This window comes from Rhinopithecus roxellana, chromosome 8 (assembly GCF_007565055.1).
Source record: "Rhinopithecus roxellana isolate Shanxi Qingling chromosome 8, ASM756505v1, whole genome shotgun sequence".
Classification (NCBI taxonomy): Eukaryota; Metazoa; Chordata; class Mammalia; order Primates; family Cercopithecidae; genus Rhinopithecus; species Rhinopithecus roxellana.
The window spans coordinates 89,684,641-89,744,650 of record NC_044556.1 but is presented as its reverse complement, the minus strand read 5'-3'; the positions used below and the strand labels follow the sequence as shown (position 1 = coordinate 89,744,650).

At 46.3% G+C, this 60,010-nt stretch overlaps 1 protein-coding gene across 1 annotated transcript; it reads left to right on the top strand.

The window, feature by feature from the left end:
- Positions 1–8,791: 8,791 nt before the first annotated feature.
- Positions 8,792–56,316, top strand: PARP1 (poly(ADP-ribose) polymerase 1). The gene is made up of 23 exons (XM_010381977.2): positions 8,792–9,108; positions 14,559–14,724; positions 24,897–25,012; positions 26,567–26,781; positions 28,441–28,540; positions 30,761–30,877; positions 31,518–31,694; positions 34,029–34,176; positions 35,996–36,136; positions 37,061–37,303; positions 37,581–37,649; positions 37,943–38,075; positions 39,920–40,115; positions 42,859–42,987; positions 46,597–46,680; positions 48,787–48,909; positions 49,498–49,626; positions 51,016–51,114; positions 51,898–52,050; positions 52,981–53,108; positions 53,892–53,953; positions 54,933–55,047; positions 55,471–56,316. Exons 1-23 carry the CDS (start codon positions 8,989–8,991, stop codon positions 55,550–55,552), a joined length of 3,045 nt encoding a protein of 1,014 aa, XP_010380279.2. The 5' UTR covers positions 8,792–8,988; the 3' UTR covers positions 55,553–56,316.
- Positions 56,317–60,010: the final 3,694 nt, after the last annotated feature.

Here is a 60,010-nt window from a genome sequence, read left to right as displayed (position 1 = left end):
TGACTTAAACCTGGGAGCCAGAGGTTGCAGTGAGCCAAGATCGTGCCACTGTACTTTAGCCTGGGCAACAGAGTGAGACTCTGTCTCGAAAGAAAGAAAGAAAGAAAAAAAGAAAGAAAGAAAGAAAGAAAGAAAGAAAGAAAGAAAGAAAGAAAGAAAGAAGGAAGGAAGGAAGGAAGGAAGGAAGGAAGGAAGGAAGGAAGGAAGGAAGGAAGGAAGGAAGGAAAGGTAAAAATAAGTTTAATAATATATTTTAATCCAGTATTTCCAAAATATTATCATTTCAACATGCAATCAATATAAACAAATTACTAACTAGATTTTTATTTCTTCTTTTCATACTAAGTTTTCAAAATCCATTGTGCATTTGACTTACAGCACATCTCCATTCAAACTAGACACATTTCTAGTGCTCAATAGTCACATGTGGCTAGTGGCTACTGTATCAGACAACACAGATCGAAATGTATAAAAAGGATGTATTTGTATATCACTTGTGAAATATGAAAACTCAGTATAGATGAAACAAATAGAAGTAATGTTATCATCCCTCCAAACAAATCATCAAACCAATACAAGTATGGTTCATCTATATCATGAATTGGCATGTAGTTGTTAAAAAGAATGAAGTATCCAGTATGCTGACAGGAATAGATAGGTATCTCTGAGATGCTAAAGAAAAAAACTCAAGGTACAATATGTACACAGTATGATCTCAAATTTTGTACATGTGCATGTGTGTGTGTAGAGAGAGAGAAGGAATCCAGCAGAAGAGAAGCCAAACTATAAACAGGGAAAAGTGATGACCTCCAGGGTATGTGGATGGGGAGGGATTGAGGGGAAGGAAAGTTTTCACTTATGCCTGTGTTCTTTAAATTTTTGTTTGTTTGTTTACTTTTATCCAAGGGAACCCACAGGAAGGTTCAGTCTCTCTATCTCTGTCTCTCTCACACATGCGCACCCCAGGACAGCAGTATTTGAGCTCAGGAGTTCCATGAGGGCCCTCTGGGCAGGGCGGGGGAGTCCCAAGAGACAGTGAGCCTGTGAGGTCATATTTCCTTGCTCCTGCTCAGCCCCTCTTCCACCCACCATACCAGGAACTGAGGTTTCTTTTGGGGCAATAGACACTGGGAGCCACAGACAACTACAAAATTCAGAGAAAATTGAGGATGCTTGAAAAACAGGGATTTAATTAAATACACATTTTTTGAGGGTCAAGGAAATGTCAGGCATCAAGAGAAAAAAAAAATGAGTAAATAGGCCAGGCGCGGTGGCTCACACCTGTAATCCCAGCACTTTGGGAGGCTGAGGCAGGCAGACCACCTAAGGTCAGGAGTTCAAGACCAGCCTGACCAACATGGAGAAACCCCGTCTCTACTAAAAATACAAAAATTAGCCAGGCGTGGTGGCAGCTGCCTGTAATCTCAGCTATTCAGGAGGCTGAGGCAGGAGACTCACTTGAACCCAGGAGGCGGAGGTTGTGTTGAGCTGAGATCATCCCATTACACTCCAGCCTGGGCAACAAGAGCAAAACTCCATCTCAAAAAAAAAAAAAAAAAAAAAAAAAATTGAGTAAACATGGTTTCTGCCAAGGAAGAGGGGCCAGCTCTGGATGCAGCTGACTGCAGTGCAAGGAAGTTGCCAAGGAGGCAGCCAGGCTTTCAGCCCAGAGAATGAGGAGCAGGGTAAGAGATCGACTTAGAGGGAGGCTCTGCAAACAGGGAAAGGCAGAGGCTCAGCTCTCACCCTGACTTCACTGCTGGACGGCTTTGTGCATGTCAGTGTATCTCTTCCTGTCTCCATTTTCTTAACTGAAAATGAAAACAGCTCCCAGAAAAGTTGCCCAGGCTGGTCTCAAACTCCTGGGCTCCCAGAAAAGTAACTTGAAAAGTGAAGGCACAGAGCACGGAGATTGATTCTGTCCTAGTGAGGTAGAGGAAGGACTCTACTCCAGAGGTGGGGCTTGGACACTAGACCAAGTTGAGAACTAGCTAAAACAGGGAGTGGGTGGAAGCGGCTTTCCATAGGACACATCCACCAGGGTGCCATGTCCATTTACCATCGCCATGGCAACACTGGGAAATTACTGCCGCTCTCCATAGCAATGACCTGACCACCCAGAAGTTACCACCATTTTCCTAGAAATTTCTGCATAATCTGCTCTTTAATTTGCATGTAATTAAAAGTGGATATAAATATGACTGCAGAGCTGCCTCTGAATTGCCACTATGGGCACACTGCCTAATGAGTAGCCCTCCCTCACACAAGGAGCAGTCCCTCTGCTGTTGCTGTACACTGCTGCTTCAATAAAAGTTGCTATCTCACAGCATCAGCTTGCCATTGATTTCTTTCCTGGGCAAAGCCAAAAACCCTCCCAGGCTAAGCCCCAATTTTGGCCTCGCCTGCCCTGCATCACTGAGTGGAGAGGAAGGAGAAGATAGCTGCCATGCTCTGAGACAGCACAGACCACATGGAGAGGCCACAGGCAGGTGTTTCAGTGGCAGACTCAGCTGAGGTCCTTGCCAGTTTCAACCACCAAAGGAAGCCTTTGAGATTACTCCAGCCCCAGCCACCTGTGACTGCAGCCACCTGAGACCCTGAGTAAGATCCACTTCACTGAGCCTGGTCAACCCACAGAAACATGACTTCATTTTGAAGGTTTATTATGCAGCAATAGATAACTACAGCAGGGAAGTAGCAAGAAGTTGGAGGACAGTAACCACTGACTACCCCCTTTAAATAAGCATCCCATTTAGCTCCAACCAATTGTTGGTAAGAATGCAGAAGCCCATTGTTCCCACATTTGAAGGTTTTTCAAGTAAAAACAGAAATCTAGACTTTTAAGAGAAAAATTCTGATTTTAGAACACTGACAAATAATTCAAAAAAAAATTAAAACCTGTTCTAGACAATGCTATGGGGTGAATTTGGCCTTCAGTCCACCAGCTGTCTGTCTCTGATTATGCAAAGCAGAGTGGCTACTGTCTGTCTAGACCCTTCTTTCTTCCATCACCCACATCCCCATCTACATGGTTGTCTTTCATGAAGCCCCATGTTCTCATATGGCTGTACCACTTGGCCGCTGTTGATTGGACCAGGTGTGAGCATCTCATCCATGTTGACTTCATCAGAATTCTAACCTGGAATGTCTTAAGTAAAACTGAGGGAGGAAAAAAGACCCCATCTAGTAGTCAGGAAACATTAGTGGCCTTGATCTCTGTCCTGTTTGACAGAAGCTAGTCTCCTATGAGAGAGAAAGAAGCTCCAGAAAGAAGCAGAGACAAGAAGAACAGAGTCCTAGAGGTATCTGAGTCTTGGGCCCCGTTGTCTCTATAGTCCATCTGCATTTTAGTTTAGTTATTCCCATAATTTTTTTGTCTCTTCTTTCCATTCTATGAGAGATACCCTGGTATCCTTCCAATGCATTTCCCTTTTGGTTTATCTTCTTTCAGCTAAGTTTCTATCACATATAACCATTAAGTTTATTACAGGAGTTCAATAGAGGGTTTTAAATAGAGTAGAACTCATGATCAAATTTATTTTTAAGAAATAGAACTTTAGGTGTGGTGGCCCATGCCTGTAATCCTACAATTTTGGGAGGCTGAGGCAGGTGGATCACCTGAGGACAGGAGTTCAAGACCAGCCTGAACAACATGGTGAAAACCCGTCTCTACTAAATATACAAAAATTAGCTGGGTGTGGTGGTGCATGCCTGTAATCCCAGCTACTCGGAAGGCTGAGGCAAGAGAATCACTTGAACCTAGGCAGCAGAGGTTGCAGTAAGCCGAGATTGTACCACAGCATTCCAGCCTGGGTGACAGAGTGAGACTCCGTCCAGAAAAAAAAAAAAAAAAAAAAAAAAAAAGACAGAACAGAAATAGAACTTTAGCAATGGATGGGTTGGAAGAGGGAAAGAAGGATGATGGTTAGATGACCGATGAGATGGTAAGGGCCATGACAGTAAGGGGAATGGTCAGGTGCCAAGGCAGCAGACAAGGTCTAATGACCAAAGTGTAAGCAATTCACCAGAACTTTCTTTTAAAAATTTATTATTCTTAAATGGAGATGGAATCTTTGGCCAGGCATGGTGGCTCATGCCTATAGTCCCAGCACTTTGGGAGGCTGAGGCTGGCAGATCACTTGAGCCCAGGAGTTCAAGACCAGCCTGGGCAACATGGTGAAACCCTGTCTCTACAAAAAATATAAAAAATCAGCCTGGTGTGGTGGTGGGCACTTGTAGTCTCTCAGCTACTCTAGAGGATCACCTGAGCCCAGGGAGGCAGAGGCTGCAGTGAGTCATGATCAAGCCACGGCACTCCAGTCTAGGTGACAAAGTGAGACCCCATCTCAAAAAAAAAGGAGATAGGGTCTCAGTCTCACTATATGGTCATCTGTAAACCCAGACCCCAGACAGGTCTACAACTGCTGGCTTGAAGCTATCCTCCTGTCTCAGCCTCCCAAAGTGCTGGGATTACAGGTGTGAGCCACTGCACCTGGCCACACTAAATCTTTCCAGGTTCATGTTGTTATCTGAAAACCAGATTAAAAAATACCTACCTCAATATCTGTGAAAACAAGCGGGGAAAGAATACCTACCTAGAGACACTGCCAAGATAAGTGAGGGCCGAATGGACACTGAGTGATTCTGTGGCTCACTGAGCAAAAATAACTAAACATGGGCAAAGGAGAGCCCAATGATCCTAGGGGCAAAATGTCATCACAGGCATTCTGCACACACTTGCCAGGATACAGGAGAAGCAACCAGACGCTTCATTCATCTTCTCAGAATGTTCACTAACATGTTCAGAAAGGTGGAAAACCTTACTTGCTAAAGAGAAGGAAATCGGAAGTATGGCCAAGAGTATTCAAGGCCCTTTATGAAAAAGAAATGAAAACTTATATCCCTCCTAAAAGAGAAGTAAAACAGAAATTCAGAGATTCTAATGCACCCGAAAGGCCTCCTTTGGCCTTTAACTTTGTGTTCTGAGTACTGCCCTCAAATCAAAGGAGAGCCTGGTCTGTCCACTGGCAGTGATGCCAAGAACCTGGGAAGGACATGAGTGACCACGCTGCAGATGGCAAGCAGCCCGAAAAGAAGGCTTCTTGACTGAAGGAAAAGTACCAAGAGCAGAATGCTGCATATCCAGTGAAAGGAACGCTGATGTGGCAAAAATGATGTTGTCAAGGCCGAAGAAAGCAAGAAGAAAAAAAAAGTGGAGAAAGACAAAGAAGGTAAGGAAAATAAAAAATGAAGTCAATGATAATGACAAATAAGGTAGTTCTATGGCAGCTTTTTTTTTTCTCTTGTCTATAAATCATTTAACCTACCTGGACACAGCTCACTCCTTTTAAAGAAAAAAATTGAAATGTAAAGCCATATAAGATTTATTTGAAAACTGCATGATGGTGTTCTTTTTTCGTTTTTGTATTATTAACAAGAATTATCAAGTAATTCTTTAGACAACCCTGTCATGGTGGTATTTTCAACAGCCACCAACTTTGCCTGTTATACTATAGGGGTTATAAATCAGCATGGGAATTTCAAATTTAAGGTTCTTGTTGGTGCACAGTATAAGTTAGTTGTATAAAAATGTGAAGTAACATGATTAATTAAACTGTTGGGCTGTGCGAAGGGAAGGCCAACTGTGGGATTCAGTCATTCATTCAATAAATATTGATGAGTGCTTGGCACTGTTCCAGGCACTGAGGATATTGCAGCAAAACAGACACAAGCTCCTGCCCTCATGGAGCTTACATTCTGGTGAAGGATACAGAGCCACCAAAAAGAATGGCAGCAGGCCATGAGAAAGGATTAAAGTCAGGAAGTTAGAATTTGGGGATGGATTGAACATGGGACAAAAGAGAAGAGTCAAGTTGACTACAAAGAATTTGGCCTAAGTAATGCAGAGAATGGTGGGCCATTTCTTGAGATGGGAAGCACTAGGGCAGTTTTGGACATAAATGGAGATGCATATGAGCCATTCAAACAGAAATGTTGAGAAGGCAGTAGGTGATAGCTGGCTTTCCTTAGGTTCTAGGGCAGGAATTCTTAACCTTTTGTGAGTGTACCTAGGACCTTTTTGGTGGTCCATGAAGCCCTTTCCAGAAGAAATATTGTGGAGGAACCTATCTTAATGTAATAATAGCTTCTAGGTACATTATCAGGCAAACTATCCCAGAAGTTACAAAACAGAAAGCCTCACAGACCAAATTATGATGCTTGAATTCCAGGGTTTATTGAATCAGTTTAAAACCACTTACAGCAAGAACTCGATGGGGTGGATAACATACACAGGATAGGGTATAGGCAAGGCAGATGGACCACACCACCAGAACCTAGAATTAGGCAATTTTTTCCTCTCCTCTCCTCTCCTCTCCTCTCCTCTCCTCTCCTCTCCTCTCCTCTCCTCTCCTCTCCTCGCTCTCCTCTTCTCTTCTCTTCTGTTTTTGAGACAGAGTCTCACTCTGCTGCCCAGGCTGGAGTGCAATGGCATGATCTTGGCTCACTGCAACCTTCGCCTCCCGCGTTCAAGCGATTCTCGTGCCTCAGCCTCCCAAGTAGCTGGGATTACAGGCACGCGCTACGACGCCCAGCTAATACTTGTATTCTTAGTAGAGATGGGGTTTCACCATGTTGACCAGGCTGGTCTTGAACTCCTGACCTTAGGTGATCCACCCGCCTCAGCCTCCCAAAGAGCTGGGATGATAGGTGTGAGCCACCGCGCCTGGCTAATATTGATATGTTTTCCCACTCTCTGCCACATCAGCAGCACTGACAAAGTTGGACATCAGTCCCACTGACAGAGTTGAGGATGCTCAAGGTGGCTCAACAAAGGGTACTGGAGGAGCAACTCACACTGCGCTGTTAGACACGGGTGCAAGCACACTCAGCCACAGCTGCAGCTCACCAATCAGCCTGCTGAACAGACCTGAATTTTAGCTGCATTTTTGGGGCAGAGCATATGGGTGCCAGGATGGGACCAAAATCTTATCAACAATGAGTGACCATTTAGGGATGATATAGTTATCAACCCAGAGATGGCATGATCATGCCTTTGACTTGGTCATTCTCTAAGTAAAACTCTTATTTGTTCCATCGTATTTTCCACTTATTCTGTTTACCTTCAAAATATCCTTTTTTTTTTTTTTTTTTTTGAGACAGGGTCACACTGTCACCCAGGCTGGAGTGCAGTGGCACTATCACGGCTCACCACAGCCTCAACCTTCAGGGCTCAGGTGATCCTCCCACCTCAGCCTCCCGAGTAGCTGGGACTATAGGCACCTGCCACCACCCCCAGCTAATTTTTGTAGAGACGAGGTTTTGTAATGTTGCCCAGGATGGTCTTGAACTCCTGGGCTCAAGGGATCCACCCACCTCAGCCTCCCAAAGTGCTAGGATTATAGGTATGAGCCACTGTGCCCAGCCTACCTTCAACGTATCTTACTGATTACTTTTAGGATTCAGCCTATGTCTCACAACCTTCTTGCTTACTCAACATCCTTATCTCTTAAGCTACTAGCTTCTTCTCTATGGTTAACACTTTTTATGAGTTTATTCATCTGCTTATTTTTCTTATCCTCTACACCAGAATTGAATATTTTCAAACGCAGCACACTCATGTTACAATCTTTGAAATGAAAAAAAAAAAATGCATAGGATTAGAAAAGAAACCAATTTTAATAAACTGTATTTTAAAGTGTAGTTCCATATTAAACAACATGATCTAGGCCAGGTGCAGTGGCTCATCCCTGTAATCCCAGCACTTTGGGAGGCCGAGGTGGGAGGATTGTTTGAGGCCAGGGGTTCGAGACCAGCCTGGGCAACATGGAGAGATTCCCCATCTCTTTCTTTATACACACACACACACACACACACACACACACACAGAAAATATCTGGTAGCAACAGGTCTAGTCATTACCACAATTGTGAGTAGTGATGAGCTTAATAATATTTTGAGTTATCACCAAAATAACTGTAAAGTAACATGAAAACATCTGTGATGACTATTGCCCACAAAGTCACAGGTACTTCTAATACTCCTGGGATTTGTAGTCAAATTGATAATAAAGGAAATGCTAGGTTTCAGTTGGTATTTTGTCCCGATGGTGTATGGATGGCAGGTTGGAATGCCCGTCCAAGCCAGAGGGGTTGACCTAACACTGCAGGGTCCACCTAGGGCCGATCAACTGTATTCCCGAGGGGGGACCTACTCTTCCCGGACCCAGCTGCCCTCAGGGGAGAGAGGACACACTTATAAAAAGAGTTTGGGGCTGGCTTAGTAGTTCACTCCTGTGACCCCAGCACTTTAGGAGGCTGAGGCTCGAAGATCACTTGTAGCCAGGAGTTTGAGACCAGTCTAGCCAACTTGGCGAGGCTCTATCCCTAAAAAAAACAATTTTTTTTTTAAATTAGCCAGTTGTGGTGATGCACGCCTATAGTCCCAGCTACTTGGGAGGCTGAGGTGGGAGGATCTCTGGGCTCAGGAGTTCCAGACTGCAGTGAGCCATGATCGCGCCGCTGCACTCCAGCGCAGTGAGACTCAGTCTCAAAAATAAAAGGTGGAGGGGTTGGGGGTATAATTAGTTATGAAAACAGGTATGACTTCCTGGGACAGAACGATCAAAGGGGTGGCGCCGGGTCCTGGAAAGAGCTACTAGCTCAGTCCAAGCCCCGCCTCGGCCCCCAGGGTAGCGGGCCGCAGAGCTCCACCCGCAGGAGCCGGGGAAACTCCGATCCCCGGCCGGCAGGGGGCGCGAGCGCCGCAGGCCCCGCCCCGTGGACGTGGGCTCCGTGGGCGTTCCCGCGGCCAGGCATCAGCAATCTATCGGGGAACGGCGGTGGCCGGTGCGGCGTGCTCGGTGGCGGCTCTGGACGCTCAGGCGCCTGCGGCTGGGTGAGCGCACGCGGGGCGGTGAGGCGGCGAGGCGGTTGCGTGTTTCCAGGTCGTGGCGTCGGGCTCCTGGAGCTTTGGCGGCAGCTAGGGGAGATGGCGGAGTCTTCGGATAAGCTCTACCGAGTCGAGTACGCCAAGAGCGGACGCGCCTCTTGCAAGAAATGCAGCGAGAGCATCCCCAAGGACTCGCTCCGGATGGCCATCATGGTGCAGGTGCGGGCCGCTGTGCGGGCGGCGGGGTGGGTACGTGGCGCTCCGGGTTAACTGTGTCCGGGAAGGCTCGGGGAGTGCGGGCCCAGGGAGCGAGCGGACCTGGGCCCTCGGAGCGGCGCTTGGGGCCTGTGGGGCCGTGGCCGCCCCTCCTCCCCCGAGCGGCCCGGCCGACCCTTCCGGAAGGTTTTGCTGATGTTGCAGGAAAAGCCCGGGAAATACAGTCTGCAGCTGGTGCTGCCTTTCGCTTTGTGTAAACGAGAAGCTGCTTCTCTCCTCCTTTCTTGGTGGTGGTGTTTTATTATTGCGGTTCGCCTCAGGGGTTGGGGGTGGGGGGGAATTGTACATGGTCTCTTTAAGCTAATCTGATTTTGACCTATCTTGTTCTGGAAGATTTTTGTCCTACGTGGATGGTGGCGACTGGCATGTGGGGATTTTTTTTTAAACCTATTTTTGGCCGTCATTTCAACACGTCATTTTAACGCTCACCCTCGTTTTTCATTTTAATTAGGCAAAACTATGCAGAGGTGTCATTTCTGTACAGTGCATTCACTTTGAGCCTAATCTGTGCTTTAAAATAACATTTTCCCCAAATTTTCCAGGTTCACAGACGCGTTCTTGGTGCATTTGCAGCTGTCTGGTTTGAGTAAGAGTGGCTCCAGGGGGGTTTCTCTTGTGGGCTTTTTGATAGATTGAGGATCGATCCCCTTCTGAGGTTTCCTGAGGCTTCTGTGAGGTGGTGGGCTTGAAGGCCCCTGTCATTTCCCAGGGGCTCCTGCCTCCGGCTTCCAGTTTGCTGATATCTGCCTTTGTATTAATAATTCTGGTTCTCACCTGCCCTGTTCCTCCTCGCTTCCAACATATTACCCAAGCTTAGTGCTCATGGTCAAGGTAGCTTGATTTTCCTCCCTACCATGAGCTGTAATGTGCTTTAGGAATGACCAGATAGCCCTCAGTGGATTTTCAGGACTTAAAGAGTACAAGGGAGGGCGACATTTACCGAGTGGATACCCAAGTGCCAGGTGTACTTCCGTTATCTTATTTCACAATATGTCTGTCACCTCCGTGTCCTCGGGGCATACCTAAGTCAGTACGTGGCACACAGTGCTTATTTGGTAGGCATTTGTTAAGTTCTAAGCACTCTGTTAGGTTTTAAGGACACAGAATCCACCTTTGGGAATTTCCAGTTTGGTTAAACGGGAATTGACTGGTAAACAAACATTGCCGTACAGAGGGGATGGATGCCACCTGATGGAACTGTGCTCTAGGCATTGTGTGCCTAGGAGTCCGAGATGACCCAGCTTAGGGTGGAAGGTTGATTAGGAGTCGTTAATTCACAGAAGTGGAGCAGAAAGATGAGGATAGGGAAGTAGACGGGGCCTACAATTTGAAGAGCCGTGTTTCCCACTAAGGAACCTAGAACTTACCTTAAATATATAAGGCAGCCTGTTCTTATGAAGTTCTCACTCCTGGTGCAGGAGCTCTTAACCCCAGGGTCGGTAGGATGGTAGATAGAATGCAAGAGGTCCATGGGTTTAGATAAGAAAAAATTGATGTCTCCATCTCCACTAACCTATAGATAAAATTCATTATTTCCTCTAATCATAAATGTCAGCAGCAAAGCAAAGGCATATTAGCAGTCCCTATGATTTTTTTCACCCGTGGTAATTACAGATATTTTCACTTTACAGTTGGGAGTTTCTCAAAATATAATTTACTCTCATTGCTACAAAAATCACAGTTGTTAGAGGCAGTACTAGATCTTGTTATTTAATACTTTAAGGCTCATGGGTTACTGTACGCAAATTACCTTTCAAATGTTTTGATAATTATTTCAATATGTTTCCTTTTCGAACTTTTTTGTTTTGTTTTGTTTTTTGAGATGGGGTCTCACTGTGTTGCCCAAGCTGGTCTCAAACTCCTGAGCTCAAGTGATCCACCTACCTCAGCCCTGTAAAGTGGTAGGATTACAGGCATGAGCCACCACGACTGACCATTTGCGAGCCTTTTTATTATGCATTTTTAAATGTTATTCCGAGAAAGGGACATCCACGGGCCGTAACAGGTGGGCAGAGTATCATGTTCTAGTGGAAAGACAGAAAACCCAAGTTCAGACAGCGTGTTGAGGCTAGAACAACACCGCTGTGGAGGAAGTTAGAGGAGGCTTAGCTGTGGGGGAGGCAGGATGGAGGAAGCTGAACCTCATCAAGTTTAATATTCTGGGGCCAGGCTTGGTGGCACACGCTTGTAATCTCAGCACTTTAGGAGGCTTGGGTGGGCAGATCACTTAAGCTCAGCAGTTCAAGACCAGCCTGGCCAACATGGTGAAACCTCGTCTCTACAAAAAAATGCAATGATTAGCGGGGCGTGGTGGTTCATGCCTTTAAGTCCCAGCTACTCTGGAGGCTGAAGCTGGAAGATTGCTTGAGCCTGGGAGGTGGAGGTTGCAGCGAGCTGAGATAGTGCCACTGCACTCGCCTGGGCGACAGACCCAGACCCTGTCTGAAAAAAAATAAATAGTAATAACAACATTCTGGGCTTTCCTTTGGCATACTTGATAGTGAAAGAAACTCTTTATTATTAAAAGTAACTGATTTTTCTGTAATTGTGATTGAGGGTGGATTCAGAGTTTTAATTCAGAATTTAAAGTTGGTCTGGTAGGCTGAGCTGGTGAAGATCAAAAGGAAAGAAGCCTTTTCACTTGCTTGAATTTAAATACCTTCTTTTGCATTTATATGGGAGTATTGTTCTCTGAGTATCTGATACCTGATACTTTAGCCCTCATGCCTGGGGCATCTTAGGAGGGATGAGCTGGGCCCTCCAGCTTTTTGGTGGGAGGAGGATGGCGATTGACCTTTGAGTTGCTCTGTCCTGGGAGGGTTTGAGCACTCGGAGGCATGCAGTGAGGTCAGTTCATTCTCTCTTTGGCGTAGGTGGACAGGTAGCATGGCCTGTTCTGCACAGAAGGGAACCCAGTTCACCAGCTGCTGGTTGGGTGAGGACCCTAGTATGTTAGGTGCTCAGAAAGATTCTGCGCCTTGCCTGAGCTATGCAGCTAACAAATGGAGTCGATAGTCTCGTGACCTTGATCTGATGTCTTTCTGCCACATCATTCTCAGTCCTAAGTTTTAGGGCAAAGCGTTGCTTTGGTCAAGGATTCTTCTGCCCAGGCCCTTTGTCCTCTAAGCTTGTGCTGTGATTGCACCATTGGGCAGCACCTCTAGGGTATCCAGCACTGTGCTGGTGGTTGGGGGAGACAGCACCCAGACCAAAGGGCAGCAGGTCTGGGGCCCCTGGCACAGCCAGGAAGAAGTGCCATAGCCATTACCTGTGCCCTTTTATACAAGGGTAACCAGAACATTGTACAGGAAGGGTAGACAAGGGGTAGACAAGCAGGCAGAGCCAGGACGAGGCCACTGCAAATGTTCCATGATAGCCATATGCTTAGGATCTGTATCAGCAGCCTAGTTGAGATCTGGTGGAATGTTTGAGAGCTGGAACATGAGTCTGCTCTCAGAAATGCCATTTGTTGTCTCTTCTGCAGCAGGAATTACCCCATCCTTCCCTTTTGTTTTTTTTCTATCTGACTTGAAGCCCTAAGCAAACACTGCGTGCCTTCTGTGACAGATGTTGCTAGAGAATAGCAAGATAGGCATCTTGCCCCTTATGAAACAATCACCAAATGCATAGTTCTTAGTGAGGAAGGGGAGCTGTGGAAGGGGCCCTGGGGGACCTGAGGGAATGCCCTCAACAGGGCGGGGAGCATTCCAGACCCAGGGGAAAGCTGATGTTGAGGAGTCCTTGCGCTGCCATAGTCTTAGCTGTGCATTTTAATACATCACATCCAGAAAGAGGCCACTCGCAGTGGAGAGAGGGAGTGAGGCACCTTATCATTGCTTTTCCAGAGTATTTTCCCTGTCCCCACAACTCCATCCTAAAAATTCAGCACATTTACTTTTAGTGCTGTTTTAATACTCTTATTGCATCTGTGTGACATTTAGCTTTATGTTCTGTAAAAGCAGATGTTTGGGACTTCCCTTGCTTTAGTCAGATCACAGTTGGTGTATTTTTAAGTAGCTCTTCCTGCCGGGCAGTGGAGTGTGGTGGGAGGAACCATGGTGTCAAATCATTCAGTTGCTGCCTCTGTGACTCCCAACCCCCCAGGCAAGGATTTCCAGCCCTGCTCTCTCCATCTGTGAATGAAAGGGCTGGTTCCCACCCAGAGGCAGATTGTGGGATTACGCAGGATGGTTTATGAAAAGCTCAGGGACCCACACTACAGGCTGTGTCTTCCCCTTCTTCCCAGTCGCTGTCACCATCCACTCTGTAAAGCCAGGACTGGGTGCAGTGGCTCATGCCTAGTAATCCCAGCACTTCGGGAAGCCAAGGTGGGCGGGTCTCGAGGTCAGAAGTTCGAGACCAGCCTGGCCAACATGGTGAAACCCCATTGCTACTAACAATACAAAAATTAGCCAGGTGTAGGTGGCATGTGCCTGTAGTCCCAGCTACTCAGGAGGCTGAGGCAGGAGAATGGCATGAACCCGGGAGGCGGAGCTTTCAGTGAGCCGAGATCCCACCACTACACTCCACCCTGGGCGACAGAGCAAGACTCAGTCTCAAAAAAAAAGCCAGACAATGCTGGAGGCCTGGGAGCAGAACTTGGCCTTGTCACAATGAAAGGCCTAGTGGGAAGCAAACCACCTGCAGAGGAGAACTGTGTTCCCTGTGGCCAGACTTCCCAGGTCCTGCACCTGGGAAACTGTCCCCGCGAAGGCCAGTGAGCAGCTGACTCCAGCTCCAGGCATGCTGTCCCGAACCGAACCATCCACTGTCACAGTTGCCTCACAGACCTCCATTCATTCCACTCACATCTGTGTGGCTGCTACGAACTTGACAGTTTTTTTCTGACACACTTTTTCTGCTTTACTCATTATCTGGGTCTTGTTCCTCGTTATTCTTAACTGCAGAGGCACTTAAAGAGCCCTTTTCTGGGGCACACAGGCCCTTTGAGTCCAGGCGTGCCTGGAGCAGTTGTCTGGCCATTCCCAGCAGATGCTACAGGATTGTGACTCTGCACAGGTGTCTTCTGTGCGTTTCACTAGACCATGAGGCAGCTCACCACTAAATGTAGTGGCGTGTGGTCAAAAGGGACGTGGGGCAGAGCTCAGTGGTAAAAGGCTACCTTTCTCGTGGCTGTGTTTGGTGTCCTAAGAGAATGAGCTCAAGAACAGTGGGCTACAGTCCTCTGAGCCTTGGGGAAGATTGTGAGAAGGATGCTGCAGCTCTTCATGTGAGAGCAGAGGCTGTCCTCCTTTCACAGATAGGAGAACGAAGGTTTCATGTGCTGTCCCACGCCTGGGACTGGGACTGGGGTTGAGGTCAAGTCAGCATCTAGTGGTTCTAAGCCAAAAGTTAACTGCTCACTTACCTCCCTCTGTTTGTCCTCCTTCTAGTCTCCCATGTTTGATGGAAAAGTTCCACACTGGTACCACTTCTCCTGCTTCTGGAAGGTGGGCCACTCCATCCGGCACCCTGACGTGGAGGTGGATGGGTTCTCTGAGCTTCGGTGGGATGACCAGCAGAAAGTCAAGAAGACAGCGGAAGCTGGAGGAGTGACAGGTGTGTACAAATGGGCAGCATGGGCATTCAGCCCCCACCCTGAAGCTCCCAGGGGTCCTCTTCTCAGAGAGCAAAGCAAACCTCCCCCAGCTTGCCTTCTCCCACATGTGCAGATGAAGCGTATGGTGCCCATGTTATTTCAGCAACACCTCCTGGACTGAGCATCATCTGTTGCATGATATTTGGTGTTTTATTTTTCCAGATGCTTGGAATGTAGCCTTTAAAGTTGTTTTGTTTTTAATAGACTTTATTTTTGTTCATGGCAAAAGTAAGCAAAGAACAAAGAGTTTCCAATACCCGCTCCCCCTCCTACCACACAGGCTCTTCCTTGTCAACATCTCCCACCAGAGTAGTACATTTGCTATAATTGAGGAACCTACATTGACACATCATTATTGCCCAGAGTCCAGAAACTCCTGATGCTGTACATTCTATGGGTTTGGACAGTTATATGATGACATGCATTTGCTGTTATAGTATCATACAGAATAATTTCAGACCTGTACCCTTCTGCAGCCCCTTAAGATTAAGGAAGAATAGCTCATCTCAGAGAGGGGAATGAGGTAGGAGGCGGGGCTCAGGCACCAAACCAAACCGAGGACTAACTAAAGCAGGGACAGGGACGAAGCAGCTTTCCATAAAACACCCACCAGTGTGCCATATCAGTTTACCATTGCCATGGCAATACCCAGAAGTTAGCACCCCTTTCTGTGACAACAGTCTGATGACCTAAAAGTTACCACCCCATTTCTTAACATGTCTGCATAATCTGCCCCTTAATTTGCATATAATTAAAAGTGGGTGTAAATATGACCTCAGAACTGCCTTTGAGCTGCTGCCCTCAGCACACTGCCTGTGGGCTGGCCCTGCTCTGCAGGAGCAATCACAGAGCCATAACACTGCTGCTGCAATAAAGCTGCTTTCTTCTACCACCAGCTTGCTCTTAAATTCTGTCCAGAGCGAAGCCAAGGACCCTCCCAGGCTAAGCCCCAATTTAGGGCTGGCCTGCCCTGCATCAGTTTCACCACTCTAAAAATCCCCTATTTATCTCTCCTAATTCCTGGCAACCACTGCTCTTTTAACTGTCTCCACAGTTTTCTCCTTTTATGTCTTCTCCCATGTCTTAGTACAGGTCATGTCAGGTGACATAGAGAGCAGAGCATAAAGCAAAGCTATTAAAAGCTTTATTAGGAGATGTAATCCTAGGGCAGCAAGAGAGAGGAAGGAAGGGGAGGCAGGAGGGCAAGCACAGTGCCATATGTTGTCAAGCTGGCCACGGCTTCATGAGAAACAGCCGATGGCTTGGTCATGCAGGATGCCCTCACACAAGTCCTTTGCCACCAAGCTTCAGAAAAGCCCCTTGGAGCAGGAGGAAGGGAGCGGCATTATCCATTGGTTCTGTCTCTTGTTTCTTACTGGTTTTTGCTCACCTGAGGTGCGTTCTCTGCACTTCCAGATTGTGCTACTGGCCTCTGCACAGTTAGGCTCTGCAGCCAGAGCTGCCTCTAGATCTGGAAGTGGTGGGAGCACTCAGAGTCCCTGGTTTTGAAAGAGTTGGCCTGTTGGTGACAGTGCTGTGTTTGTTACTGTGGTGGTCACTACAGGGTAGGTATGTCAGGGTGTGGCCCTTAACCCTGAGGTAGTGACAGTGCTAGGGAAAAGGCTATAGCACCAGCAGCCACTGTCAAGTAGCCCAGCCTGGGGATACAGATGAACTACGTCCAGTACGTGTAATTTTATAGTTCCTTGTTTCTTTTAACATCTAAGGGTTTACTCTATTTGGAAGTTATCCCAGTGTGTGCTGATGTGGTGTGAGGCATGACTCCAGTTTTATTTTTTTCCAAATGATTATCTAGTTTCCCTACTTTGTTTTTTTGTTGTTGTTGTTTGTTTTTGTTTGTTTTTGAGACGGAGTCTCTGTTGCCCAGGCTGGAGTGCTATGGCATGGTCTTGTCTCACTGCAACCTCCACCTCCCGGGTTCGAGCGATTCTCCTGCCTCAGCCTCCTGAGTAGCGTGGTGCCTGCCACCATGCCCAGCTAATTTTTTGTACTTTTTGTAGAGATGGGGGTTTCACCATGTTGGCCAGGCTGGTCTTGAACTCCTGACCTTGTGATCTGCCCGCCTCGGCCTCCCAAAGTGCTGGGATTACAGGCGTGAGCCACCGCTCCCGACCCCTACTTTGTTTATTGACTTATTCATCTCCCCCATTGATTACAGAGGTGTCTTGTGTCATGTACAAAATTTCTGTATTTTGGGGTCCTTTTAGAAATTTCTGTTCCATTGTCTGTTTAACCTTTTTTTATATATAGACTTTTTTTTTTTTTTTTTTTGAGACGGAGTCTTGCTCTGTCGCCCAGGCTGGGGTGCAGTGGTGTGATCTCAGCTCACTGCAAGCTCTGCCTCCCAAGTTCACACCATTCTCCTGTATATAGACTTTTTTTTTTTTTTTTGAGACCGAGTCTCGCTCTGTCGCTCAGGCTGGAGTGCAGTGGCCGGATCTCAGCTCAATGCAAGCTCCGCCTCCTGGGTTTACGCCATTCTCCTGCCTCAGCCTCCCGAGTAGCTGGGACTACAGGCACCCGCCACCTCGCCTGGCTAGTTTTTTGTATTTTTTAGTAGAGACGGGGTTTCACAGTGTTAGCCAGGATGGTCTGGATCTCCTGACCTCGTGATCCGCCCGTCTCGGCCTCCCAAAGTGCTGGGATTACAGGCTTGAGCCACCGCGCCCAGCCTAGACTTTTTTCTTAACAGCAGTTTTAGGTCCACAGCAAAATTGAGCAGAGTACAGAGTTTCCATATAGTCCTCCCCACCCCACACATACACAGACTTGTCCACAATCAACAACGCCACCAGAGTGGTCCATGGTTATAACTGACGAGCTACATTGACACATCGTTATCCCTTGAGGTCTGTACTTTACACGAGGCTCACTCTTGGTGTTATACATCCTTTCAGTTTTAACAAATGTACTTTGACATGCATGTACCTTTATGGTAGCCTTCAGAGTCCTTTCACTGCCTGGGAAATCCTCTGTGCTTTGCCTAGTCATTCCTCCCTCCCCTCTAACCTCTAGTAACCACTGATCTTTTTGCTTTCTCCGTCGTTTTTCCTTTTCCAGAATATAATATAGTTGGAATCATACAGAAGGTAGCCTTTTCAGATTGGCTTCTCTCACTAGTAATGTGCTCTTAAGATTCCTCCATGTCGGGCCGGGCACGGTGGCTCATACCTGTAATCCCAGCACTTTGGGAGGCTGAGGCGGGTGGATTACCAGGTCAGGAGTTTGAGACCAGCCTGGCCAATATGGTGAAACCCTGTCTCTATTAAAAATACAAAAATTAGCTGGGCGTGGTAGTGTGCCTCTGTAGTCCCAGCTACTCGGGAGGCTGAGACAGGAGAATTGCTTGACCCGGGAGGCAGAGGTTGCAGTGAGCCAGGATGGCGCCCCTGCACTCCAGCCTGGCAACAGAGCTAGACTCTATCTCGAAAAAAAGATTCCTCCATGTCTTGTCGTTTTATTACCGAGTAATATTCCATTGTCTGGATTACCAGTTTGTTTATTCATTGAGCTGCTGAAGGACATCTTGGTTGCTTCCAAATTTTGGCAATTATGAACAAAACTGCTGGAAACATCCATGTGCAGGTTTTTCTGGCGACATAAGTTTCAACTCCTTTGGGTAACCAAGGAGTACAATTGCTGGATCATGTGGTGAGAGTATATTTAGTTTTGTAAGAAACTGCCAAGCTGTCTTCCAAAAAGCTGAATCATTTTGCATTACACCAGCAATGGATGAGAATTCGTATCATTGTACATCTTTGCCAGCATTTGGTGTTGTCAGTGTTTTGGATTTTGGCCATTCTAATAGATGTTTTAATATTTATTTCCCTAATACTGTGATTATCTTGAACATCTTCTCATATATTTACCATCTGTATATCTTTGGTGAAATGTCTTTTGCCTGCCCCCGCCCCCACTTTTTTTTAAGAGTGTCTTGCTTTGTCGCCCAGGCTAGAGTGCAGTGGTGTGATCACAGTTCACTGCAACCTTGACCTCTGTCTCCCACCTCAGCCTCTTGAATAGCTGGGACTTCAGGTGCGCACCACCATGCCTGGCTAATTTTTAAAAATTTTTTGTAGAGACGGGACCTCACCTTGTTTCCCAGACTGGTCTCAAACTCCTGGTTTTGCTCTTTTTAAAATCAGATTGTTTGTTTTCTTACTGTTGATTCCTAAGAGTTCTTGGTATATTTTGGATAACAGCTCTTTATCTTATGTCTTTTGAAAATATTTTTTCTCAGTGTGTGGCTGGTCTTCCGCAGAGCAGAAGTTTTTAATTTTATGAAGTCTAGTTAATCAGTTACTTCTTTAGTGGATTGGGCTTTTGGTGTTGTTTGTAAAAAGTCATCACCAGACCCGAAGTCATCTAGATTTTCTTCTAGAAGTTTAACAGTTTTGTGTCTTACATTTAGGTCTGTGATCCATTTTGAGTTACGTTTTGTGAAGGGTGTAAGGTCTGTGTCTAGATTCCTTTTTTTTTTTTTTCCACATGTGGATGTCCAGTTGTTACAGCTCCGCTTGTTGAAAAGACTATCTTTTCTCCCATTTTTGCCGTTACTTTTTTGTCACAGATCAGTGGACTGTGCTTGTGTGGCTCTGTTTCTGGGCTCCCTGTTCTGTCCCACTGATCTGCTTATCCCTTTGCCAATACCACACTGTGTTGACTGCTGGGGCTTCATATTAACTCTTTAGGTTGGGTAGTGTCAGCCATCCAACCTTGTTACTGTCATTACTGTCATGGCAGGAGGCAAAGGAGAAGCCGGCAGTTCACATGGCCGGAGCAGGAGGAAGAGAGTGAGAGGGGAGGTGCTACACGTTTTTAAACAACCAGATCTCAGGAGAACTCACAAGTATCATGACACAGCACCAAGGCAGAAACCTGTCCCGTGATCCAGTCACCTCCCACCAGGCCCCACCACCAACATTCGAGATTATAATTTGATAGGAGATTTGGGTGGGGACACAGATCCAAACCGTATCACTGTCTGTCCTTCTTGCAGCTGGTCCTTGTAGCTGTTGCTATGTCTGACCAGCTGCTTGCTGCAAATAGATTAGTAACGGCTCAGAATTGGGAGTTTTAAAAAGTGAATAAATTTGTAAGAAAGGGTTCAGAGGGTGAGTATGCCAGTTTTAGCAGAGGGTAGGTCTCATTCTGTTGCCTAGGGTGGAATGTACTGGCAGTCTCTAACTCCTGGGCTCAAGCAGTCCTCCCACTTCAGCCTCTGAAGAAGCTAGGACTGTAGCCCAATTAATTTTTTAATTTTTTTTTTTTTTTTTTTAAATAGAGATAGAGTCTCACCATGTTGCCCAAGGGATCTTGCTAGTTCCCCAGGCTGGTCTCAAACTCCTGGCTTCAAACAATCTCACCTCTGCCTCCCAAAGTGCAGGGATTACAGGCATGAGCAAATACACCTGGCTGACGTTTTTCTTGTTCTGTGGCTGTTTTCTCTTTTGTGTTCAGGATAGGGAAAGTTGTAGGTTTAGGGGCATAGATGTGTTATATCTAGTTATAATTTAAATATACCTAAGTACATAGATAGATAGATAATCTCTGTCACCCAGGCTGGAGTGCTGTGGTGCCATCTTGGCTCACTGCAACCTCTCCCTCCTGGGTTGCTGGGATTACAGGTGTGTGCCACCACACCTGGCTGGGTATTTTTAGTAGAGATGGAGTTTCGCCATATTGGCCAGGCTGACCTAAGTATAATTTTATAATATGAGAAGGCATAATAATTTTACTGAAAATGTGTCTTTTTGTGAAACTATCATAACCATACAGTTAGGATACTACCTACTGATTGTCCAGGGACTTTTCATCCAGAGAGCCTAACTTACTATTTTTAAATATATGAAAAGTTTAATTTATCCCAAATCCTCTAATTCACAAATGGCTTATTAACATGTGGGATATCTCTTTAGAAAATACTAATTTGCTGGTGAGTGTGTGTGATTTTCTTTCCTGCAGAATTGAGATCCTACCCTAAGTATCACTTTCCTTAGTTGATTTTTTTTTCTTTTGGTGGCAAAATAGGCATAACATAAAATTTACCCTAACTTTTTTTTTTTTTTTTTTTTTAAGACAGGGTCTTGCTCTGTCGCCCAAGCTGGAGTACAGTGGTGCAATCATGGCTCACTACATCCCCTGTCTCTTGGGTTCAGACAATTCTCCTGCCTCAGCCTCCCAAGTAACTGGGATTACCGGTGTGCGCCACCACGTCTGACTAATTTTTATATTTTTGGTAGAGACAGGGTTTCACTGTGTTGGCCAGGCTGGTCTTGAACTCCTGACCTCAGGTGATCCGCCTGCCTTGGCCTCCCAAAGTGCTGGGATCATAGGCATGAGCCACTGTGCCTGACCTGTCTTAACCATTTTTAAGTGTAGAGTTCAGTGGCATGAAGTAGATTCACATTGTTAGGCAAATATTACCATCATCCAGCTCCAGAACTTTTGCATCTTCCCAAACTGAAACTCCCAATCCATTAAGCAGTAACTGCGTGTTCTCCCTGCCCCTGGTAACCACTGTTTCTTCTATCTCTGTGAAGCTAAAACTCTAGCACCTCATGTGCATGGAGTTAGGCAGTTACTTGTACTTTTGTGTCTGGCTTACTTCACTCAGCATAGTTCTTCTGGGTTCATCCATGTTGCAGCATGTGTCTAAATTTCCTTCTTTTTAAAGACATAATAAACATTAATTGCATGAATATACCATATTTCATTTACCCATTCGTATGTCTGTGGACATTTAGGCGGTTTCTGCACTTTGTTTTTTGGTTTTTTTTTTTTTGAGACAGAGTCTCACTCTATTGCCCAGGCTGGAGTGCAGTGACCTGATCTCGGCTCACTGCAGCCTCCGCCTCCCAGGTTCAGGTAAATCTCCTGCTTCAGCCTCCCGAGTAGCTGGGATTACAGGCATGCACCACCACATCCACCTAATTTTTTTATATTTTTTGGTAGAGACAAGGTTTCACCACATGGGCCAGGCTGGGATTACAGGCGTGAGCCACTGCGCCCGGCCAGGTTTCTGCATTTTGGCTATTATGAATGGTATTCATAATATGCATAATAATGATAATGAATATTAGTGCTATAATGAACATCGGTATACAAATATATGTTAGAGACCTTGCTTTCACTTCTCTGCTGTATATACCCAGAAGTGAAATGACTGAATCATGGTAATTCCATGTGTCATTTTTTGAGGAGCCTCCATCCTGTTTTCTACAACAGCTCCTCCATTTCCACCAGCAAGACAAGGGGATTCCAATTTGTCCTCATTCTTATGAACACTTTTTTTTTTTTAGTATAGCCATGCTAATGTGTGTGAAGTGTAGTATCTCACTGTGGTTTTTTGATTTTCATTTCCCTGACGACTAGTGATGTTGACTTGTTAGTACTTTTACAACTTGATATTTACTCTTTTCATGTTAAAAGTTACAGATTAAAGTGCATGGTAGTCATTTAGTGAGGTCTTGCTAAATTTCATGCAGTATTCCAAGTACTTGACATATTAATTTAATTGTGTCCTTGCAATAGGTCTTTGTCAGTTTTACAGGTGAGGACATTCAGTCACAGAGAAGTTAGGTAACTGACTCAAGGTTGTGCTGGTAGAAAATTCCTGAGCCAGGATTCAAATCCAGTCTGTCTTGCTTTTTTTCTTTTTTTTTTTTTTGAGACACGGTCTTGCTCTGTCACCCAGGCTGGAGTGCAGTGGAATGATCACAGCCCACACTCCAGCCTTGGCCTCCTGGGCTTAAGCAATCCTCCAGCCTGCTGAGCAGCTGGGACTCCAGGTGTGAGCTACCGCACCCAGCCGTGTCTTGCTTTTGAGACTAGAATTTTAACCTTTTAGTTATATTACAGATAGAGCTGCTGCAAACTTCTTGTACATCCCAGGCACCTGTACAGTTATTTCTTTAATTCTAAGATGTGCAGTTACTGTTCAAAGGGATGAACAATTTTAAGGCTTTCTATGTATGTGCCAAATTGCCTTCCAGAAAGGTTGCTTCAGTTGCACATGCTATACCAGCAGTATATAATATACCCATTTCTCTACTAACATACCATTCCTAAGTGTTTCCTTTTTTTGGAGACAGGGTCTCACTCTGTCACCCAAGGCTAGAGTGGAGTTGCATGATCCTAGCTCACTGTAACCTTGAACTCCTAGGCTCAAGCAATCTTCTTACTTTAGCTTCCTAGGTAGCTAGGAGTACAGGCATGTGCCACCATGCTGGGATTTGCTTTGGGGGCTGTGTTGTTTGTTTGTTTCTTCCTTAAATGGAGGAAGTCTCTATGTTGCCCAGGCTGGTCTTGAACTCCTGGGCTCAAGTGATCCTCTTGCCTCATCCTCACAAAGTGCTGGGATTACAGGTGTGAGGCACCATGCCTGGCCTTGTCTTTTTCTTAAGGAAATGTAAAAGATACTGATTCTTTGTCATAACATTTTACAAATATTTTTCCAAGTTTGACATTTTCTTTTAGTTTTGTCTATTGTATTTTTTTGCCTCATTAAAGTTTCATCTTTCACTGTTTGTATAGTCATGTCTGTCTTCTCATTTGTGATATGTCTTTGGTATTATATCTGGAATTTTTAAATGATTTACAGTAGTTACATGCACAGATCTTACGTATACAGTTTAGTGAGTTTTGACAAATGCTTATACACATCTGGCATATACCCCATTGAGTTATAGACATTTCTGTCCCCCTGGGAAGTTCCCTTGTACTTTTGCTAGTCATTTTCCCCTGACTCAGGTAACCACTGTTCTGATTTCTATCCTCATATATTAATTTTGCCTGATTTAGAATTTCAGGAAGAAAAGGAATTGTATACCCTCTTATACGCTTTCTTCACTCAGCGCACTGCCTGTGAGATTCATCCAGGTCATCTTGTGTGTCATTAGTTCTTTTTATTTCTGGGGAGTAGTCCTTTGTTTGGGTATATCCATTTGTTTATCCATTTTACTGTTGGTGACTTTGGGGTTGTTGCCAGTTTGGGGCTATTACAAATACAGCTGCTAGGAATTCGATAGGCATCTCACTGGATCCGTGGATCAAATTGACATCTTAACAGTCCATGAACATGATGCATTTCTTCATTTGTTTAGGTCTTCTTTGATTTCAGCAGTCTTATAGCTTTTAGTGTGAGATCTTGCACGTCTTTTGTTAAATTTATCTAAGTGTTCTATGTATTTTAACACTGTTTAAATAACAATGCACTTGCCTTTCCAGTATGTTTATTGCTAGCATTAGACATCTTTGTATGTTTGTATATTGACAGTGTGCCCTGCGTATTTGCTAAATTCACTTAATTTAGTAGATTTTAAAATAGATTTCTCAAGATATCTCTTAGGAATATCAAATAGAATCATTTACAAGGAGAGATGGTTTTACTTACTCTTTTCCAAACTTACACCTTTTGTTTTTTTTTTTATTTCCTTAATGCGCTTACTACAACCTCCAATATAATATGGAATAGAAGTGATGGGAAGATAGCTTCATCTTATTCCTGGTCTTAGGCCTCTTACTACCTGATTCAGCCTGGGAATTTATTTTTATAATAAGAAAATAATCTAGTTTTTGTCCCAAATGTCTAGCCAGTGATCCCCACAACTCTTTATTGAATAATTCAGCCTTTTCCCACTAATTTGAAATGATACCTTTACCACATATTTAATTCTTACATATACTTGTGTCTGGCTTGTATCAAAATATTTCCTTTAATTCCACACTTTGGTAAATAAAAGTATAATGGAAATTAGCAGGCTTAGTGAGACGTCAGTAAGCTTCCAAGGCTTTCAAGGTAAACACCTAATAAGTGCTTTCTAAAGTGTGGGAGGGGCCTCCAGAGGAAGAGGAGGAGACGGAATGTCATACAGCTGATCACCCCCTAATGTGCTGCTCTTTCAAGGAGAAGGGTCATTTATCTCCAGAAAAGAAGCTCTATTAGCTGACCATGGTTGTTACAGACAGATGAGATGGACCAATCGTAGTCTCCCAAGGCATAAGGTATCCTAGTGGAAGGATCCTGGGGAGGTAGAAGAGGACAGGGGGCTCCTCTAAGCTGCATTTTGGAGCTGTTGAGATGAGCATTGCCCTCTGTTTGATTCTTCAGGCAAAGGCCAGGATGGAATTGGTAGCAAGGCAGAGAAGACGCTAGGTGACTTTGCAGCAGAGTACGCCAAGTCCAACAGAAGCACATGCAAGGGGTGTATGGAGAAGATAGAAAAGGTAAGGTCTTGGGGGCTCAGATCCCTGAACTTTATGAATTGCTTGCATTGATGTCATTGTCTATCTCAAGAGAGGAGAAGAAATGGAGGCTTTAGGGTGCTAGCTCAACGCAAGTGATTAAAAATAAACTGAAGACGTTAGTGTTGACCAGATATGACAGTGACTTCCAGACAAGTCTGGTCCAGTTCTCTGGTATGAATGCATCTGCTCTTGGAAAGCATTAACAAAAGGGGTGTCTTTTGGATCCAACAGTGGCTGGGGGAAAGATTGTCTGTGCTTTATGGTAGAATTAGGTGTAAGGAATGTGTTTACCCTGGTATGAGCCTCCAGCCTTTTTCTGTTTAATCAGAGGATCTTCATTAACCAGGCTTTCCCACTAGTTCTAGTCCTTGAAGGCTGATAGCCAGTCAGACAAAATGGACGGAGACACAGGTAGAAGGGAAGGCTTGTGCCCCACAGCCTTCTCACCCTTCTCTAATGTGACATGCACGTATTAATTGATTCATTCGAGGTATTAATTGAAAGTTTGTGCCTCCTGGAGGTGTTGTACAGAAAATTGAGGTGAGCCAATGGGTATTTAGAAAATGAAAACATGGAATTGCTGTATCTTCTCCAGCTACCTTCAACCACCAAAAATTTAAGGCAAACGTTAAGATCCTCTTTGCCTCAAGGGGAATGCCAGGTGGTGTGTGGTGCTGGGTTGCTGGCTTTATGTATTGTCAGGAGCCCCTCCTGCTGCATTCTCTGGGTTGAGCCTCCCAGGCCTGGAACTCTCCTGGGAATATCAGGCCTGGGGACTGGGGACCTGCGCAGGCTGGCAGGACTGAATTCTTGCCTGTGGGGTTATTACTCCTTAGAGGGTGTCATCTGTAAAGAGACTAAGGAGGCCATAGGAGGGTGGGAATGGACAGAAAATTCCTGCTAATACAAAAATGCTGCATTGAGGGGCTGGGCGCGGTGGTGCGGTAGGCTGAGGCAGGAGTATTGCTTGAGTCCAGGAGTTCTGGACCAGCCCGGGCAACATAGTGAGACCTCATCTCTACAAAAAAATTAGCCAGGCAAGGCTGAGGTAGGAGGGTCACTTAAGCCTAGGAGGCAGAAGTTGCAGTGAGTTGAGATCAAGTCACTGCACTCCAGCCTGGGCAACAAAGCAAGACCCTGTCTCAAAAAAAAAAAAAAAAAATGCTGCATTGGAAGCCCACGCAGGTGTGCAAGGCTCTAGCTCTGCCCAGCACACCATACCATGTGTTTTTATGCCTGCCCCAGGTCAACAGAAACATCTTAAGGGGAATGTTAGCAATTCTTCACATGTCCAGACAGGTAGGTAGGTCGCCAGCCATTTGAAATTTAAGGAACCCTGAGTCTTGAGGGTAATACACAATCCTTGATGACCTGAGAGAGCTAAACCTCTCAAAAGCCCATGAGTCCTCAAGTTGGCGGGCAGGCCTTGACTTGTTCCTGCAGCCCCTCACTGGTTGGAGCGCAGGCTGCCCGTATCATGTTCACCATCCTTCCTCGTCACTCCCTTGGTACCATATACGGTTTTTCCTGCAGGGCCAGGTGCGCCTGTCCAAGAAGATGCTGGACCCGGAGAAGCCACAGCTAGGCATGATTGACCGCTGGTACCACCCACACTGCTTTGTCAAGAACAGGGAGGAGCTGGGTTTCCGGCCCGAGTACAGTGCGAGTCAGCTCAAGGGCTTCAGCCTCCTTGCTGCAGAGGATAAAGAAGCCCTGAAGAAGCAGCTCCCAGGAGTCAAGAGCGAAGGGTGGGTGGAGCGCTGTGGGGTTGCCCTGGGGGTTCAGTGAGGGGCTTGAGGGAGGCCCGAAGGCTCTACAGGTTCCATACCACTCCTCTGTTTCCCTTCACTGACTGTCAGTAAGCCACGGAGATGCAAACTGAGGAACGGTGACAGCAGAGATCTGGGGGCAAAGGACAGGGTAGGGAAGGACAGCCAGGGGTTCCCATGTCCTCTGCCGAGAGCCCTCTGCCCTGTGAGACCTGCTTCCTGGTGGTCTATTCCCCTTCCGACATCTGATCTCCATGGACAGGCTAACTACACTTTTCCACGACAGCCCTTTAGATAGTTAAAAGACCACCCTCCTTCCCTGGGTATTTGTTTTGCCTGGGTTGATCACTTAACAATGCTGGGAGAATCATGACCATTTTTAGTTAGGGGATGGGCAGTGGATAATTTTCCTGGCTTAGAGTTCAGGATGATAAGGGTTTTGCATGGTGTTAAAATTTAGAATGGGAAGGACCATCAGTGACTATCTTGAATACATGGACACCTCTTGCTGTCTGCAGTTTACCCTCTGCTTGTCCCTTAGCCTCAGTCTGGAGAATTGCTTGTTAACAGGCACACCAGGGGTGGTGTGGTAGAGCCTGGTATGCACCCTGTTCCTTGGACGGTGACTGGGCAACCATCAAGCAGCCATCACACATTATCTCAGTTCATAATGCCTGTTCATTGCAGCAACACATGGGGCTTTAGAATGTGCAAGAAAATTGAAAAATCAGGCCATGGGTCAAAAAGCCCACAGGGCATTGCAGCACGTGATATAGGTGTTAGAGTCCATCAGCTCCCACGTAAGCCATGATAACTGCCAGAATGTGTTGAGCACATTTCGTATGCCAGACACTGTATCGAGCCCTGTATTTGGACTGTTTGATTTGCCCATCACCAGAGTTCTGTGAGGCAGATGGTATTCTTTTCCCTATTTTATGGCTGAGGAAAGTGAAAGGGTTTGTGCTCAGGTCTGTGAGATAGCTGAGACTGAGACCACTGTGGCTGTCCTGCCCCTGTGTTTTAGGGGCAGGTGATAGCCTCAGAGCCATGTTTGCTGAGCAAGCTGGGGCAGGCTGGTTAGCACTGCTTTGACTGTCACTTCTTGTCTAGGCTTTATATGGCAGTATGGCCCCACCTCTGTGAGCAGCCTCTTTCCCTTGCTCTGTGTTTTAGCTCGAAAGGCCCAGCCCCCTGGACTTGTGCTTTGTCTTTCTGCAATCCCTGCCCCCTAGCCATGGGCTTACCTCTAGCCTAGTCCCTGCTAGAACCTTCCAGGCCAGGAGATACATAGGTGTTTGTTTTTGTTTTTGTTTTTGTTTTTACCTCAGGTGGGGCCTGAGCCCTGGATTCTTGTAATGGGTTGTTCTAAGTCCCTGGAACAACCCTAGCGCCTCTCCCTGGCTGGGAGAGTATGTTCTGAAATGGATGGTGTCTTCTGCCATCTTGGTTGCAAATACTCCCTGAGTAGACAGTGATCGCCTAAGGGCACTGAGTAGGGCAGGGGTTAGGGAGTGACAAGTGTGAGTAGGCCCTACAGGGAGTTGATAGAATGACATTAAGATACTGTATCACCGCAAGTCACTGGGTGTCAGATTTTTAATGGCTCTGGCTCTCTCTCATATCCTGTGTCTCCTTCAGAAAGAGAAAAGGCGATGAGGTGGATGGAGTAGATGAAGTGGCCAAGAAGAAACCTAAAAAAGAAAAAGACAAAGATAGTAAGCTTGAAAAAGCTCTAAAGGTGAGTTCTCAGCTCTGTGTCTCCTTTCAACATGCTGCTGTCTGGATTCTCTTTCTCTTTCTGGGAAGACAATTCAAGGACTTGTGTCCCACTTACTAAGAACTTTAGCAAATTGATGGCTGTCATTAAATAGCATGACTTTTTCCCCAGATTATTTTCCCTCCTCCCAAGGAAACCATTTTTATTTGAAAGAGAACCCACATTAGGCTGTAGGTGTCCAACCTGCAGCCAGGCTTGAGCAAAGGCTGAGTGCTCTGTTCCCACTCACCAGCCTCTTACTGGGATGCCAGAGATTCATGCTTTGGCCAAATTATGCACTACTGTACACCCTGCACCTTTGTGGTCACTTGCAAACATTGGAAACTGAATACTTAATTAAAGGATGCCAGAGATTCTTAGCATAGACAAATGGCTTGAAGAGATCAAGTGTCTCTACATTTTTTAAATGAAGATCTCTCATTTTTAAAAAGGAACAGATGACTGATAATGATAGGAGAAAACTATCCATTAAATCGGTGGTCCTTGACCAGAAAGATTCATCCCTGTGTTGATTATGTATGTGTTGAAGCAAAGCAAAAATTATTAATCAGAATGCTGGGTGTTTGGGAAATTGGGGGAGAACAGTTGGTCTCTCCTTGAGCAAATGATTTCCATGAACCGTCTGCTTGTGTATCTTGTATGAGTATTCAGTTTTTACTAGTAGTGTTAAAACTAAAAGCAATTTCTGATATAGTTCTAGTTGCTAACTAAGACTCACACATTTTGTTCAATTGTCTTACGGTAAAAAAGCGTCTGTCATGCACCAAAACTGGCTGCAGGAGAACCGTGGTGCCACTTCACATTGGCCATTCAGTGAGATTAGTGTCCTTCTCTCTTCCCCATTGATATCAGAGATGTATAGAGAGTCAGAAAATTAAAATGCCCCTCAGAGTTCCCACCGTGGCACATCTGTGTCTGCTGGCTCTCTACCCTTGGTCATCTAGGTGACATTGTTGTACTTCTTCCATTTAACCCTGTGCCACTAGACCTTTTCCTCATCCTCCCACGTCTCCATTCCTGGTGTCCCGGCGTATGCTGTGTGCAACAGAGAGGAGATGTCGAGAGAGCCCTTAAAAATGAAGCTGGGAAACGGAGCAGACATGTGTGCCTGCACCTTCACCAGGGGAGTTAAAATCCTCCTTTGGTACTAATAGCAACCCTATAGGATATGATAGGGCTGGTGCTTTTGTCTCCATTTTACAGAGGTGGGATCTGAGCAGAGATGGTGAATAACTTGCCCATTTTCCTGGGGAAGGAGGAGACTCACCTCAGACTTTAAAATGGAGAGGCTGATAGCTTTCTCAGCAAGCTTGATTGTTGTGAGAATAAATGAGATGAGGCCAGACACAGTGGCTCGCGCCTGTAATCCCAGCACTTTGGGAGGCTGAGGCAGGCGGATCACTTGAGGCCAGAAGTTTAAGACTAGCCTGGCCAACATGGTGAAACACCATTTCTATTAAAAATACAAAAATTAGCTGGGTGTGGTGTTGCACACCTGTAATCCCAGCTACTCAGGACACTGAGGCAGGAGAATTGCTTGAACCCAGAAGGTGGAGGTTGCAGTCAGCTGAGATCTCACCACTGCACTCCAGCCTGGGTGACAGAGTGAGACTCCATCTCAAAGAAAAAGAGTAAGTGAGATGACACGTAAAAGCATCCAACCAAGAGTAGGCACTTTAATAAAGATTAAAACTTCCATTTTCAGAAGAGTTTAAATGCATTCCTCTGTGATACTGAATATAATATACCATCAAGGAAATTAGTGTTTGTGAATCATTCCTACTCTAAGATTGGTGGAGAACGGCCATACCCTGCCTCCTCTAGTTGCTGATAAACATGGGCCCTGGGCTCAGCCTAGCACTTCCAGGCTCTTACCTTGTGTCTCTGGGGATTGGTTTCTGAGAGTTGGTTCCAGGAGCCTTGGTGCAATCTCCCCCAAACCCTTAGGGCTTCCTCCTCACCTTCCACAGTATTCTCTGAGAGACCACACAACAGGCTTAATTTGGTGTCCACAGGAGCATGACCAGGAGTCAAATCCTGTGCTGATCACCCAGGTTTGGAGTGGCAGCTCGCTGGTGCACCAGGGTATAACTGGAGGCTCAGCATGACCAGGGCTTCTCCTCCAGTTGAATTATTCCTTTGAAAAGAGCTGGCCTCTCAGCCACTGGGTCTTGTCCATAGGCTCAGAATGACCTGATCTGGAACATCAAGGATGAACTAAAGAAAGTGTGTTCGACTAATGACCTGAAGGAGCTACTCATCTTCAACAACCAGCAAGTACCTTCTGGGGAGTCGGCGGTGAGCTGCCTTTGTGTTAAGTGGGACACGCATGTGAGGCTGACCCTGTCGTTGTGGAGTGACTGTCCCAGTGGAGTGTGGGAGGCCCTCCGTGTGAACACCTGCTGGTATTAATTGCAAGGAGTATAAATTGTGGTTGTGTTGCACGGTCATCACCACCATCGTGGTCACCATTTTTCTGGGATGGATGAGGCCGGCATTCACACGCCCCACTAGACATCTTCCACATGTTAGTGCTTGTTCTAGAGTGCCAGGCCTGTGGAGTGGAGAGCCCCCTCCTGAGGGATGGCATGACGGTGTCCCCAACTGGTCCTTCTCTGCTGTCATTCTTGGAAGTTGACTTGGCACTGTACTTTGTGCAATGCCAGTGGATGCTCTGGGCTCTCCCTTCGTTTCTCAATCACTGAGGGATGGGGGAGCTGCAGGAACACTTGGAAATAAGGTCTCCTACATTACAAGAATCCAAGCTCCTTTGTAAACAAAGGGCGGGGTGGGGTGTTGAGAGCCCCACAGCAAGCCCACAGCAAGAAGTCTCTTTGTAGAGAGAGAAATCTGTGCAAGTTCCTCCATCCCACATTAGTAAGTGTCCTTTTCTGTAGTCCCGCATTTGCCCTCTGATGTGTTTCTCCCCTGGCTGCAGATCTTGGACCAAGTAGCCGATGGCATGGCATTCGGTGCCCTCCTTCCCTGCAAGGAATGCTCGGGTCAGCTGGTCTTCAAGAGTGATGCTTATTACTGCACTGGGGACGTCACTGCCTGGACCAAGTGTATGGTCAAGACACAGACACCCAACCGGAAGGAGTGGGTAACCCCAAAGGTAAGGGGTGGGGGAAGATCCTGGGATCTGTTAGGAGAAAAACCTGGCCCCACTTTCTGCGCTTGTTCATACTTCAGGTCCCTGAGATTGCAGGGCCCTGTTCCTCAGACTTCTTTACAGATGTGTCATCCTGTTAACCAGAATATAAAATTGTATGTTTGCAAACTATACAAATGTAGAACCAAAGCTCCTCTAAGTATGAAGTAGAGGTTTGTCCATTTGGTGTAAAATGTTGCTTACAAAGACCATGAATAATTTTTATTTATTGAATGCCTCCTATGTGCCAGGCACAGTTCTAGGCTTGAGGGACATATGGTGAAGAAATGGATAGTAATTCCTGCTTTCTGATACAAGTTTTTTTCAAGGACATTTCCTTGCCTAGTGCCAGCAGAAGAATTGGATCCAGAGTTCACATATCTCCTAGTATTGCACGTTCTTTTTTTAATGTAACTGTTTATGGAATTCTCAACACAAAATACCTCCATGGGGAGCCCCCTTTGGAGCCATGCTGGTGGGGTTCTGGCAGTATCTTTGTGGAGCTGGCTGCTCCAGGGACCTCGCCTGTGCCTGCTCAGACTCAGCAGGATCCAGGCCCAGCAGCCTGTCTAGGTGCAGAGCTCTGCCACTCACCAATCTGCTTCCCTCGCTGTTGCCTGCTCCTGGGTGGAGCACTTGGAACAGCGGCACACAGTACACCCTCAGGAATCGTTAGCCGAGTAATAGTCGACATTACTCGCTCTTCACCTACATCTGAACTCCATTTCCACCAGCCCCTGACTCACTTGTTCACTGCCATGATTGCATGATCTCCCCTAATTTTCTCTCTATGCCTTTACTTGAATGCTTCCTGTAAAATAAATCTGAGCTTAGCACTTCCCCACCCTTAAAATCTTATACTGATTCCCCGATTTTTCTGGGTATGCAAATCTTCCAGACCCTTATGTGGTATTTGTATTTCTTTTACTATCTTCGATGGGGAAATAATAAGATGGCAGTAAGCAATGTGCCATCCCTTGTATTTTATATATCAATTTTTGAGCATCTGTATACATTTTTAAAGGTTATGTGCATGTGCGAGACAAGTTTTCAGTCTGGCACTACTTGCTGCCCATGCAGTGACACTGTTGCCCCCAGGCACTTGTCCCACAGAATCAAGGCCAGCTCCGTAGCTTGTCCTCAGAGCCCTCCATGATGCGGCTCTGCTGGCCATCTGCAGCCTCTTTCTGCCACCCTTTTCCTCCTCCTCACATACCCCTCTCCCCACCCCACCGCCAGTCTTGCTCATTCTTTTTAGGAATACCTAGCAATAGGGCACCTGGCCAGGGCACCCAACATGCCACCATGTGCTACTCAGATGGCTGTGCTTAGGCAGTCCCCTGTGTTTTCAGCTCCCAGTGGGCTTAGCAGATCACTGTCTCCAGGTGCATGCTAGCGTTCCCTGTCTCACATCACCTTAGCACACCTCTGGCATAGCTTAGCTCCTGAGTTAAAGTTCACCTTCCTATAGCTGATGCTCAGTCACAAATGAGATACTTTCTCAAGGGGAGAAACTGTCTTTTTAACCAACTATGGTTGGTAGCACATATTAGGTGGTCAGTGTGTGTTGGAAGCAATCTGTGACCTCTTGTATCCAGCTGACACCCTGAACACAGGCATAGATGGAAAGAGCAGTTTCTTGATTGGGCGAAGACCTGGGAGCACAGGGTCTTTCCCTGAGCTTCATGTATTTGATAGTTACTGAGTGACCATTTAGAGCAAGGCCGCTTGTAAATCACTCAGAGTGAAGAGTGAATTGTGCTGATGGAAGAATTTATAGTGAATACCGTAGGGCTCTCTGCATTCATTTTTCCTTTTTCTAAAAAGGAAAGTGAATACTGTGATTTCGTTTTGGGTAATAATCTCCCAGTGTGTATGGTATTGAGGTCTTGAAGTTCTGGAGTAGGCATGTGATCCCACAGAGGCCTGTTAACTCTCAAAGGGAACAACTCAAGAATGAGGCCAGGGAGGCTATAGTCATACAGCAGTTCCAGTGGTGGTTCCTGACCAAATTGGCCACTGGTTTGTGTTTTTGTTTTTTCTGGGAAAGATTTTTCTCTTAAAGCAGCCACAATACCACCCCTATTATAAATGTAAAAGTACCAGAAATAAGTACTGTAGCAGCAATAATACTGTCTTTCATTCTGGAAGCCTCACGTTTTTCTATTTTTTGTTACTCTTTATTGTAAGAAGAAAAAAAGAGATTCTTTAATTTGGACAAGCCAAATCCTTTTTGGTCTATGAGGTGGTTACTTCAAGGGAGAGCTAGCTTCTTAACTAAAACTTAATATTTTTTAGGAATTCCGAGAAATCTCTTACCTCAAGAAATTGAAGGTTAAAAAGCAGGACCGTATATTCCCCCCAGAAACCAGCGCCCCAGTGATGGCCACGCCCCCACCCTCCACAGCCTCGGTGCCTGCTGCTGGGAACTCCTCTGCTTCAGCAGGTACAGCTCTTAGGGCCCCAGTCATAGAACTGCTTTGCAGGAATTGTTTGCCCACTACTTGCTGGTGGTGTGGAGCTGGTGAAGAAAGTATCCATCAAGGGTCTCTCTTTGCTGACCCCACCATGGGGAAGCCTTGTCCTACAGGGGATAGACCTCTTCCCTTGGCTTGTTACACCCCCAACTACAGCAAGGTGGGAGGGGATTAAGAACATAGCATCGGCTGGGAGCAGTGACTCACACCTGTAATCCCAGCACGTTGGGAGGCTGAGGCAAAAGAATTGCTGAGGCCAGGAGTTCGAGACCAGCCTGGGCAATGTAGCGAGACCCCCATCTCTACAAAAATGTTTAAAATTATCCGGGTGTAGCAGCATGTGCCTTTAGCCCTAGATACTCAGGAGGCTGAGGTGGAGGATCCCTTGAGCCTGGGAGGTCAAGGCTGCACTGAGCTATGATCACACCATTGCACTCCAGCCTGGGCGACGGAGTGATACCCTCTCTCTAAAAATAAAATAAACATTGTAAAAGAACAAGTGACTCTTATTCTAGGAGGCTAGGAGAGGGGCTCCTAAGAAAGGCTAGGTTGACAGCCTTACCTGGAGTACCGCGCAGGGTCTCCTGCCTGACCTCACTGCAGAGCACCATCAGAGGCCTTACTCTCCAGGCCGCCCTGCACCCACCAGTCATCACGACCCTGGTGTGATGCTCGAGTCTCTGTTGTATGCAGAGGGAGTTACTGATCAGCACTAGTGAGAAATGCCCCAAGCCAACCAAGACAGTGAGAGCAATGTATTTGTTGGCAGGAGAAGTGACCCGCTGCTTATTTACTCAGAGACATGTGGCATAGTCTGATGGCGAAGGTCACAGTTTGGTGGGTGGAGGATGAAGGTTCCGTCCTTGAACATAAACCTGTTATTGACCTCCTTTTCATATCCTGAGAGGGGACCAGTGGTCACTGCAGTGTGTGTGGGTGGTCATCCCTAGTCCATTGTGCTGCTGGCAGCCTGAGTCCAAGTGCCCACATGAAGGGCCAGGTGGGGCCTGGCATTCTGACCCCTCCATGGAGGTTTCCCTCCTCTGCTTTCCCCTAACTTGCAATTCAGCATAAATCAATAATTTTGTTCTCTGGAGACCTCACCAGTTTCAGTTAAACTGTCAGTGTTTCCTAGTTGTTTGCCCTCACAGGGAAGGCAGTAAGGACTTTTCCTTGCAGCATCTCCAGTTCTGGAAACGTGTCACCAGCACTGTGTTGTTTGCTGTGAACAGAAGGCACACCCCTGTCCAGGCCTTTCTGGCCTGGGTCAGTGCACACCAGGCAGCTGCTTTTCGCCTAGAATCGGTTAGCTCAGCTCAGTGTGATTGTGCTGGCCACTCCTTTGAGGGACTGTCATGGACATGTCTCATTTTAAAATGGGGTTAATTAATAAGAATTGCAGTTTGGGAGAATAACAGAAGGAATTGGGGGTTCATGTGACCTTACCCCTCTTCCCATCCTGGTCCCTCATCCGCAGATGCAGCCTTCCTAGCCTGACCATGGAGCGGACCTGGGGTAACCCCCAGCTGCCCGGCTCATACCAGCAAGGCTGGCCTGGCCATGGAGTGGCATTTTGTGGCTTGCTCCCTGCCCAGTCCTTTCTGTGTTGAGGAACATCTGTAGGTGCTCAGATGGCAGCTTGCTGTCCCATCCTGTTTTCTCACAAGTGTATTTTCATAGGCTTTTCCCCAGGAGCTCACTGCTTGGCTCGCCTGCTCCTCCACCTCCCCTTACTGGGGAGCAGCACCGGAGTTGACCTTGCTGAATGATTCTCTCTTTTCATCCCAGATAAGCCATTATCCAACATGAAGATCCTGACTCTTGGGAAGCTGTCCCGGAACAAGGATGAAGTGAAGGCTATGATTGAGAAACTCGGGGGGAAGTTGACAGGGACAGCCAATAAGGCTTCCCTGTGCATCAGCACCAAAAGTGAGTTGAATCTGAATTTGTGCAACAGGTATAATGCTCTGTGTCTTATGATTGTGATGACAAGTCAGTGAGGAAGAGTCGATCACAGCACTCAAAAACTGGATCTTAACATCATCATCGCTCTGGTTCTTTATGAAGGGAAACAAGTATTTGCCCTCAATGTCGCTGCTTTGTACTATAGATTCACATGTGTTGCATGTTCCCAACTAAAGACAGTAAGCTACTACAGGTTGAGTCTCCCTAGTCCCGAAATCCAAACCAATTGCCTCAAAAGTCAACACTTTTTGAGTGACAACATAATGCTCAAAGGAAATGCTCATTGGAGCATTTCAGATTTCAGAGTTTTGGATTAGGGATGCTCAGTCAGTAAATACGAAGCAAGTATTTTAAGGTCTGAAAAGTTTCTGGTCTCAAGCATCTCTGATAAGGGAAACTGCTCAACCTGTATTCTCATCACTTCGCACTGCTCTGTAAGATGTGCGTAGATCTCTGCCAAAACAGAAGTTCATGGTTCAAGTATGTTTGGAAAAGGTAGGGTGAAACAAAAGGTAAACAGGTTTCTGTGTGGGTTTATTATGCTACTACCACTGTAGGTCTTCAGGAACCAGAGAAATAGAACACAGGATTTCCCATACATATTTGACATCAGGGTGTTTTTTCCTTGGAGTGTCTGTTAACATTGTGCTGTAGAATGGCTTGGAGAAGGCTGCCCTGGCTCATCATACCTTAGAAAAGGGGGAATATTGCCGATCGAGATGATCGTTAGAATGAAAAACACTCTTGGGAGCATTAGACTTGGAAGCAAAGGAGAGCTGTGGATGTTGAGGATTTGGAATTACACAGTAAATATAACTATAGTAATTTGAAGTTTCAGTTTTGTTTTAAACTTACATTTCTTTTTTTTTTTTCTTTCAATTTGAACAGAGGAGGTGGAAAAGATGAATAAGAAGATGGAGGAAGTAAAGGAAGCCAACATCCGAGTTGTGTCTGAGGACTTCCTCCAGGATGTCTCCGCCTCCACCAAGAGCCTTCAGGAGTTGTTCTTAGCGCACATCTTGTCCCCTTGGGGGGCAGAGGTGAAGGCAGAGCCTGTCGAAGTTGTGGCCCCAAAAGGGAAGTCAGGGGCTGCACTCTCCAAAAAAAGCAAGGGCCAGGTCAAAGAGGAAGGTAAGGGCCCCAAGCTGCCCCCTCCAGGGCCAAAAGCCGGGGACATTGGTGGCCAAGTTGGCCTGCACAGAACCTGTCCCTTTGTGTCCCTGACATGGCCTGTTGAGTGCTGCAGAGCAGGAAACAGAATGGCAGGCACTTGGTGGTGGGAGGAGTGTGTATATAGATGCCGAGTTGACAGACCATGCGAATGAGAACGACTCATTTGCCTTCTACCTTCCCCTTACTTTTCAGTTACGTTTAACTTCGTGTTGACATTTTTCTGTTCCCTTCCAAGGTATCAACAAATCTGAAAAGAGAATGAAATTAACTCTTAAAGGAGGAGCAGCTGTGGATCCTGATTCTGGTAAGCAAACAGGACTGCCAGCCGAGTGGGCCGCGTGCCCCACCCCCCGCCAGCTGACTAGGAGCAGACATCCGAATGCCCGCAGCACACCTGGGGCAGTGTGGTTGTGGCTTTACCCTCAGGCCTCTTTCACCAGCTCCCCCAGTCCTGAGAACACGCATTTCAGGGGAACCTCCTGAAGGTGGTGTTAGTGTATCCAAGAGGCATGAACCTCAGGCCTGCAAACCCTTCTCCCTGAGAGCGCTAGCCCCTCAAGAGGAGAGAAAACAGTAGATGCTTTGCCTCCGGGACAGGACTGGAACACTCTGCGCATGTCCTGGAGAAAGGTGGGAAGGTCTTCAGTGCCACCCTTGGCCTGGTGGACATCGTTAAAGGAACTAACTCCTATTACAAGCTGCAGCTTCTGGAGGATGACAAGGAAAGCAGGTGAGTTCTGCAGGTGTAGCCTGGTTGTGCAGAGACATGGGGCCATCCTGCATCAGTCAGTGCTGTGCCATCAGCCATGTGAAACCCATTAGGCCCAGTGCCTAGGGAATGAAATCTAATCACAGAGATCAAAAACGAACCATGAGGCCTTTGTTTAAAGGGGAGAAAGAAGCCACTTACTAACCAGTAGCATTGCTGTCCTTGTACAGTTGTCCCGAGGTACGGTTTCACGTATTCTCCCGCTGGCTTTTCTTTTTGTTTGGTGGGTTTTTTTGTTTGTTTGTTTGTTTTTCCAACTATTTGTTTTGTTTTTTGAAACAGTCTCACTCTGTTACCCAGGCTGGAGTTCAGTGGTGTAATCACAGCTCAGTGGAGCCTTGACCTCCCAGGCTCAAACAATCCTCTCACCTCAGCCTCCCAAGTAAGTGGGACCATAGGTGCACACCACCATGCCTTATTTTTTATGGAGACAGGGGCCTCACTATGTTGCCCAGGCTGGTCTCAAACTCCTGGACTCAAGTGATCCTCCCGCCTCAGCCTCCTAAACTGCTGGGATTACAGGCATGAGCCACTGCACCCAGCCCCAGCTGGCTTTTCTTTCAGCTGCTTGAATCAAGATTTTCTAATTTTACATATGTTTTAAAACTCGGAAGCAAATAAGTTTGGCAAGCGTTGAACTTACTTTTTAATGTTCAAACTCCCTAGTAACTAAAGAGGTTTGGATTTGCCTTTTTTATTAACATGATGAGACAGGCAAGGGCGTATTCTGGATTGTGGGGTACAGCAGCTGGGAGGTGATGAGAGGGTGGGCTGGCTTTTGTCCTTATGTATCTAGGCAGAGTGGTCCTTAGCTAGTGAGTTCATTACCCTGCAGTACAGCCAACACAAAACAGGATTTATGTGTCAGTGGAAAGGCGTATGGAAGGAACTCTTATTAAATTCTAACGTTGATTGTGGATGTGGACATTTTTCTGGTGGCTAAGATTTGCTGGTGTTAAGTGAAAGGGTGGTGTGGGCTGTTAGGGTCAGAAAAAATTTTCAACATAGATCAAAGTAGTGCTTCCCAAAAATTTTCACAGGAAAAACCAAGCAGGGAATGAAATGTTATACCCCTGTGCAGTAGCCCAGAGAATGGCCAGGGAGTCCCAAATTTTCTTTGAAATCTATAGTTCTGTCTTTAAAATGTACACAAATCTTGTATGTGGGTTTATGATATATCTGTATTTCTTATGAAATGAAAATTAAGTTTTGCATTACCTCTGCTTTGAGTTAATGAAAAATTAGCTCATCCAAAGCTGAGCAGCACAGCAGCTGGATATGTGTGATGTGCACCCTCAATTGAGATGGAATTTGAACATGACAGCCTGCATCTCTAGGTCACCGGACCTGAGGAGCCATTGCCACTGCCCCCCTCATTTCATCGTGTCTTAGCCTCGGATCTGAGTTGAAAGTTAATTATTTTTAGGGTACAGCTTTAAGGGTTGTCTCCTTGAACACATGACTTCCAGATAGTACTTTGTATTTCTTTGGGGAGAGGAGTAGAATCGTTTTTATGCAAAGGTCTACAGACTCCAGGATTCACTCCTCAGGCTTGGCTGCCAGAACCAAGTTTAAACTATTATGTGGCATTTTTTTATAGTCAATATGATTTGAAAGTTTAATGAGAGGTAAGATAAAGACCCTTTATTGTTATAGCAGTTCCTTTTGTTCTGTGTTAATCACTATCCTTTTGGGGTGTGTAAAATTCTTCCACACCTGAATGTAATGGCAAGAAAGGGGAACTCCTCCTGAAGTGGGACAGCTGACCCACACTTGTGTATCTGACACCCTTCTTCCCACCACAGGTATTGGATATTCAGGTCCTGGGGCCGTGTGGGGACGGTGATCGGTAGCAACAAACTGGAACAGATGCCGTCCAAGGAGGATGCCATTGAGCACTTCATGAAATTATATGAAGAAAAAACCGGGAACGCTTGGCACTCCAAAAATTTCACAAAGTATCCCAAAAAGTTCTACCCCCTGGAGATTGACTACGGCCAGGTAACCATGTAATGCCCTTACACTGTCTGCTTCTAGGAGTAGGAAGGGACACCTTATTCTAGAAAATCCACATTGTGGATCAGATGGCATCATAGTAAACATACTACCAAATGGTGAAAGGAGAATACTAGTCCTTCACAAATTCTCCCCCAAAAATAGAAGAAAATACCTCCCAACTCATTGCATGAAGGCCAGTACCACCCTGATACCAGAGCCAAAGCAGCACAGGAGAACTACAGAGCAATTTCCTGTGAATAGACATGCAGAAACCCTATGAATAGAGATACAAAATCCTAACAAACCGAATCCAGCAGCATAGGAGGATCTATACACCACTCCCAAGTGGGATTTATCCCAGGAATGTAAGGTTGATTCAACATTTAAAAATCAATGTAATATATGAGTAGAGTGAAGGACAAAAACCCCATGATCATCTCAATAGATGGCAGAAAAACCAGTCAACACCTTGAAGTATGAGATAGAGCTTAAATGAGAATTGTGGTAGCATCTTTGAGATATCGAGGAGGAACAGTCTTTTCAGTTACTCCTGAAACAATAGGGCATAATTCACAGATTCCAGATAAGGCTTTTCATCTGAACCCATGGTGACCCTCCATCCTGTGACCTGGTCTATAGACAGACTTATAGTAACTTGACCTGCTCTGCTAGGTCACACTTTATTAGTCCCAAATAATTTCCTAGTGCTGTCTCTATCTGTAGTTTTGGGCGTCTCCTTGTATCTGTTAGCACACAGCATTCATTTGTCTGTTGGTTGACATTTTTAACTTTTCTGTTTTGTCTTTTTTCTTTGCAAAATGCTTGCCTTTTTGAAAATGAGAATTTATCACTTTTTTAATCAGGGAAAAGAAAACACATTTATTTACAAAAAGAGAGACCTGTAGGTGGGTAGAGATTTTAATTCGAAATCTTTGAGGCCTAGCATGTCTGAAAGGGGGAATTTTTTAGTTTACAGAGGACCTCATGAACTCTCTATATTAAAAATAGGATTTACATCTTGCTTATACAATGATGAGGCTCAGACAGCAGACTTTCAGGACAGATTTGGCCTGACTCGGTAGCGCCCCTTACTGAGTTAAATATTTGTTTTAAAATGTTTTGAGAATTTACTAAGGCACAAAAAATTAAGATTGCCCGGAATTAACCACAGTTAAAATAATGGTAGATATCTCTTTCAGTCGGCTTTCACTGCATATGTACCTTTTCTACCACCATGTGTACCATGTTGCAACCATCTGCTTTTTGCCCTAATGTACCAGGAGCATTTCCTTATGTATTCTAGAGCAGTCCTGTCCAATAGAATTATAATTCAAGCCATTTCAATACATTTAAAGATTTTTATAGCCACATTTTAAAAAGCAAGAAGCCAATGAAATTAATCTTGGTATTATTTAACCCCATGTATCCAAAATATTCTAATTTTAACACCTGATCAGTACCAGCAATTATTAATGAGAAAATTTCCCTTTTGGTTTTTTCTCTACTAAGTGTTTGAAATCTGGTATGTATTTTGCGCCTACAGCACACCTCAGTTTTTGGCTACTGTAGTGGCCACTGGCTGCACCAATCCAGAGCATTATTTAAGGCTGCATTGACTCCCATCCTGTGTGTGGCTAGAATTCATCATTAATCAGAACAACTTCCTGCCTCCTGTTAGTCATTTAGATTGATTCTGGGCATTTGCTGTAATGATGCTGATATACATATAAATATTTGTGTGCCTCTGTGATTGTTGTCATTACAAGTAGTTACTGGGTCATAAGGTATATGCACTTAAATAAGGGTTTTGCACACATAGATACTTTGCCCTCCAATGAAGTTATACCCAGAAGATAGCAGAGTGCATTTAAGATGGTATTTCAACACTGAGAGTAGGTCTACTATGAAGGTGACAGCAGCAGCCATGAACACTAACAACCCAAGTTAGCTCTCTGCTGCTTGGGTAAGCCAGTCTGATTCCAGGTTCAAAGCCCAATGTCAGTTCCTTTCACTCCAAATACCAATACTAATACTCCGTTTTAGTTGCTAGGGACACTGTGCTGGACAGAGCACAGTCTATGCCCTCATACAGTTCAAGTCTAAAGAGTTAAAGCAGTTTCAGTACAGTGTGATCTTGACATAACCTGGGTTCTTCAGACAGTGGGGGTGGAGCCTCAATAGTTTATTAGGCAATGTAGGAGGAGGACGTGACAGTTAATGCTATGATGTGCTTTAACACTGTCAGGCTGGCTGGCAGCGCATGGGACTGGTTGCTTGGTCCTTTGGGAATTTAGAGAAGGCTATATAAACTTAGTCTTGCAGCTGGCCCTTGTGTGAGGAAGTGTAAGAAAAAAAGAGAAATAATTTGTCCTTCAGTTTCATACCCTATTGCTCCAAGGTTTGCCTCTACAGTTGCCCAGCACTTCCAGGCTGGGCATGAGTGGGCACTAGGCAGTTTCCCAGGCAGGGACCAGCAACCCCAGGGTGGGTCAGCCCATGCAGATGCTGCAGTGGCAACAAGAATAAGAATCTGGAGCAGCCAAGAAAACTTCGGGGGCGGGCACAGGAAGAGTCTGACCCGTGTACAGCATCAGGCACATTCATCCTGGCTGCTGTTTCCACATCTTTTTTGATTAATACTCAGCTTTTTTTGCTGGTCCTTTGTCTGCAGCCCAGCCCCACAGACTCAGATACCTTGGTTGAGTTGTTGATTTGGGTCTCTTAGTAATGTGCTTTTTTCCTAAAGGATGAAGAGGCAGTGAAGAAGCTGACAGTAAATCCTGGCACCAAGTCCAAGCTCCCTAAGCCAGTTCAGGACCTCATCAAGCTGATCTTTGATGTGGAAAGTATGAAGAAAGCCATGGTGGAGTATGAGGTTATTGCGCTTTATCATTTTATCTGTGAGCATTTGCTGTGAATGATGATTTGCTGAGCTAGTGAAGACCTCTGCCTGTTCTTGTTTCTGTTTCAAAAACAGAATACGTTGGCTGTCAGCTTCTCGTACCTGTCCTTCAATCTTAAATTGTGTGAGTGCTGGGGCCTGGAGTGGTGGCACTTTTGCAGAGAGTTGTTTGATTTGCAGTGAAGCATGTGGTGTGTTGGAGAGAGCTGTTCCCTGGTCCCTAGTCCCCTTTGTACTTTTTTTTTTTTTTTTTTTTTTTTGAGATGGAGTCTCACCATGTTGTTGCCCAAGCAGCTGGTCTCCAACTGCTGAGCTCAAGTGATCCACCCACCTCAGTCTCCCTAAATGCTCGGAATACAGTGTGAGCCACTGTGACCAGCCCACCCTTTGTATTTTTCCCCTTCTTCATGCTGCGGCAGGGTACATTAGTCATGCTTCCTTTGTGGCCCAACCAAACCAACCAACTGGAGTTACCATGGGAAGTGCAAGACAGCCCACTTAGAGTCAAAGAAAATTGCTGTGACACTTATTCATAAGATAAAATTCATACCAGTTTCTACAAGGTTGGCAGTGGGGTGGGGGTGATGGTTATTGGATTAGTCATGCTTCTGTCCAGGGCAGAATGGCAGAGACTGCAGCCAAAGACTGTGTTTCCTGTCTGTTCTCCTTCTCATCTCCGCTCTCCCTCTGGGAGATGAGTGCAAAAGGGTGGACCCCTTGTTCTTGCTGCTCCTAGCATCAGAGGTCTTAAGTACTGACCCTGGGGGCCTTCAGAGCAGAGATGGTCCCACCTGGCCAACAAACACCCTCTCCTCTTCCCTAGCTGATAAACCCAGAAGCTTCAGGCTGCTCTGAAAAACAAGCAGCTGCGATGCATATGGTTATTCCCTTTGTCCTGGGCTCCTAGGAACCAGTGGAGGTTGAGAGTCTTAGATCAGCCTTAAAGCATTCCACCCTTCTCCATGGGGTTTCTCCCTTCACGCTCACGTTCTGCTGTCTTCCCAAGTCCTTCCTCCCAGAGCCTCCTGGCCTGCCTTAGAGCTGGGAGGACAGGGGGTCAAAACTGGGCAGTATAAGCCCCATGGACATCAGGGCCAACCCCAGTATCTCCCAGCCAAGAGCTCAGCCTGGCAGGAATGCTCACGCCTGTGCTGTTGTAGAGTGGAGTGTTGAGTTACATCCTCTAACGGGTTTAAAAAATGGCCAGGGCTTGTTCACTGTGCTCATTCAAATCGCTGTGTCATCTGACTTGTTGATGAGGTCTACTAGTGTGAACAGCTTATGGATGGGCTCACTGAGAATGAGGGACGGGGAGGGAAAGGTTGAGAGGTGCTACGGTAAGGGAGAAGAGGGGCTCATTTCATTCACGTTTTGAAGTCCTGCACATCATTTCCAGTCTCCCACACCTTGGTCTATCTGTGATTCTTAGAAGTTCTCAGCTATTTTCAAACCCAAGTCCTTTCCTGTGAAATGTTGTTTTTGTTGTTGTTTTGTGTTTGGTTTGGTTTGATTTGAGATGGAATTTCACTCTTTTTGCCCAGGCTGGAGTGCAATGGCACGATCTCAGCTCACTGTAACCTCCACCTCCTGGGTTCAAGCAATTCTCCAGCCTCAGCCTCTCGAGTAGCTGGGACTACAGGCATGCACCACTATGCCCGGCTAATTTTTTTTTTATTTTTAGTAGAGATGGGGTTTCACCATTTTGACCAGGTTGGTCTTGAACTCCTGACCTCAGGTGATTCACCTGCCTCAGCCTCCCAAAGTGCTGGAATTATAGGCATGAGCCATAGCACCCAGCCTGAAATGACATTTTAATGTTTTTCACTGGACAGGTAACTAGTTTAGCAGGAAGAAAAGGGACAGGGGCGCTGCTTGCTGAAACAAGCTAGAAGGCAGCTAGCTGGAAGTGTGTGGAAAGCAGGATGCCTGCTCCTGACCTCAGCGGGGTCCACGTGGGATTAGAGTAACCATGTAGAGAAGGAGACACAGTGGCCCTCAGGGCTTCATCCTTAGCAACAGGGGAACCTGACTCTCCCTGTGAGGAGGGCACATCCTGAGTCCAGAAGGGAATGGGCTCCAGGTAGTCAGGACACACAGCGGGGGGCAGGGTTCCAGGCTGCAGCCCTAGGAGTCCCCTTCTGGCTGCAGCTGGGGCTTGTGGGTCCCCAGTGCCAAGTTATTTCTCCCACTTTTCTCTTTCTCTCTAAACTGGGCAGCTGTGGAGCCACTGCTCCCAGCCCACCATCCAGCACTGTGCCTGAGTTTCTTTTCCAGTAGTGAGGGCAGCCTGTGTGGATGGAGCCCACCTCTTATTTTTAGTCTGTGCGTATGTTTTGAGGGGCGTACAATTAGGGAAACTAGGTATTTTCTTTTTTTTACATAAACACCAGAATTATACAGGTTGGAAAATGTCGTGCCCTTGAAAGCTCTGCCCTCACTCTGGCCATGCTGTGCCATCAGAACTTCTTTTGGGAATCCTTCTTGAGAATTGCTTTCAGAGCTGATTGACAGTCCATACCAAAGTCACTCTGTTCTTTTATTGTACCTTGTTCTTGGCTTGAAATAGATTATCCACCTTCTTCCCCCAGATGTGGCTCTAGCTACTTAATTCTTGCCAGTAATCAGATCTTCCCTTAGGATGGAGTTTGCAGTATTGAGTGTACAGGGAAGCCCATGTCAGGGCTTGTGGATTTTATTAGAAGCTGTTGCTGCTGGCTTTTGGTCAGTGCCTGATGAGCTGTGAGCACTTTTCAAATCCTTTTATTTAATTTTATCACCATAGCAGTTCCATTTCTAAGATTCTTGTTCAGTTCTTTGTTCCAAGCACTGCAGGAAGTGCTGGACATGCAGAAATGGAAAGGCGCAGTCACAGACCCCGGGGATCTCGGAAGGGTCTATTGGCAAAGCCCCAGAAACGATGTCTCAGGATACAGTGTGGGACCCATTGGTACACAGGTGTCTCCACGCAGGGGCTGAGCCAAATAGGCAGGGCTGCTCGCAAAAGGGAGTGAGTGCCTTTTAAGGAAATGGCCCCACTTAACAAATGGAAAATGAAGGCTGCAGATCTCATGCTTCTTCCACTGCAGCTTCTCTTGATGGCAGGCAGTTCCCAAGATATGAGCAGTAGCAATATTTGTTGGAGGTGACTGATCTGAAAGGAACAGCATTGATTTGAATGTAAGTCCATAAGTTCAGGAGTGTGTCCTTTTTAAAAATAGTGTTCAACACTTGAAAACTCTTGGTTCTTTTCCAGCTGGGAACCCAGGGAGGGGTGCACTTAACTGCCTTGGCTCTGGGATCCCAGGGAAGGCCACGGGTGGCAGGGGGAGGGTCAGCATGACTTATGGCTTGGCTAAGCCCAGCCGTAAAGGAAGTGAGCAAGAATCTTCAGACACACTACCATCTCTCATTGGTGGAGTGGGGCTACAAACTCTGGATTTGGGTCACTGGTGTCCTCAGGAAATCCCAGCAGGCTCCTGACTGCTTCTGTTGGGGGCCTGAGGGTGGGCTGCTCGGTCCAGTTCTCCTGCTATCACACTGCGCAGTCCCCAGCTTTCAGAGCGAAATCCCCTGTCTCCTCAGATCGACCTTCAGAAGATGCCCTTGGGGAAGCTGAGCAAAAGGCAGATCCAGGCCGCATACTCCATCCTCAGTGAGGTACAGCAGGTAAGCACGGGGCCACCAGGGGCCTCCTGGAACCCTCCCCTGGCTGACTTAGGGGGCGAAATCTGGGGGTGGCAGGGGTAACATTTACTCAAGGTTAAGAAACTGGAAGTACTGAACTGCATTTCACGAGGGTTTAGATTTTTTTTAGTTCAATAAATGGCAAGTGCCTGCTACTTACAAAAGTTTATCATAAAACTAATGAATGGCAACATTTTCAGTTGTCAGATACATAGTAAACTGCCTATAAACTTGAAGACGTTGGTTACCCTCTCTCTTAAAAGTAAAGGTATCCCTCTGTATCCTCGAGGATTGGTTCCAGGACTGCCTTGTGGTCACTAAAATTCACTCATGCTCAAGTCCTACAGTCCCCCCTGCAGAACCCATGGAGGAGAAAAGTTGGCCCTGCACATCTGTGGGTCTCGCATCCTGAGATTTTTTTGTGGGAGGGGGGATTTTTCTTTTCTTTTTCTTTTTTGAGACAGAGTCTCGCTGTGTCCCCCAGGCTGGAGTGCAGTGGCACAATCTCAGCTCACTGCAACCTCCACCCCCAGCTTCAAGCGATTCTCGTGCCGAGAAGCTGAGTTTATAAGCATGCGCCACCACGCCCAGCTAATGTTTTGTGTTTTTAGTAGAGGTGGGGTTTCACTATGTTGGCCAGACTGGTCTCGAACTCCTGGGTTCAAGTGATCCGCCCACCTCAGCCTCCCAAAGGGCTGGGATTACAGGCATGAGCCACCGCACCTGGCCTGAGAATAATATATTTTTGATCTGAGTTTGGTTGAATTCTCAACTGCAGAGCCCACAGGTGTAGAGAGCTAACTGTATTTATTGAAAACATCTGTGTATAAGTGGACCTGCACACTTCAAATCGATTGTTCAAGGGTCACCTGCGTTGTGGTTTTTATTTTATGTGTCCTTAAGAGTTAGGCAGAGTTTATTTTGCAGTTACTAGGAACTCATCAGATGGAAACCTCTTTCATTCATGTTATTTCAACATTCTTCGAGCATCTTTCAAGGTCTCCCAGTCCTGGAACCTTCCAGCTACATCCCGGAGAAGCTGGAGGGTTCCGCTTATGTTTGTGGGTGGGTGCAGGCTTGGCCTATAGAAAGAAGGAAAGCACACGGGAAACAGAAGGGGGCCCAGGCAGCAGGCTTTCTGGCTGGTGCTGGAGAAAAGGCCCTGAACCGGATCTGTCAACTCCAGTTACAGCTGGCTCTGAGCAGTGAACGTCTCTCCTTGTTCCTCACTGACTGAGAACTTGCAAGGCTTTCCTCAGCCCCTGCTTCTTCCCATGCCATAGTCTTCAGGTAGAAGAGCTGGAATAGCATCCATACCCATTTCCAGAGCCACCTGGGCAGCACAGATGGAAGCTATACGACTTGGTGAAGTCCACGTTACAGCAAGAAGCAGGCGTGGGGCTTCAGACCTGCTGGGTGCCACTTGATATCCCCTTGACCTTCTTGTGGTCACCTAGGCTGTCTGCCAAATTCCTGGAATCCCAATGGCCCCACTCTTATCTCTGTGCATTTTTTGCACACCCTTTACATATAGAGCACCAAGTAACACTGGCAGTAACTGTAAGGGTTGCTTAGCCTTTCTGTGCCTGGCCACTTCAACCTCCAGGTATAGTAAAAACTAATTCCAATGAAGGTCAGTGGAGACAGGGAGCCTGACTGAATTTAATAGCGATGGGCAGCTTCCTCCCAACATTTTATTATGAAAATGTTTCAAACATACAAAAAGTTGAAGGAATTTTACAGCAGTAGTCATGAGCCCACCACCTAGGTTTTACAGTTAACATTTTGCATAGTTGTGGCAGGGTTTCAGATGTCTGTAACTGCACGGTTCTTTGTACAAATGAAACTTCATGGGAGAAGCCCATCGTGTTGAGCAGTGCTTTTAGAGGATGGGGGTCCTGTGCTGCTCAGTGGTGTAACTTTAACAGGAAGGTGGTCTTCTGGTCGTTTCCCATGCATCCTGGCATGTGCACATACCACGCTACTTCTGGACCTGCTGCAGCACCCACCTGCTAGAAGAGAAAGCCTGGCCAGGGGCTCGGAGCTGCTTCCTCAGTCTTGTGTTCCTTCTGTTCCCCTCGTCTCCAGGCAGTGTCTCAGGGCAGCAGCGACTCTCAGATCCTGGATCTCTCAAATCGCTTTTACACCCTGATCCCCCACGACTTTGGGATGAAGAAGCCTCCGCTCCTGAACAGTGCAGACAGTGTGCAGGTACGCAAGGGTTCAGAAGGGACTGCAGGTCTGCTGGGTGAGGGTGTGACTCCCTTGCAACCGTCCCTCCCCGTCATGATCCCTGAGGGCAGCGCCGATGCTGGGAGGGCCACCTCCTTGCCCTTGTTTTGAAGTTGGGTTTCTACCCACATTGATGGAGGCAGAGCCATTACTCCTGCCTCTGTTCTACCGAATCCATTGGGGAAAGAGCTGTTGGAGAGGGAGAGCCTCTCCCTCATAATAGCGTCTTCCTCCCCATTTTCCCTCCCTGCCTTTTAAGAGAGCTCCTGGCTCAGGAAACATTTGTCTGAAGTACCTTCATTATAGGTCCCAAATGTCAGCTTGTATGAGAGGAAAGACAGTTCTTCCACCTCTCAACTCCCCCAGGCCGCAAGGCCTTTTAGCATTCCAGGAAGTCCTTAGGAGAGCTCACTGTGTGCAGCAGGTAACAGGCTGGCCCTGACCAGCAGGAAGGTTTGCCCTTCACTGTGTTGAATGTTCTCTGCATGTAGGTTTTCTCTGCCACCTGGGTGAGTCTGTCTCACTCACCATGATACCTAAGTCAGGGGCTTTCTTTTGCTCCTCCAGGCCAAGGTGGAAATGCTTGACAACCTGCTGGACATTGAGGTGGCCTACAGTCTGCTCAGGGGAGGGTCTGATGATAGCAGCAAGGACCCCATCGATGTCAACTATGAGAAGCTCAAAACTGACATTAAGGTAACAGGGTCAGGCCTTCCTCAAACATCTTAACCTCATCCTGAGAGCAGCGGTCCCATACTTGCATGTGTGTTAGGATCTCCTGGAAAGCTTGTTAAAACACAGATGGCTGGTGCCCAGTAATTTACTTTTCTAACAAGTTCCTGGACGTTGCTGCTGGTGGTCCTTTGAGAACCTCTGGGCATTTCACATGTAGATAATGCACCTTGCTTGCAAGGCAGCCTTCCAAGCCAGCACCTCAGCTTGGCATACAAATTGATTTTTGAGGGTCTTACCAGAAGTTTTTTTTTTTCCCCCTCCTGAATCTAGAGAGGAGCTCTGTTTTTCTAAACCCTTGTGGTGTGAACTTTTAGAAGGCTTATTACCGATGTCCGTTTCAGAAGTGGAAATGCTTGATGGCAGCTCTAATAAAAACACAGTGCTTGGATTCATTTTTCTCTGGAGCTAAAGTGGCCTGTGTTGGCACACACAGTCTCTGAACACCCTGCTTAGACCAACAGAGGAGGGATTTTTGCCTCAGCTTCTAGATGGCCCTGTCCTTGAGCCTATCTCCACGCTCGTGTGCCCCATTGTCCTCAGCCCATTCCCTGCAGTGTTGCAGGGGTTCAGGTGGGCTAGAGTATGTTGAGTCTGGTACCAGGTGTTTACATCACAAAAGAAAGAGCCTTTGCTCCTTTCCTAGGACAAAGTGTAGATCTGTGAGTCCAAGCAGGTAAGACACCACATGTCACTTGTTTTGCCCCTGGAGCACCTTCCTGATGGGAAAACTGTGGGAGTGGTTCTTCGTGAAGGGATTCTTACTCTCTGTTTACAATTCTGAAGACTTTTAATTAAAAGACAGTGAGGTAGACCAGCATTCCTAGGTTTTCTGAACTTTGAATATAAATATGAAAATAAAACATAACTAGTCTCATCTATAATACTCAGGTTTACTTAGCATAGATTACATCAGCTATTTGACAGCTGCTTGTTAGGCTTGTGCACTGAGCCAGGGATAATTTTAATTGCACATCATAGCTGTGACTTCCTCTGGCCCATTGTGTTTTAACTCATGCTGAGCTGGACTCTCTTCCAGGAGCCAGTTGCTTGTTCTGGAAATGCCCTGTTCACTGATAGTGAGCCCCATGTTCTAGCTTCCCTGATATCCCAAAACATAGAATTTTAAGACAAAAAGGAACCCTGAGCCCAAGTAGATGAAGAGGTGGAGGCTCAGGAAAGTGGAGCCACTGGGCCAGAATCTGCCCAACCCACGGGCCTGGGACACAGGCTCTCGGTCATGCCTGGCTTTGAGGAGTGTGGTGTTGAGCTGTGCATCGACTGAGCCTGAGCATTCCTCTGTAGCTCTCCTGGGGTCTCCTTTGTGCTAATCCCAAGATTCTGTTTACCCAGGTGGTTGGCAGAGATTCTGAAGAAGCCGAGATCATCAGGAAGTATGTTAAGAACACTCATGCAACCACACACAATGCGTATGACTTGGAAGTCATCGATGTAAGAATCCCTTCTTCCCCCACTTTCTTCTGTGTCCTGCCAGCTTTTCCCTGCCCACTCCTCCAACCTAGGCCTGGGTAGAAAAGAGCAGTTTACTTACTTTAAATAATCCAAAGAAGTGACTCATTTGTTCAGCAGAAAAATTAGTAGTCTTTTTTTTTTTTTTTTTTGGCATGGAGTCTCACTCTGTCACCCAGGCTGGAGTGCAGTGGTGCAATCCCAGCCCACTGCAACCTTCACCTCCTGGGTTCAAGTGATTCTCCTGTCTCAGCCTCCAGAGTAGCTGGGATTACAGGCATGCGCCGCCACACCCAGCTAATTTTTGTATTTTTAGTAGAGGCAGGGATTCACCATGTTGGCCACGCTGGTCTTGAACTCCTGACCTCAGGTGATCTGCCTGCCTCGGCCTCCCAAAGTGCTGAGATTATAAAATTAGCATCTTACACAGTAGTTTGGGGATGGCTTTTTATTATGTTTTAAAGGACATTTCCCGTCCCCAAACCTGGTCTCAGAACATACAATTATCAGAGGTCCAAGATAAAGTTCCTCAAGTGCACATCTGCTGCACAGTAATACTAACTAGCAATGGCTGGGCTCTGCTGGGCTGGACCTTGACCTTCCATCCCAGCCTTGTGGAAAACATTTTCTGCATTGCAGCAGACCTTAAGTCTTCTAGCCTTAGGGACAGCCAGTCATTTCTCCTGTATCCAGTCCTATCTTTTCAGTCAACCAGAGTAACAAATGGCTTCTTTTGTCCCTCCCTTTGTTTACTACTCCAACCAGATCTTTAAGATAGAGCGTGAAGGCGAATGCCAGCGCTACAAGCCCTTTAAGCAGCTTCATAACCGAAGGTTGCTGTGGCACGGGTCCAGGACCACCAACTTTGCCGGGATCCTGTCCCAGGGTCTTCGGATAGCCCCGCCTGAAGCACCTGTGGTATGTGCCTGGCCTGGTGAGGGGTGGGCAATACCTGTCTCTGCAGGTGTCTCCATAAAGAACTTTGAGTAAGAGGCCTAGTTGGCTTAGGGGGATTCTGCCAGACATCCTTTCTTTAGGCCTTCACGCTTTTATCCTCCTGACCCTGATCGTGTCAGGAGTTTCAAACACAGTTTCTGGAACAAAGGAGATAGAGCATCCAGGCCAGGGCCTGCTGCAAATGTTGATCGGGTGTGTTGACAAGCAAAGAACAGATACATGGCTACAGGCCAAGCTGAGTCCAGGCCTACCTCTACCACTTCCCAGCCAGGCCACCTCTTGAGTGTCAGTGTCTTCAGCAGGAAAACGTAGTGATAAATAAGTAAGGCTTTACCTAGACACGAGGGGTCGTGATGCCACCTGCTGGATTCTAGATGGGTCCAGCTGGACAAGGCCTTCCAAGCCTCTAGTTTCACAGTTGTAGAATGAGGAGGAGAGTGGTTTAAATGATTCTCTCTGGTGCTGTGCAGTAGTGTATAACGGGCAAATGGCCTACCCTTTGTGAACCTCATGTTTCACTTGCAAAAGGGAATAAAAATACCAGCCTGCGTTCCTTGGATGTTGACAGGCACTAGTTTAAGTAACATTGATGAGCTCATTCCATCCTCACAGCAGCACCATGAGATTATGTTCCCCACTTAAAAGAGGCAAGTAGAGTCCAGAAAGGTTACGTAGCTTCTTGCAGCTCCTTGGCACCTGGCAGAGCTAGGATCTGAGCAGCCTGGCTTGTGAGCTGAAACTTTGGTGTTTCCTCAGCATGGGCATTGTGAGAATTAGAAGTGATGGATTGCAACACTTAGCTGGGTGGCTTGCTCATGTTGGCACTCAGTGAACAGCTGCTCCTAATTTCCCATCAGAAGATTCTCAGCTGTCCCTTTTCCAACCTTCCAGACAGGCTACATGTTTGGTAAAGGGATCTATTTCGCTGACATGGTCTCCAAGAGTGCCAACTACTGCCATACATCTCAGGGAGACCCAATAGGCTTAATCGTGTTGGGAGAAGTTGCCCTTGGAAACATGTGAGTAAACCTGGCTCTGGGACCGATGGCATTTCATGGGGACAGATGGAATGGGCTACAGGCAGAACTCCCCTTGGCTGGGAGAGTAGAAATTCCCCACTACAGTTACTGGACCCACCAATTGGGATTCTTTTCTTGTAAATAACAGAATCCAATTCAAGTTAAGGGAACAAGGGAGATACAAGGATACTTCAGGAAATGCAAGGGCAGGAACGCAACCAGGCCTCCAGAGCTGGCAGTGTCTTCTCTCCATGTACTGGGAAGCAGAGAGATTGAGTTGCACAAAGGATGATCCCCCATGGCCTCCTCCTCCACTCAATAGTGTTTCAGTTTTCTTAGACCAACCTAAATGGAACTGGAATCTTAATCCCACTTCCAGATTCTCCACAGAGAAAGATCTGATTAGTCCAGCTTGATCTGGACATCCACCCTAGTCCTGTGAACTGTAACCAAAAGCACAGGGTCATGTAAACGGCCAGGGGTCTGGGGACTGTGGAATGTGGACGGAAACCCAGAGCTGCCGATCACCGCTCCACATAGGGCCTTTCCTTGAAAATGGCCCCATAGCAGTGATCGCTGGGCACAGACTATGTTCAGCCGCAACCGCAGCTTCAGGTTCTGGAGCAGTTCCAGAAACTCGGGAGGAAGCCTGAGCAGTTAAGATGGTCTGGGTTTTGTGGGCTTTTATCTCATCTGTATATCTGATCTTATTCTCCTAATCTAACTGTTGGTTTTGAGAGCACAGTGTGAAAGCCTCTTCTGAGCCCGTCCTCTTTTGAATAGGTATGAACTGAAGCACGCTTCACATATCAGCAAGTTACCCAAGGGCAAGCACAGTGTCAAAGGTAAAGTGTTTCCAAAGCTGCTGCTACAGCCCAAGGCATCCTGGACAGCACAGAACAGGGGGCTTGCTGTCCTGAGAAGGCTGCCTTGTGGCTGGCTGTCAAACAGCTGGAGATTAATTTTATCCTTTTGGGGTGTGTGTGTGGGGGGTTGTTGTTGTTTGGGGGTGGTAGTGGTGGTTAATATGCTGCAGCTGACCATGATTGGAAGTTCGTTTTATTTATTTTTGTAAAAAAAAAAAAAAGGCCAAGTTCTGTAGCAGGAGGTTCATTTTTAAAAACAGTTCTCTCTCTCTGGCTGCAGCTGGTATCACAGATGCCCCAGGAGAATCTTGGTGCAGGCACCAGTAACCAGGTGCATGGGTTTGGGCTTTAACCTAACTTGTAGCTACAGCATCTTGTAGCCTGGAGCATCTTGCATTACTAGAATTTGCAGCATATGATTTAGAACTTCCCACTGCCTGGTTGAAGTGGCTGCTTTGGAATTCTGTTAAGCCAAAATGTGACCCTGTATGGAGGGTACTGCCACTGTTCTCATGAAACTCAGTGAAGGTTGATGCCCTGGAAACCTTGATTTATTGCCTTAGTTTTATATCTGAAGAAAGAGCAGAGCATGTCTTTAAAATGAGCACGGGACTGGGTGCGGTGGATCACCTGAGGTCAGGAGTTCGAGACCATCCTGGCCAACATAGTGAAACCCTGTCTCTACTAAAATACAAAAAATTAGCTAGGTATGGTGGCAGGTGCCTGTAATCCCAGCTACTCAGGAGGCTGAGGCACGAGAATTGCTTGAATCCGGGAGGCGGAGGTTGCAGTGAGCTGAGATCATGCCGTTGCACTCCAGCCTGGGCGACAGAGACTCCATCTCAAAAAGGGAAAAAAAAAGGCCACATGGACTCAACATCAAAAAGAGCTCATCTCCCTGGAACCTTTGCCACATCTGCTCTCACAGTTCATGTCACTTGTGACTTCTGTTTTTCAGGTTTGGGCAAAACTACCCCTGACCCTTCAGCTAGTATTAGTCTGGATGGTGTAGAGGTTCCTCTTGGGACCGGGATTTCATCTGGTGTGAATGACACCTGTCTACTATATAACGAGTATCCTTTCTTGAGTATGCTGTGTGAGCACACAGGGATGTTCTCGAGCTACAGAGTCACTTACATGCTGTCAGATTACCCGGGGCAGACAAGGATTAGAGGCTGTCCTGTAGTGTGTCCCATGGTGACTGTTTCCCTTCCGTGGTCCCTCCCTGTGCATAGCCTGGCTTACAAGGTGTGAGCCTTCCCCCAGTTTCCAGAGGATGATCTCCTCTCCTCAGTCTGCCTGAAGAAGACTTAGAGTAACTTTCAGGCTGGCATTGAGCCTCCTGCCAGCCTGGGGGAGATAAGGCAACCCAGCCCCGTGAAGAGGCCTTAGAGTGACTTTCAGGCTGGCACTGAGCGTCCTGCCAGCCTGGGGGAGATGAGGCACATGTACCCTCTGTTGTTTGGCCGTTGGCTCCTTAACAAGCTTCCCCTCAGGTACATTGTCTATGATATTGCTCAGGTAAATCTGAAGTATCTGCTGAAACTGAAATTCAATTTTAAGACCTCCCTGTGGTAATTGGGAGAGGTGGCCGAGTCACACCCGGTGGCTCTGGTATGAATTCACCTGAAATGCTTCTGCACCAACTCACCTGGCCGACAAAGTTGCGCATGGGTAGTGCCTGTACTAAACCACCTCAGAAAGGATTTTACAGAAACGCGTTAAAGGTTTTCTCCAACTTTTCAAGTCCCTTGTTTTGTGTTGTGTTTGTGGGGAGGGGTTGTTTTGGGGTTGTTTTTGTTTTTTATTGCCAGGTAGATAAAACTGACATAGAGAAAAGGCTGGAGAGAGATTCTGTTTGCATAGACTAGTCCTGCAGAAAAAACCAAGCTTCGTTAGAACTTCTGCCTTACTAGTTTCCCCAGGAAAGGAAAAATAAGTTTCCACCCTTTTTTCTAAGTGTTTGTCTTTAGTTTCGATTTTGGAAAGATGTTAAGCATTTTATTTTTAGTTAAAAATAAAAACTAATTTCATACTATTTAGATTTTCTTTTTTATCTTGCACTTATTGTCCGCTTTTTATTTTGTTTGCCTCTTTGTGAGGGGTGTGGGAAGACCAAAGGAAGGAATGCTAACAATTTCTCATACTTAGAAACAAAAAGAGCTGTCCTTCTCTAGGAATACTTGAACATGGGAGCTGTTGAAATACGTAGTATTAAAAGTTGCATTTGAAATTCTTGACTTTCTTATGGGCACTTTTGTCTTCCAAATTAAAACTCTACTGCCAATATACTTATCCAAGGGCTAATAGTAATACTCGATTAAAAATGCAGATGCCTTCTCTATTTGTGTATTGCGTGTCTGGTCTCATTCTGACTACAGATATGGTTAATCTTCACGGTGCAAGGTCCCAAGAGACTTTGGGGGGATTGTTTCTACCCATATCTGTGAAACCCCAGAACGTGCCAGGCAGCAAACAGCATTGCTCAATGGGAATGCCCCACCTAAGGGGCAGAAAAACAAGCACCAGGCTTAGGAAGACACTTTTTTTTTTTTTTTCCCCAACTTATCAGATGCATTGTGGTGATCAACTCATCCTGCTCTCCGGAGGACTGCCTTTCATACACCACATTGCCTCATACAACTACTCTACATTTGAGAATCATACTTAAAGGTTTACATTTCAATTGCCTGAAAGCCAGGGCCAGTGTCTTATGTCACTTCTGACCTTTTACAGAAGGAGACAAGTGAGGTAGTAGCTCACACCTGTAATCCCAGTGCTTTGGGAGATCATTTGAGGCCAGGAGTTCAAGACCAGCACCTTTGACCTGGAGACCCTCTCTCCTGATTATCCAGCAGTCCAGGCTTTTGGGCTCCTGGGCTCCTGAGTATTCTGTACTCTACCTTTTTTTTTTTTTTTTTTATCAGCACAGAGAAAGGCAATTACCCTCACAGTACCTGATTAAACAAAGTATTTTTAGGTTGGAGTGATTACTTAATGGGTTCCCTGTAATCAAAACTGGTTTCTTTTTTTAAGGAAGATTCACATTTCTCAATCTATTTTCCTTTCAAAAGAGAGAAATTAGCATTTTATGTTTTAGTTTACACATTCTGCTTTTCTCTGTTCACTTTAAAAAGATTCAAGTCCTGGCCAGGTACAGTGGCTCATGCCTGTAATCCCAACACTTTGGGAGGCCAAGGTGGGCAGATCACGAGGTCAGGAGATGGAGACCGTCTTGGCCAACATGATGAAATTCCATCTCCACTAAAAATACAAAAATTAGCTGGACATAGTGTCCACCTGTAATCCCAGCTACACAGGAGGCTGAGACAGGAGAATCGTTTGAACCCAGGAGTCAGAGGTTGCAGTGAGCTGAGATCACGTGTGGCGACAGAGCAAGACTCTGACTCAAAAAAAAAAAAAAATTCAAGTCCTATCTCAGGGTAGCAGCTAAAATGTGAGAATTTAATTTAAAAATTAAAGCCAACCTTGCATAGAAACTCAGGGTGCTCCATGAGAGAAGAGAGAGGAACTGCCCTCTGCCCTTCCTGGTGAGCTGCCCTCCTCCTGCCTTTGTGCCTGGAAGTGCCCTTGGCCAGCAGTAGTTGCCCAAGGCATTACTGGCCTGACATTTCCGAGAACACTGTTCCACGGCGGTGCATGCATACATCTGTAAAAGATGCACTACATACACAGTAGTGTTTTAGCCAACGTGCTAGCCAATGAATTCTGCATCGGTGGTTATCTCTTGCTACACAAGAGATGAAGAACCATTCCTTCAGCATCCCAGAGCACTAAGGCAAAGCTGCTATAGAATGATTTGCCTGGAACTTTGCCTTAGGGCAAACCTCAAGTACTGCTTTTAGGAATGAAATCTAATGGTAGCCTTGCCCCTGGTGCGGGCATAGTATGTACTCAGCTTAACTGTTCACACCAAAAGCCTGGAAGTTCTGCATTGTCCTTTGGCCTTCAGAAACCTTGTATCTTAACTGTTAAGATCTGCACATTGGGAATCATTCACCTCTGACCTGTTGGGCTGGTTTTATTCCACGCTATAAAATACACCCAGGTGCCTTAGGAGTTCACATTTCTCAATAGTGTCATTACCTTTCCCTTAAATTCTGTTTTGACTCCTCAGAGATTGGTGGTTGCTTTTTTGAGGCATAGTGTTTCCACCATTTCATAAGGCAGGGCCTTCCAAATTGAGTCTAATTTGGGGCCACGGGGCTTTAGGGAGGTCTGGTACAGTGCTTAGCAGCATCCCACTGCCCCTCACATCTGCCATTCAGCCTCGGCGTGGAAGATCAGACGGCAGCTTCCCTTTGGCATGTGCCAAATATGCCCATTTGTGTGGTTTAAGAGGTCAGTGTTGGTTTTCTCATTTCTCTTTACTGTTCCCTAGAGTAGGTCATCTAGGTTATAAGAAGATATATTTTGGAGACTTCAAAAGTAAAGAAAATGTGACCCGTAAACATCTTCCTCCTCAGCGAAATTAACCCGTATGTGAAAAATGTTGCCCGCTGGACTAGGGAACAGTGCTGGTGATAGGGACAGCTGGTGTGTGTCCTGTGGGTCATGTGGACTCACAGCACTCAATGCCACCCACCACTGTGGCATTCTGTATAGCTTTGCTTCTGAACAGCGACCTCATTCTGCAGCAGAGTTCAGCGTCAGGCTTGTACTTAGGAATTAACTGGTTTTGCCACGTCCCATCACCCAGAAATGGCCTAAATGAAGAGTAGAATGGCTCGTGATGGTGCCAGTTGTGAGACAACGTCCTGAAAGGTATAAGGTTTGATCTTAATGATGCAGTAGAGGGTTAAAATCAGAGACCAACCTGGTGTCTCCCCCCAGCCAAAGCACATGGGTCTGGGAACCAGTGGGTGAAGTGGGAGTAGTTCCTCTTGCTGTTACCACATCTGATACCCAACTCACAGGACTTGTGTTTGGAGGTCTTAGTCCATAAGGGAGAGATGCTTCTAGGGGACACAATTACGGTTTCATTGACTTAGAAGATGAGGCTACCACTTGGCTGTTTGGGGCTCCTCCTTGTACCACTGAAGCAATGTGCGGAGGAGGGGGGTGACCTTGCTGGCAGGAGTGACTGATCCTGATTACCAAGGGGAAAGTGGGATGCTGCACAGGGAGACAAGCAGGACTATGTCTAGAGTCCAGTAGATTCTCAGGAGGGCTTTAGTGCCACCATGTCCATTGGTAAAGGCAAAGCGAAGTACAGCAACCAAAAACACTGCAACTCCAAAAAATGACAGCACTGTGGAAAATTCAGACCCTTCAGGGATGAAGGCTTGGGTCACTTTAGTCAACTGAGATTCTGGCTGAGGGCAAAGGAAATAAGGAATGGGTACCAAAAGGAAAGTCACAGATGTCAACTATGGCTTCATGTCCAATTACAGAAAAAAAAAGACCAAAGCAGCCAGTTAGAGGGGCAGAAACGTGGCAAGTTTGGGATTTTGCTTTTTTTTTTTTCTTTTTTTTTTTTTTTGGTTTTTTGGGGTTGAGACAGAGTCTCACTCTGTTGCCCAGGCCAAATTGGAGTACAGTGGTGCAATCTCGGCTCACTGCAACCTCCGTCTTCCGGGTTCAGGGGATTCTCCCGCCTCAGCCTCCCTGGTAGCTGGGATTACAGGCATGCTCCACCACGCCCGGCAAATTTTCATATTTTTAGTAGCAACAGGGTTTCACCATGTTGGCCAGGCTGGTCTCAGACTCCTGGCCTCAAGTGATCCGCCCACCTCGGCCTCTCAAAGTGCTGGAATTATGAGCCACTCCACCCAGCCAAGACGCTGCAGTTTTAAGCCACAGAACAAGTCTAGCCGGAGTGTAGGGTTTCTGATGATGAGTTACAATGGCTCTACATACACTCAAATTGAGTTCTTTCTTATCGGGTACCTATAAATGTGTACATCACATTTGTACCCTTAAATGTCTTGCCCTTTAGTTCAATGGATTCTGGATTCTGAGGATACTCTTGGTCCTTTCCAGAGATGAAGTAAGTCAGGGGTCAGGGCCTACAGG

What these genes read in the sequence shown, in the direction of transcription:
- PARP1 (XM_010381977.2), top strand. Translation starts at nt 8,989, where the DNA reads ATGGCGGAGTCTTCGGATAAGCTCTACCGAGTCGAGTACGCCAAGAGC. An exon ending in AGCTTGAAAAAGCTCTAAAG is followed by an intron (nt 28,541 to 30,760) that starts GTGAGTTCTCAG and finishes TCTTGTCCATAG; the next exon opens with GCTCAGAATGACCTGATCTG. An exon ending in ACCTGTCTACTATATAACGA is followed by an intron (nt 55,048 to 55,470) that starts GTATCCTTTCTT and finishes GCTTCCCCTCAG; the next exon opens with GTACATTGTCTATGATATTG.